Below are 72,089 nucleotides of genomic sequence, written 5' to 3' on the forward strand. Positions count from 1 at the left end.
GGGTAAATTCCTAGCAGTGCTATTGCTAGGTCATAGGTAGATCTATTTTCAATTTTTCGAGGAACCTCCACACTGTTTTCCAGAGTGGCTGCACCAGTTTGCATTCCCACCAACAGTGCAAGAGGGTTCCTATTTCTCCACATACTCTCCAGCATCTATAGTCTCCTGATTTCTTCATTTTGGCCACTCTGACTGGCGTGAGGTGACATCTGAGTGTGGTTTTGATTTGTATTTCCCTGATAAGGAGCGACGTTGAGCATCTTTTCATGTGCCTGTTGGCCATCCGGATGTCTTCTTTAGAGAAGTGTCTATTCATGTTTTCTGCCCATTTCTTCACTGGGTTATTTGTCTTTCGGGTGTGGAGTTTGGTGAGCTCTTTATAGATTTTGGATACTAGCCCTTTGTCTGATATGTCATTTGCAAATATCTTTTCCCATTCCGTTGGTTGCCTTTTAGTTTTGTTGGTTGTTTCCTTTGCTGTGCAGAAGCTTTTAATCTTCATAAGGTCCCAGTAATTCATTTTTGCTTTTAATTCCCTTGCCCCTGGGGATGTGTTGAGTAAGATTGCTATGGCTGAGGTCAGAGAGGTCTTTTCCTGCTTTCTCCTCAAGGGTTTTGATGGTTTCCTGTCTCACATTCAGGTCCTTTATCCATTTTGAGTTTATTTTTGCAAATGGCGTAAGAAAGTGATCTGGTTTCATTCTTCTGCATGTCGCTGTTCAGATATCCCAGCACCATTTGCTAAAGAGACTGTCTTTTCTCCATTGGATATTCTTTCCTGCTTTGTCAAAGATTAGTTGGCCATAATTTTTCAGAGTTTTCTATATCACAATCATAATTTCAAAGGCATCAGTAAGAATTTCAATTCCACAAATTCCCTAACTTGCTATGAACATAATTATGATGAATGAACAAATGCTTGCATTTTTGTTAATTAGTTAATAAAATTACTGAGGCATAAAAACATGCAATGTTATATTTTACATTAACTGAGTTTTAAAGAATAAAAGTTATATACCACTAGGATCTCCATAGAGATATAACCTACCCAAACCTCTAAAAACTCCATTGGATACAGCAAGACACACTTTATGACTTAGATATTTGAAAATTTCTAGATGGTGTTTTATCAGGTTTAATAATATCAGTTTTATATTCGACAAATACATTGTATTTACAGAGGAGTAAATACACTACACTTCTATTATGTGCCAAGTGCTGGACTGAGTGTTCGATAGGTATTACATCATTTACTCATTACATCTATTCTAATAATTATATTTTAAGTCAATAATTTGAGAACATTAATTTACTCATTTATACACCAATTTGTGTTGTGCACAAACTTCCTTTTCTGTGTACTTTGTACATTCTCTCTGCTGCATGCTGGCAGGCACACAAATGCACAAAACAGCGTTCACCCTTAACTTACATGGTTACTTTCTGCTTTGAAGTTTTTACCTCTAGCCATTATGAATATTTTTATGAAAACAAAATATGTAGATTTGTATGAAAATGGTACAATCGTTTTGGAAAACATTTTGGCAGTTTCTTAAAAAATATAAATATATGCCAAATTTATGTCCCAATAATTTCACTCTTTGGGAATTTAGTAATTCTTATCCAAGGAAAATGACAAAATATTTCCACAAACATTGTATTTGCATAGATATTAATAAAAGTTTTATTCATAATGACCAAAACCTAAAAGTAATCAAAATGTCCACCAATAGGTGAATGTATAAACAAAATATGATATCTCCATATATCCATACAATGAAATTTATGCATCAATAAAGGAAAACAGGGCACCTCGGTGGCTCAGTTAAGCGTCTGATTCTTGATTTCAGCTCAGGTCACGATCTCATAGTTTGCGAGCTCAAGCCTTGCATCAGACTCTGTACTGACAGTGCAGAGACTGCTTGGGATTCTCTCTTGCCCTCTCTCTCTGCCCTTCCCATGCTCTCTTTCTATATATTTCAGAATAAATAAACTTTAAAAAAAGAGAACAAACTACTGACTTATGCAACAAATGGATATTTATGAAAAACATTATGCTGATTTAAAGAAGCCAGACACCAAAGGGTGTGCATCGTATAATTTCACTTACACGAAACTCTTCAAAAGGTAAATATAATCTTGACATAGAAAGCTGAACAGCATTTACCTGAACACAGAATTGTTTAAGGGATATAGAAATGACTGGGAAGAAACATAGGGAACATTTTAGAATGATGGAAGTTTTCTATATCTTAATTGTGGTGGTATTTGTCAAAATTCATAAAACTCTACACTTAAAGTGAATTATTTTTATTTTATGTAAACTATCTCAATAAAATTGATATTTAAAAATTACATATACACATCTGGGAAGCAGTGTTGTGTGTCTGCATTTGTGTGTATGACGTAATAAAGAAATCAGAACAGAGGAGGAACCAAAGGTTGAGTACTAAATCGATAGATTTAGTAGGCAAAAACAAATTTTATTGGGAAGGCCTTACACAACTATTCATGTAAGGACATACGTTTGGACTTGAGATCCCTAGCAGCCAGAATACAGAATAAAATATGATCAGCTACAAGATGGAATTTTATAATAACTTAATTTCAGTACATTTTTGAATTATATAAATATTTAAAAATAGATTTAGTGTACCATAAAGCATGCAGTGAATCAAGATTAAACACAAGCTCAGAAGTAGGATGTTGTGATTAAAATTCTTACTCTTAAATCTCCCACTTGGGTCATGCTTCCAAGTAACACTTCAGGGAAACTTCTAAATGGTGTTAACTCTTCCTAAACATGCTTCACCTGACCAGATTACAAATGCTACAGACTACAAAGAAGCAGGAGCTGTGTGTTTGTGTTTTTAGGTTTTTTTCAGTTGAGTTCTACTGTGCTTTTTTTTTTAATGTTTATTTATTTTTGAGAGAGAGCACAAGTGGGGTAGGGACAGAGAGAGAGGAGGACAGAGGATCCAAAACTGACTCCTTGCTGACAGCAGAGAGCTCAATGCGGGACTTGAACCCAGGAACCACGAGATCATGACCTGAGCCGAAGTCGAACACTTAACGAACAGAACTACCCAGGTGCCCCCACCGTGTTTTGTTTTCAAATCTAAGATCCATTTTTTTCCACAAACTGGGACATTAGGTAATATAAAAGTATATGTTATAGAGAAACAGAAAGGAAGGGCAGCTTGTGCCCAAAAGACACATTCACTGTACATCTTACTTTACAATTTAGGGTAAAAAGATACCATGTCTTTTCCAATAGCACAAACACAACTTCATAACCCCATTCATTACATAAAGTATTTTCTTTTGTTGATCAACAGCCAACAATTTTCCCCAGCTAATATTTGCATTTCAGCAAAAATGGATTTTGACATTTGTCTGTGGTTTGCCAAATGCCTTCTCTTACTCCAGGCTCTAGGCTGAAGCCTATACCTGCACAGAGGAAACTGGAGGATCCTTAGGTCAGCATTTAGGTGATTCAGCATCGAATTCTGTTTTGACTTTGTTTTCTACTTCCAGAACCCAGACCTTCTATCTCAGTCCCAATGACCAAGTCTTTACCTTGGTGTTGTGTCTGAACCTTAAGTTGATAGACGGTATACCATGTTCAGCACGTCTAAACCTAGAAATCTGCATAGCTCTACAGCTTCTCTCAGGAACCTGAGTCCTGTGCTACTGTTCTGTTGCCAAATTGTTCTGATGCTGTCACCTTTCTGAATCATTGCACATGCTTTGCATGCGGTTTATTTCATCCTCCCACAGCCTGGACCACCAAGAACCACCAATCCTTCATTCCCAGAGACCAACATGTGGTGGTACAGCTCAGTGATTCTTGACCACTGTTGCCCTAACCATGCGTAGGCTTCACTTGCTAGCTAATTAAAGAGTATCTGGGAGTGAGACCTAAGTATCTGCATTTTTTTAAAACCCTCCAGATGATTCTCAAACTCAGGCTGAGAATAGGGCGAGGCAAGGGAGGGTGCTAAATTTAAGGGGGGGGGGTCCACGAAAACAGTAATCAGGATGTAACTTTAGTGTACTATTTTTTTAAACCATAATAAGCAAAAAAGTAAAATTTTAAGTAAAGGCTTGGAGCCTGAGTTGAAAGGGAAATTTTCATAATATTGATCATGTCTTTATTTAAAATTTTGGTATTTTATTCATCATAGGCTTATTTGCATTTATACTAACTTAGAAAACAGTCCATGGAAATATTGGTTACATTATGTGCTGGGGTTTAGGGTGTCCCCTGAAATTTTGCTGTCTCCTTATCCTGGTCTGGGCCCTACAAACCACTGACCTAGTCGGATGCTCTACATCGTCTCTGACCCTAGTGCCAGTTGACCATAGTGAGCAGGTGGGAAATTGTGCTCTCTACAGAAAACTGGCCCCTGGGTCAGAGATGATGTAGCACTTTCCACTAGGTCAATGGTATATATATGAAGAACAAGTCAACTGCTTTTGTCCAGGGTCCCAATCTCTTTCTCAAGTCTTAGTCTGATTCTAGGAAATACACCTGTATCCAAAATATGTAGGAGGACTAATCTAGTCCTCCTTTTTATTTTTATTAATATTTCAGTTAGATTTTTTAAATGTGTACTTATTTGTTTTAAGAGAGAGAGAGAGAGAGAGCACGAGTGGCAGAGGGGCAAGGAGAGAGGGAGGGAGAGAGAGAGGAAGAGAGAGAATCCAAGCAGCTGACAGTGCAGAACCCGACCTCACAAACCATGATATCATGACCTCTGCTGAAATCAAGTGTTGGACACTTCAGGCACCTGAGTGGCTCAGTCAGTTAAGCATCTCACTTCGGCTCAGGTCATGATCTCATGGTTCATGGGTTTGAGCCCTGCACCAGGCTCTGTGTTGACACCTCAGAGCCTGGAGCTTACTTCTGATTCTCTATCTCCCTCTCGCTGTGCCCCTCTCTCACTCATGCTCTGTCTCTGTCTCTGTCTCTCTCTCTCTCAAAAATAAATAAAATGCTAAAAAAAATATTTTTAAAAAGAGTTGAATGCTTACAACTGAGCCACTGAGGCACCCCAATATGCACATTTTTAAAACTCTTTCTAGGTGACTCTGATTCATCATCGCTCCCCACCTCTCACATCAGAACCATTGAGTTAGGTCATATAGTACAGTGTTGCTCAGAATGTGGTCCACAGAGCAGCAGCATCAGCATTGCCTGGAAGTTTATAAGGAATGCTCAGGTCCCATCCTTGAGCTACTTAAACAGTAATTTGGGGATGGAACCAGGAATCTAGATTTAATAAGCTCTCCAGGAGACTCAGATGCATGCTAAAGTTAGAGAACTGCTAATTGTATAAATAGTCATCTATCTATTAATTGGATTCATGACAACCAGTAGACAGCCACCTACTCCCAAGATGGCTAAGATCACCTCCAGAGATGAGGGTAGGGCTTGCCCTAATTCTTCCTGTGCAGAGGTAGGCAGGCCCAGCAAATGTAATATCATGTTAGCCAATGTGTCTCAGGAACAGACACTCACCAAGCAGATGGTTTCCTGGGGTACCCACAAAAAGGAAAGCCAGATTCTGAGAGCAAGCCGTGTGATTAGAAGTGCCAGGAGTGGGAAGCAGAAGTGCTAAATCTTTCCTGAAGCTCAAGGGGCAAGTCTGAGTCCAGACCAAAAAGAAAGCCCTAACTAGGAGTCCAAGGACATTCTTACAAAGGAACCTGTGAAGTCTGATGCTTTTTATTGCTGCTGGCTGGCTGGCATGTGGGCGAGAAGGCATTAACTATGGGCATAAGGTCAGAGAAAATAGTCTGGGACTGAAATGGGCATGAGAAATGCATGCAGTGTGTGGGTTTGCCATCTACATGGCTTAGCTGGGACTTATCAGCCTTTTTTTCAAAACAGATGCCACTGGACTGTTTTCAAACTTCTCTCTAGTCTGAAGTACTTACAAAATATAAAATCTGCAGTTGGTTTACAATTTAAGATACTACTGTGAGAAAAAAAATGAACTCAAATGTAAGGTTTATTTTATTTTATTTTTTAATGTTTTTATTTATTTTTGAGAGAGACAGACAGATCATCAGCAGGGGAGGGGCAGAGAGAGAGGGAGACATCGAATCCGAAGCAGGCTCCAGGCTCTGAGCTGTCAGCACAGAGCACGATACGGGGCTTGAACTCACGAGCTGTGAGATCATGACCTGAGCCAAAGTCAGACGCTTAACCGACTGAGCCACCCAGGTGCCCCTAAGATTTATTTTAACTGAACCCGATTTTGTGCAGTTCTTTACACATAGGAAACATTTATTTGATATCATCTGATTGAGCTTTGCAAATGAAAAGCCTAGCTTATGGAATCTCAGTTACTTTGAAAATATAATTTTGTACAGAGCATGAAGTTGATTGAAAACAGACAGAACCACAACTTCACAGGACGGTGAGGTCAGAGTTTGGAACCTCCAGAGTTGAAAGAACAGCAAGGTACAGGGAAGGGCAGGGGGAAGATGGTCTGAGTCAGAGCAGAAGGGAGGGCTCCTCACGAGAAAACCTGCCTGGTTACCATCACTGGCTGTCTCATCACCAGTGCCACCTCCTCATGGCCAGAGCAAGATCATAAAATTGCATGCCCCCCATCCTTGCCACTTTACACAGCTGGACCTTATCTATCCTATTGCCTCCTTTCACCTGTCAAAAAGCACCTGTACTTCTCTTCAGGAATGTTTTCCAATGTTACCTTGCCTCTGAAGCCCTCCTGGGTCCCTTAGCTCATTGCACCCCCCCCCCCCCACCATGGATGCCTTCGCCTGCACTTCTGAACCTTCTCAACATAAGCTTTTAGTGCCTAAATCCCTGTAACTGTTTATAAGTCTGCTCCTCTCCCACCAGACCATGACCTATTTGAAGATAAAAACAAAATTACATACTGGGTGCCTGGTACATAGTAGGAGCATGACAATTATGAGCTAAAAAATGAATAGACTCAGATTGACAACATCCTGCAGAAACGCTGAAGAATGTGCTAAGATTTGGAGTCAAGGTGGATTTGCCAGAGCAGATAGCATTATAGATGGGCTCTGCCCTCATTTTATGACCCAAAAGTAAGACTTGAAATAAGGTCTTCTCAGGAGCCCTGAAAGCCAACTAAAATCCGGGGCGGGGGGCGGGGGGTGGGGAAAGATGTGCCATATGAACTATGACTTTTCAAAAGGTATTTTGGGTTGGAGATAGTGACATTGGGGCAGAGTAGGGAGGCAATGCCTTCTCCTTAGAAAGCATTTTTTATTCCAGAATGTAAATGGCTAAGCAAGAAAAGGGGTGCTCAGAGTAATCTCTGTCCTCTAGTCCAGAAAGAGAGGCATGGAGGGCATATCCTGTCCAGTCTGCTAAACAAGTTGGAGGAAGAAACTATAATGCCAGCAGAAATCCTACTTATGGTGAAGGAACGTGTATTTGGCTCATACTCTAAGGAACTTGCTTATGATAAGGAACCAAGACACAGATGGTTACAGAGGCCAGGTGTGTGTGATTACTAAGTGAAGCTGGAATGTGTGACAGACAATAGGGAGCAAGTATGGAGTAAGGATAATAGAAGAGGGCATATCCTGTATCAAGGAGCCCCACAAATTACCACCCACAACCACTACTCAACTCCAGGTGGTTATTTCTATTCAGGAATGTGGGCCCACATTTGCCAGATCTTTCTAATTTTTATGAGAGGCGGAAATTCAGATTTAGTACACAATCTCCCAATTTTGAAAAGTAGACAATAATTTAATTATTTTAAATCACACTTGAGCCTACAACGTATGAGCCAAACAATAAATGCCTCAAAGCTGAATCTGGGTCATGGGTTATTAATTTGTAATATGATGATTTGAAAAGAGAAGGAGATAGTCAAGGAGCACTCGGTGGTTCAGAGAGTGAAATTACTCAATATGATCCAGAAGTTCCCCTGCATCTTATTGGTACCTAGCATTGAACATGGCTTTGATCACCGCATGGTTCTGTATACTCAAAATCTACACTTCCATTGATATCTAGAAAGAAGAACATCTAAACATCTTAAAACAGAGAATCAAACCATTTACCATACAGGGAATTTGGTTAAGGGTTGTTTTTCTTTGTCAGTTAATAAATAAGAGTGGACCAACATTAACGTTTGGTGTATTAGGTTGGTGCCTGTGGAAGGGAGACATGTTTTCTGAGCCTCTATAAAAAAAACCATAAGGATTTTAGAGAAATAAAAATCAAGTGGAAGTACAGTTTTCTAAAAAAAAAGAAAGAAAGAAAGAAAGAAAGAAAGAAAGAAAGAAAGAAAGAAAGAAAAAGAAAGAGATGGAACCATGAAGTTTCGTTTCAGAGATGTGGTACCAGAGTTGCCCTGGCCTAGATTTCCACAGGATGCGTTTTCCACCTGGAAATAAATGAACACAAAACGTTGCTGGGTAGTACGTGTGGTTGGCATACCAGAAGTGGATGAATAGGGAAAAGGCACCCAGAGCAGTTAGAGAGATTCTAAGAAGTTATGCAGAGCCAGAGTTGAAAAACAAACTTAACAGATCATATGTAGGTGTAAATCAATATTTTTAGCTCAAAGAATTTTTTAAAAACTGATTTTTATAAGCCTCAGAAGATCACAGCTGCCATGGCTTAAAATCAATTTTAACTCATTTTCCATTCATGTAATATGAGAGGAGGGAGCCAATTTCACTGGTTCACTGGAGAAATAGTTTAAGGGTTTCTATAGTGGAGAAAGAAGTTGGTTTCAGTTCATACAGATATTTCAAGCTTCAAGGGCTGTGTCTGGACGGAGAAGGATTTGCTCTCCCGGAAGTCCCATCACACACAGGGAGTGTGAACATATTTCAGGGCTTCTCAGGTACTGGAATTCCTGTGGCACTTAGACTAGAAGAGACTACAGTCCCAGCTGCCTCTGGAACCCTTGCTTGTGATTTCAGCCTTCCAGAGAGACCGAGGACCCTGTCATCAGCATGTTTGAAAGGAAATCCTTCAAGGGGAGAAGACTCTGAATCAGTGAGGACTGGCTGGCCGGCGTGTGTGTGTGTGTGTGTGTGTGTGTGTGTGTGTGTCAGAGAGGGGGGGGAGGGGGGGGGAGGGAGGGAGAGAGAGAGCATGTGTGCTCATTAGGGGACGCTCTATGATTCGACAGCCTCATTGTTGCTGCCGCTGCTCCTGCTGCGGCTGTGTGGTCTGTCAGCAGTTGGAAAGAACTGCAAGGGTTTAGAGGAACTGCAGGTCTGAAGACTGAGCGCTGCTAAATGGTATCCCCGTCAACAAAGTAGATGAGACCTCCTGCAGGATTGGAAACTTGGGCTTATTACTGCTTCATCCACCGGGAGAAAGCAGGCAGCGCCACAGAGGAAAAGGTAAGAGAAGAAATTGGCCTCTACTGGGAAGGCAGGTCAGGGGGCATGGGGAAATGGAGGCTCAAAGACTTGCTATTTTGTAGCCAAGCCCTCCCACCCTCAGAGAGCAAAGGAGGCAAACGCTAAAATCCTATCAAGCTTCATCACTGAGCCTTTTCCCCCTGGTACATTTTTCTTCTTTACACTTTTCCCAAGCATCTAAGAGGTCTCTTTGTATTTCTTTTTCAGCGAGAGCAGATATCATTCAGTTTTTCCTTCTGGGCAGTCTTTCAAAATAGGGAGATTTCTCTGTTTCTCTTACGAGCTTTTTCTCCATTAAGAGGAAATAGGTGCCTCTTATTAAGCTGGTCAAAAAACAGTTGCTCCTTCCTACACGAGGGTTGCCTTAAAAGGAGTTTTCAGAAGTACACGTGAGCCCTGTTACTGTAGAAACACGAGAGGTGAAAGTAGCGGAAGAGAGAGCTACTGTCAGTGACTGGCCCCATTTGAAACGGTGATGAATTTGGACTATAACTCTTCACAGGGGGAGAGAACCACTGAGATAAAGGCAGAACACCAGGAAGAGGATGTTTTGAGAAGTGTTTCAGAGAAACTTCAAGTCACTAAAGATGGAAAACGAGACAGTAAGTGAACTGAACCAAACACAGCTTCAACCCAGAGCAGTGGTGGCCCTAGAATACCAAGTGGTCACCATCTTCCTTGTGCTCATTATTTGTGGTTTGGGCATCGTGGGCAACATCATGGTGGTCCTGGTGGTCATGAGAACCAAGCACATGAGGACCCCCACAAACTGCTACCTGGTGAGTCTGGCAGTAGCTGATCTCATGGTCCTGGTGGCTGCTGGCCTCCCCAACATAACAGACAGTATCTATGGGTCCTGGGTCTACGGCTATGTGGGATGCCTCTGCATCACTTACCTCCAGTACTTGGGCATTAATGCCTCCTCTTGTTCCATCACAGCCTTTACCATTGAGAGGTACATAGCAATCTGTCACCCCATCAAAGCCCAGTTTCTCTGCACATTTTCCAGAGCCAAAAAGATCATCATCTTTGTCTGGGCTTTCACATCGATTTACTGTATGCTCTGGTTCTTCTTGCTGGATCTCAATATTAGCACCTACAAAGATGCTATTGTGGTGTCCTGTGGCTACAAGATCTCCAGGAATTACTACTCACCTATTTACCTAATGGACTTTGGTGTCTTTTATGTTGTGCCGATGATACTGGCCACCGTCCTCTATGGATTCATAGCTAGGATCCTCTTCTTAAATCCCATTCCTTCAGATCCTAAAGAAAACTCTAAGACATGGAAAAATGACTCAACCCACCAGAACAAGAATATGAATTCAAAGACCTCTAATAGATGTTTCAACAGCACAGTATCTTCAAGGAAGCAGGTAAGCAAACCAAAGCCTCCAAGTCCACAGAAGAAATGTGGGATAGAGTCCCTTGCAGGATGGGGTCCACTTTGCCTTACTTAGCTGATGGCAAAAAGAAAATACAGTCATGCAAATGTTTCACAGTTGAAGCTTCTGCTTTACATATTAAATCCATCTCTAAAGCAAGTAGAGACCTAAAAATAGGTGGGGAAAATGTGATAGCATAGCAGCAGGTATCAGTTTAGGTGCTGTTAAGATAGAGGGAAATATAAACAGAAACTCTAGAAATCCACCTTTAAAATGTTTGTGACTCTCTGGGAAATGTTATCAAAATACACCATTTGTGGCTTCTGGATATCTTTAAAAGTTCTATTACATGACAAAGATTTGATAAGGTAGTTTGAGAAAAGATGAGTCAAAGCAATAATTCTACAGTTGTTCACTGAGATATATAAATGAGAGGGCTTCAGTTCCTGGACTTCCTAGTTTTAGTGGGGAAAGTTTCTATCACCCTCTCCCCCAGCTCCCTGCAAAGTATCCCAGCATGCAGGAGCTGAAAAAGCACTTTGCTCAGGAAATGTTCTGATAAAAAGGCTAACACCAAGCTCAATTTGTTTGTCACAAAGAATGATTTATTTCTTTAAATGTCTGTTTTTCCTGGTAAGCATAACTAAAAATCCCTTTATGCTTTCAGATCACCAAATGTGGATGTGGTTACGGTTGAATAGTGGTTTTACTAGTGAATGGAGTGCAACTTTGTTACAGTAGAAAAGGCTTATAAGACAATATAGGAATGAAATACTTTCATACCACATACACGTTCAGCTCTATTTACATATGAACTTAGCCTTCAGTTCCTTTCCCTTCTCTGCTAAACACAATAAACACATGGTAAACATTTATTCTCATGGCTGAAAAAGAAAACTTGAAATCAACAGTACTGGCTCTCTCTCTCTTTCCCTGTATGAAATGCAGTTCTTCCTGTGTGCATAGATAGAAACTGAGGAAGCATGCTTTAAAAAGTATGCATATAGATTATACATGCTATTACTTCCTAAACTCTAGGTCGTTGAGATATGAAGAATTTTAATTGGACATATGGGCACACACTGAAGTGAGCTACTAATAATTACAGGTGTTGTAGATATGCATGGCATACATAAGAAACTGTAATTTAAAAGGAGTATCATTTTACATGATACTGTGAGATTTGATTTATAGAACATTTATTATTGAAGATACCTCGATACTAGACAGAGAAGATGTAGGAAGTGCCAGCTTTTAGATCCCTATTGCTTTGGGTCCAGCAATGCTAGCTAATACAGGGCATGTTTGGCCATCCATTACCCAAAACTTGATTAAGGAAAATTTAGAGAGATCTGTTGTCCATCTGCCAAGACAAACATTAACAAATACATTAAGAAAGTAAAGAATATGTACATCTCAATTAGAGATCAAACATGGTTTAATGTCTGCAGCAAAGGGGGTCAGTGAGTAAATTTGTTCATTAGACTCCAATTTATATTCTTGTTATAAATTCTAAAAAAAATGTTTGCACTAATGTCCTTCTTTTCAATTATAGTCACTAGTACCTATTTTAAATTGTTAATTATGTTACATGTTCACACTCTTATTTCAAAGCTGTTACAGATAGTCTCTTTATACAGGTTGGGGGTAGGAGACAAAGTTGAAGATTTGGTCCCAAACAATCCTAGGCTTAAATGCCAGGGCCCTAATCAAACAGGATGACATTGAATAAGCAGAACACTGTGAGCCTCAGTCTCCTCATTTATAAAATAAAGATAAATAGCATCCAGGCTTGGTATGAGGGTTCAACAAAACATCGTATGAAATGGAACAGTGATTAACACCTGACTGTCAATTAGCCTCCTTCCTAGTTTTGTAATCTGTGGGCAACTGTAAGAGAAATAAAGATTTGTTCTTTAAAATACTATATACAGTCACCATTTAAACAGCTTAGTTGTTGAACAGATGTGTATATGATATAGTACCCTCTCTAAGGAACTTTTGAATAACGAAGGCATTTGGGAATGTATTCGGAGCATTTGGGTTTGTCACAATAACATCACTGTCTGATAGCATTCAAGAGTGACAGGCATCAGATGTCCTGACATGTGCAAGACAGGCCTGCGCGTTGAAGCAGTGCCCTGTCACAAATGCCAATAACGCCCTCATTGAGAAACACAGGATGGCATATAAATCAATAGAAGTGCATTTAAGTACTATGTTATGAAATTCAGTCTGGATTACAGATGCGATGGCAATTCAGAGAAAAGAAAGGAAATTATGGGGCTAAAGGGATCAGAGAAGGCTTCCTGGAAGAGGTGGCATTTGAAAAGGCTCTGAAAGAATGGAGCTCCTTTGCAAAGTAAAAGTTAAGAGGACAGCACTCCACACAGGAAAGGACCTGGCTGGGGTGAGAATGTTATGGGTTTTGAAAGGAGACAAGGAAGGGCACACGGAGTGGGATTTTTATGGTATTAAGTGATTTGGTTGATTAAAATGAGTGATGTATTTGGGGGAGCAGTAAAAAGAAAGATTGTATTAATGTGTGTGTGTGTGTGTGTGTGTGTGTGTGTGTGTGTGTGGTTAAGAGACAGAGAAGGGGCTGTGGAGGATCCCAACTATCAGGCAGAGAAGGGAGTTGTGGGTGGTGAGCAGAGAGCAGCAGTCCGCAGCATGATTCAGGGGGGTGATCAATGTGTGGATGAAACAGGAGACCATTGGCAGAAAGACCACTTTGGAAATGGGTGGTAGTGATTCAGGCATGAGGTAGTAAGATTCTCTATCAGGAGAACTTAAAGTAAGGTGTGAACCAGAGATGTTTCAAAGAAAGAAAGGGTGAAGTGTGAACATAGAGGACACACTGGCTGGAGACAACACAGCATCAGGGCTCTGAGCCAAGAAGACGCAAGTTGCCCTGATCGATGAGTGGGAGTGAGAGCCGTGCAGGGGAGCCCGTTTTGTCCAAAATCAATGTACCTTTCGTTTGGCCTTTTTCTCTTCTAAAATTGTCCTTTTCTTAACTCTTCGAAAGGTTCAAACCTCCACCTACTATGACCAGGGTCTTTTATTTCCATATTTTCTCTGCATTTTTTTTCTTTCCGGCAAGTTTAATTTACATTTTAATAAATACTCTGTCTGGGCCAGGTCTTTCAAACCAAGTTATTAAAGTCAAATATGCATAGCCTAAGAGATCTCCATTTAAAAAGTAAATAAATGAGCATTTATATGTAAGGGACAAACGTGCATTTTCGTTTGTCTTCAACTTTTATCCCCCATGCAGAAAATCCAGATCATATCTCCCCCCCCCCCATTATTTAGAGATTCAAATATATTTTAGGAAACCGACTAAATATTTGGTAAATTCAATGAAATAAATTACTCAAAATCAAGGCTTGGGCCTGTGTAGAAAAAATATTTTTCTGATTGACTAAATCTTTTGCTTTATAATTGGGTGTTTTGATATTGAGGAGATAAGGTTTAAATGGTCCCATTTGTCACATTTCAGCTCTCTTCACACAGTGCCAATTCCCATGTGGAGCATTGTGTAGATAAAATATCTCTATTACTGGCTGTATATTTCAAAAGAATTGATTGGATCCCTCAGTACTTTGGAGGCACAGAAACATCTTGGTAATGGACTGTACTACGGATACACACATTCAGTACAAGCATTTACTTTCCATAGGATGCAGGGGTGCTCAGAACATTGTGTGGATCAGACTACCAGTTTTCTTTTGCATTCAGTGGCTCTAATTAGTTTCTCTTTTCTCTGGTGGGAAAACTGTGGAACAGAGTCCAAATAGAAGCTCTGAGTTTATGGCAAATTTTCCATTATGGGTTTTGTTTGACTAAAGAAGCCTTTAAAATACCAGTCTGTGTTTCCATACATTTCTTACCAGCCTTCTACCTTACCAGAGGAACATTGCTAGCCCAAGATCAAAGCTGTCCTTTTAAAAAAAATTTTTTAACATTTATTTATTTATTGAGAGACAGAGACAGAGCGTGAGCAGGGGAGGGGCAGAGAGAGAGGAAGACACAGAATCTGAACCAGGCTCCAGGCTCTGAGCTGTCAGCACAGAGCCCCGCGTGGGGCTCGAACTCATGAACCACGAGATCATGACCTGAGCCTAAGTTGGATGCTTAACTGATTGAACCACCAAGGTGCCCCACAGCTTTCCTTTTTAAAGTGATACATGCCTTTTGTTGTTGTTGCTACTGTTATTGCTGCTGATGATATAAAAGCAATCATGCATATTATGGAAAACTAGGATTAAGAAAAAGGCATCTCTTACTCCACCTCCCCAAACCACAGTTTATTAGCACGTGCGTATATTCTTTTCCTTATGTTTTCACTTGATCTTTTGTATATAAATACAGAAATACATATATATACATAAAATTTTATACTCTGCCTTTACATAAAATGTTGAAATTAATATTCTCAAGGAGAATAGTAGAGTAAAAGAAAATGGGTAAGACTGAGTCAGTTTCTCTTAGTCTTGATTTTTTTTAATCAATAAAAGGGGAATAGCAATTACTCACAGACTCCTTGTCCAAATCCAATGAGATGCATGGGACAAAATTCATCTTAGCTCCTTCCACCTGTCCCCTCCACTACCCTTCCCTCCCTTCTCACTGATCTCCAGCCCCTTGGCACACTCCAGTAGTGAGATGGGCTCCTGGAAAATGGAAAACTGAGATAAAGAAAGGGCTTAAATGTGTCTTTTCTCTTCTCCTCATTCCTCCCTCCAACTCCTGCCTCCAGTGCTATTTACTTTTTTTAAAAGGTGTTTTGGGTTTTTTTTAACTTTATTCACTTTTGAGAGAGACAGAGACAGTGTGAGCAGGGGAGGGGCAGACAGAAAGGGAGAGAGAAAATCCCAAGCAGGCTCCACATCATCAGCACAGAGCCCCATGGGGAGCTCGAACTCACAGAATCGTGAAATCATGACCTGAGCCGAAACCGAGAGTCAGGCCCCCACAATGTGCTACTTACTTTTTAAAGAAAACACCTTGAACAAGGAAAATCCTTTAAGACACTGGAAGGGTCTTAAGGGAGGGAAAGAAGGCATAATGGTATAATATCAGGCAGTAGTGCTGGTGTTTGGAAGCATAAAATCCTGTAAGTTGTCTAGGCAGCTTCATCAATGGCTAATCTTATCAGGCAAATTAATGGTACTAAACTCTTCAGCATTAAGCCTAAATCAGGGGTTTCTCAAGTTTTACTGTGACTGTTTCCACAGTTCCTTTTTTGATTTCCATTTGTTTTATTTGCTTCATTTGTCTGGGATCGATTATATCCTTCATAGTATAAAGGTCTCGAAGATGGAAGAAAATACAATTGTTGTCACTTGGCACACAGGTATCTAAGTGAGCCATCTTATTTTTATTATCAAAGAATAGCTTTCTATTTTCCCATTCACATCCTGTATAAGGAAAGACTCTGTACATACCCCATAAACCAACTCATTGAAAATCCCCTGCAGTTATGTGCTTTGTGTCCCTTGGTTAGATGAACATTGTTTATTCCTAGTTTTATATTTGCAGCTTTGAGCCATAATTTCATCAGTAGAGAAAAATAAATTTTCCTATATGCCTCCTATGTACCCCTACAGCATTCTTAATTTGGCCATACACACACACACACACACACACACACACACACACACACAAGCACACCTTAAAGTCAGCTAGCCTTGATCATGACAAACTGTATTTCTTTACATAGCTTTTTGTGAATTCTTTAAGCTGCGAGCAGATATCCCAAGCTCCAGACACAGGAAGGCTGGGCTGGCACCATGTCTTTAGGCTCCTTTACCTTTCCTTTATGGGTTGGGGGAAGGGTGAGAAATATAAAGCTAGAGCAAGGTCAACACTAAGCAAAGTTGTGCAGTAGGGCATTTTATATTTGATATCTTCCTCACTTTAATGAAACATCCATTCATAATCCAAAAAGCACCTAACACTGTCCTAAGTGTGGAGGCTACAGGGACATAGAGAGACGAACTCTTCACCTTCAAGGAGCTCACTATTGACGATGTGCACACACTATCCTGAGCAGCCCATCGTGTTCTGGATAGAAGGCACAGCATCAGGAGGGGAGAGGTGAAATGAGGGAGAAAGGAGGCAGGTTTTCTGGAGTATGTGGCATTGAATTGAGCCTGTAAAGATGGACAGAAGGTCTAAAAGCCACACCAAGAAGACCAGGAGAGAAAGAAGGAACGGAGCCCAACAGAACAGAGGCTGGGAGATGGCTGGGCAGGTTCAGGGACAGAACGGTCTAGAGCTGGTGTTGTTGCAGTGGGGCAACAGAAAGCAGTTGTCCAATGAAGGTTGCCTGACCCTGTTGCATCTGACTCCCTTCTTGCCTCCACAACCCTGCCCTTTGTAATTCTCCCTGCTTTTATCCGTGCTCAGTTACGAGTCTGCAGCATGCAGCTCTAGCAAACACTTTATTGTTTTCTGGACATCATGTAAGTGCATCAAATCCAATATGTCTGAGACTAAACCCATTATTTTTCTTGATAACCTCTACCTTCCTCTTTCTTTCTTATTTGAGAGTCCCAACCCAGAAATCCGGGGGTCCTTCTAAGGTGCCTTCTGCCCTGTCTACCCAAGTCTGAGTGGTTCTAGCTCCAAATTCTCATATTGTACATACCCTGTTCACACCACCATTGTCCTCCCTCACCGCTGCCCACCTGGTCAAATTCAGCACACACCTCAGCAGCCTCTTAGGCTCTAGTTCCAATCTCTCCCAAATCGTTCTGTACACTGCTCACTAGGGGATTGCTCTCACACAGAGATTTGTTATCCAAGTGATTTATATGGTTCCCTGAGGTCTACGATTTAAACATCTTAGCATTAACAAATAAGATCCTGCCTCCTTCCTATGTTTTCAGCTTATTCTCTGGTGGCTCTCCTAACTTATACTTTATGCTGTAGTGATACTGAATTATGTGTAGCTCTCTGAACTTGTTCTTTCAGCCAGAATGCCCTTCATCTGGCAAACTCGCAATGATCTTTTGAGTCTCAGATCAAATGGTACCCCCAGCTACCCCACCAAGCCTTCCCTGAATTTCTCAGGCAAATTTATATAACTTAATGCCTAGCTGTAACTATGTATGTTAGGTATTCTAGCTATGTTTCCATAATGATTTGCATATACTGCTGGTTTAGTAATTCTTAGCATCATTATTGTTAGTCTGTCCAGCTTCCTACTGCCACAAACATCCGTAAGAGTAGGGTCTTGTATCCTCAGTGACCTCAGCACTGTGTCTGGCACAGAGCAGACTTCCAAAAGTCTGTATACGTAGTTGCGTGTTACAGCCAAAAAATACAGGCTTTGGAAGACTAGGTTGTTAGTGTGTCTTCCCAACTCTGTGTTGGCCACACTGGTTGCTTAAAATTGGCCATGGGTGTAGTTTTGTTTTTTTTTAACTACAGAAATCAGCAAGTATGACACTTCAGTGTTTCCCCTTTTTTTGTGGCAAGCCAGCTGTTAAGTATTTTTCAGCACACTTGTGTGTGTGTATCATATGTAATTTTACATATATAATGAATGAAAGTGTGAAAGAGTACATGCACATTTACTTTGGGTCTTGGTCAATTCCAATATTATTTTGCTCCATGAAAAATCGTTGTGGATTTATGCTACAGTCTTCTCTGCTTTTAATTACAATTTTCTTGCCTTTCATTGCATCCCCTTTCTTTAAAAAATTATTTTATTTCACTGTAAGTAATCTCTACACTCAACATGGGGCTCAAACCCATAACCCCAAGACCAAGAGTCGCATGCTCCACCGACTGAGCCAGCCCCGCACCCCTACTGAATCCCTTTTTTATTCTAAAGTAGCCACACAAGCAACTACCCAGTATGATGGTGACTATGTGAGTAGACAAGGCTTTTTATGAATATTTCCCCTCCCAGACAGGATAGGCTAATTTAGAAATATGGAAGACACAAGTAATAATTTACCTTTTATACAAAATCCTGTTGGCTTTCCAATGAGCCTTTGAAATACCCTCTGTAATGAAAGAGTTGCACTGGACAGGATGGGCAGAGAGGCAGGGGGATAGCACCTCAGGGAAGGAAAACAATGTCAGCAGAGATATAAAAATGAGAATAAATCTATCTGACCGTCCCTATGTGACTAATTTTCCTAAAACAATTTGCACACATCATTTTCTTTCAAAAGGAATATCCCCAATATCCTCTGACTAGCTCTTAAAACTCTCTAAAGTCTGACCCTTTCATCATTATTTTGGCTTTGTTTTATCCATTATTTCTTCAATTCAAAAAACATTTATTGAGTGCCAATTTCATGCCAGGGATTGCTCTGGAAGACCAATGATAGTCACTATCTTAAGGAACTTCTAGTGAAATATCAAAGATCGCCACTAAAGACAGTTGGAAAAATAGAAGGTTAGGCTGTACAGTGTGCAGAAGAGGCAACAGAGAGTGGTGAACAGTGTGCTTAAGGCTGGAAAGCAAGCCTCCCACAGAGTAAGAGTCACCTGCACAGGACAAAAAAGAGCAGACTTATCTGTATTCATTCCTTCCCCATAGATTCAGGCATGTCATACCAGATTCTCCCGCACACACCAGTCTCATTTATATTTTGCAACCTTGCTCATGCAATTTTTTCCCACCTGTAAAGCCATCCCCACTCTTTACGCTACCACACCTCTCTGTGCATCTCATGTTTCAACCTTGGGCTGCAGTTGGATCAACAGGTCCCGTATATTGGACATATATTGGAAGGTAGGTGAGCGTGAGCTCTAGAGTCAGAAACACATAGGGACACCTGGGTGGCTTAGTCAGTTGAGCATCCAACTCTTGATTTCAGCTCAGGTCATGATCCCGGGGTCATGGTCAAGCCCTGCGTCCAGCTCCACACCTGCTTGGGATTTTCTCTCTCTTTCTCTGCTTCTATCCCTCTTCCCTGCTCATTCTCTCTCTCTAAAACAGGAAAAAGAAAAAGAAAGAAAGAACAACATAAGTCCCAGCTCTTTTACTTTGGATAAGTTATTTTACTTCTTGATATTTCGGTTTGTTCATATGTAAAATAGGATACTAATGATACCCACTCATAAGATTCTTGTGAGGCAATGCCTAGTCCATAAGAAGTATTCAGTAATTCTTATTTACTATATTTAAATTGTATGCTATATTTGGAATGTCAGTTACTCCCTCCTTTTTCATGACATAGCAAAAATATAAACGGGTAATTCTTTCCCAAAGAAGACAAATTTAAGAGGTTATAAAAGTGATAGATCTTCCAGGATCATCTAACAGCATATTAATGAGATCAAATTAGTAAATACTTCCTGAGTTCCTACTACGTGCCCAGAGAGAAATATAAGTGCAATATAAAACTCACACACATAACAGAAGCTAAGTGTCACTGACTTTTTACTATGTATTCTGTACTCTTTTATTTGAACTAACTCATTAAATTCTCACAACCATCATGGGAAGTAGTAACTAATTATAGAAGAGGATCCAAAGTCATCGGGGGCTGCTAAGTGTCCTGCTCTGGGTCACACAGCTGGCTGTGGCAAGCCAGGATTTGAACCCACACTCCTGCTCCAGAGCTGATACAATATCAACCATAAGGGCAAGAAAAAAGAAAATAAAGGTAGGATTGGTGGAGGTTTAAGTAAGTTTCCTGGAGCTGGTAGGATGAAAGGGGTCCAGAGGATTTAAGAGGGTTACAGAGGGGAGATAACAGAGGTTCTCCCAGATAAAAGAGGGAGAAGGGAAATATGTAGCAGTATTATCCATAGGAGAAAAAAGCCCAGAATTTAAAAATGTGTGTTCTGTCTGAAGAACAGTGATGAGATGAGCTAGATGTGAGCCAAAGGTCCATGTTAGTGAGACATGGGATATAACTGTGGAGGACACACAGGCTGGGAATGGATCGATGAGACCAGGAACCCAGCACAGCATCCCCACTAGAACCTAGCTGGCGGCTCCCTGGTCTCTCCATTGGGCGATGCCACGGAAGAGTGCACGCTGTACAAAGCTGCTCAGCCGCCCTTGGAGTTTCCATTCCAGCCTTGGTGACCTCTGTCCCTGTACAGGACCATAAGCAGTTCCTTCTTTTTGTGCTTGAAATGCCTATTTCAAAGCTCCCTGATTTCCTCATACCATTATACCTGCAACGTTTTCCACTGAAAGTTCTCCCGTGTCTGACATCTGTCTTCTCTCTATCACTGCTTCCTCCGCACCTGTGTTTCATTGCCCCTCTGCGCCGCAGATGGGGAGACCAGCTCCTGCCTTGCCAGGCTCTTGCCCGGGCTTCTCAACCAGTCTCCCGGCCCTTAATCTCCCTCCTCTGGGTCATCCCCCAGAGTGCTGCTCAGATCCTCTAAAATGCACACTTGATAACATCCCTATGATGCCTGGAATCACCAATATCCTGTGTCTTACAGGCATAACTGCAGCATCATTATTACGGTATACTGGGACATTTATGATCTGCTGTCTACTCTCCCAAACCCACCTTCAATCCCCAGCACCCCATTCCGGGAGCAGTTTCCTAAACTGACCCGCTCTGTCATGGGTCCAAGCCAGCATGCAAACCCTGAGCTGGAAGCTTTCTGCAGCTCCTTCTTGGACCTGTTACTTCTAATCCGCCTCTCACTGATCTCCTCTCGGAGCAGGCTTTCCAGAGCCCACTGGCAGCAAGTGTTTGAGGTTTCTCCCTCCCCTCAGCAGCATTTTGTTCTCACATCTGTGCAGCACACTGTGTTGATGTAATAATTTGTTCAGATGTCTCTGCCACCAGATCGTGTGTCCCACACTGGCGGCAACATTATCTGGTTCGTTTTTGGGTCCACACTGCCTGTTGTGGTGCCTCGGGACATACTGATAAATGGCTGAACAGGTAAGGACTGGGTGTAAAGGATGAGGATGCTGGAAGGGTCAAATATGACTCTGGCGGTTCTTTTCTGAAGCCCGCAAATGGTGAAATTGAGAGAAACGTTGAGGGAGAGATGTCAAAAGCACTGTCTGAAATCTTCACTGTCAGAGGAGGATCATTTTTCCATTGTGTTTAGGATTTGGAAGTTTTTACATTGTGAATGGAGTGGTCAGGATCAAATATGTGCCTTCAGAGATCATTAGAATAATGGAAAGAAGGTGTAATTTGGATTGAATCTAAAGAGAGGGAAGGACAGACTAACAAAAACTGAGTTCTGGAGGAATCTTTATAATTAGGAGGCTGGAAGGGGACTGGAGTCTTTGCTGGATAAAAAGACCTATTTTCCCCTCTTGGAACATGGCCAGAGGGCCAAAGGCAGAATTATAATAGATGCTTTGCCTCCAGTTGGGAGGGAAAATAAAGAAAGAAGAATGAGCCAAGGAGAGAGGGAAGTTTCCATTATAAGAGTAAGTGGATTTATCTAAATCTGGGAAGTCATGGCCTTGCCACCAGAGTCAAACACAGCTCTTCATAGCTGCATGCAAGGTGCATAAGAACTTAAACTACAAATTAAATTCTCTCTGAAAATTAGACAAGACTAAATGTGCGCACAAAATAGAATGAATAATGCAAAACCCCTGACAGCCCTGTTTAGGTGAAATAAAAATAGAAAAAAAGTCATTTTGGAAAAGAAAATCCTGCAACCTTTCATAAGCAGCACCGGTGACTTGAGGCTGTCCCTCTAGGATAGCTCGCCTGAGCATAATTGTGTAGTGACTGCAAGTAGGTGAAGCATCCTGTGCCTCTCCATTCTGCACTTCGGCGTTGGAGCTCTATCGGGATTTATGGCTCTGGGAGAACTCAGCATATTTTCTGCAGGCAGCAGCTCTGAGCTTAGGGAAGGCGGCCGTGACTCAGTGAGAAAGGCAGCACCATCTCGAGAGTGAGAGAGAACAGAAGCAGGGTAAAGGCAGAGCACCCCATGAATTTTTAAGGATCATTTATAAAGTCAAGTAACTGGAGCCTCCAGTACTGTGCAGGACTGATGCCCTGCCATCTTGCTCTGATTGGAGTTCGGCTTTGTGACCGATTCGACCTGGCAAATGTGGAAGATTATGCATACAGAAAATGTGGATGAGGGAGGGCGGGAGAAAAAAACGGGCACTGAAATATTTTCTGTTCTACCAGGAAAGATGGTAATGGGCTCAGATTCAGGGTGAATTTACAGGAGAAATATTTAACCAGAAACTATAAAGTGCTAGGATGGATCTCCAGCTATTTCTCTATTACATTAATTAAGAGCAATCAAATCAATACTTTTGTATCAACCAACTGCAGTACACAGTGGAGATGTTTTCCTTGTTAAATTATTACAATCCCTTCAGCGTGTTTTCATATGGAATAGGAAAAGAGTTGAAGTAAGGACAGATTTGCACCTGCTCATCTATGGTTTAATTGAAAATCTACTATATATCAGGCACTGTGTTAGGGACTAGGATACAAACCTGAACAAGTTACAGTTCCTGCTCACAAAAAGTTCACAGTCTAGTAGGAAAAACAGGAAAGTAAACCAATAATTAAAGCTACAAAGGAATAAATGTTATCATCAGAAAAAGCACAGTGGTATTCTGTTCTACTGACCTAGATGGCTTAGGGGCAGATGGGCATCAGAAAGGCTTTCTGGAAAAGAGGACTCTTACGCTTCACCTTGTAAATTAATAGAAGTTTTGTAGGTGAAGAAGGGAAGGAAGATGGTTCATGCAGTGGGAACTCTACAGGGGAAGGCTGGGAGTCCAGAAAGAATGCCATCAACCCAGAGAAATGCATATAGCTCATTAAGACTGGACAACAAAAGATGAGTCTAATGAGACAGGCAGGGACAAAGAAACAAAATCTTTATCTAAGATATTGAATGATTTAAACAATATTCTAAGGGCTATGCAAAGTCATCAGAAGATTGCAAGGTGAGGCATATTATCATCAGATTTGTGCTTGAGGAAGATTGCTGTCTTCTTGTAGGCAAAGGATTGGACCAAAGTCAAGGGCATTAGCTAGGAGAGGGCTGCAACAATATGGATGGTATAATCTGAATGACTCTACGACCAGGCTTCACATCATAAGGTAACTGGCAGTAAGAATAGAGAGAAAGAGATACATTTAGAATCTAATCAATAGAGTTTGTGTGAGTAGATGTGCAGAAAGTGGGACAGAGAATCAAAGATAAGTCCCTTGAGCCATGGAGAAAGTAGTGTGATAGTTGACAGTCTGCATTCTGGAGTCCCGTGCACTACAGCAGAGCCAGGGTTGGCCACTGACTACGAGATGTGAGCCAGTTAATTTGGCTCACTTTGCACATCCTGTAAAAAGGACACTAATAATGGACCTATCTCTCAAGGTTACTATTAGGGTTTAGTGAAAAAAATCCATATAAAGCACCATGCATGGTGCCTGGAACATGGAAATGATAAACGCTAGGTACTGTTATTATTAATTGGATAGTGTAATTTGCCCAAATGAGGACAATTAGTGGAGGAACACATTTCAGGGCAGTGAGCATATTAAGTTTAGCTTTGCCCATGTTGCATTTCGAGTGTCTAGAGAACACAAGGGCTCAGTTTGAAGTATAGATTTCGAGCTTAGAAGAAACACCTGGCCTGGAGATACAGATTTGGGGCAATCAGTGTCCAGATGGTTTGTTGGGGACTCTGGGGTAGACATGATTATTAGGGGAAACTTTGTGGAATAGAAAAGAAACCCTAGAGAGGCTAGAATTCTGGGGAGATGGGATGAAGGAGCCTATAAAATAAAGAGAAGGAATTGCCAGAGAGGGAGGAGGAAAGCCAGGAGAAAGTAGAATCACAAAAGCTGAAGGAGACTTTCTATAAAGGTCAATAGAAAGAGGTAAAGGTAAGGACTGAAAAAGCACCTGAAACAGGCATTGGTCACCTTTGTGAGTGCAATTTCCATAAAGTGTTAGAGGAATTAGATTTCATGAAGTTGTGAATGAATTGATGAGGGGAAATACAGAGAGTAAGAGTAGACAACTGTTTTAACAAATTAAATAGTAACTATCTCAAGCAAATTAGGAAAGTCCATCCCTTTGTTTAAGCAACCAAAAGCACTAATCCTTAAGGTCTTTACGTGTGTGGTGCCACATTTAGATGATCCAGTTCATTGCCTTCAAGGTTGTTTCCTTTTCTGTTACAAAGAATGGCACACCCACAGCCAGTACAATTTACATTTAGCACTTCATTCCCTTTTGTTGAGGCAAGGGTCTTATGATAAAGGGTGTGACCAGATAAGATTTGATGCATTACCAAGGGCAGAGATATCTACATTTGCCAAAAAGTTCCATCTGAAGTCCTGCTCCAAATCGATAGAAGCCAGGTGCCTCAATAATTCCCTTACTCAAAAATGTTGTGAACAGGACCAGCTCATGGGCAACAACTCCTTTCTCACAATCTTGAGCCAGGTCTCTCTTTTATCAGCACCCTCAGCTGATGTGTCTGGTGTCCACAGTCTTTTTCCTTCCCCTCAAACATCCCGGCTCTTTCCAATATATAATTGAAGGATGCTGGGAACATATTTAAAAGCAATTAGCCTTTTGACAAAAGTAATGCAACTCCATTCTGCAGACAGTTCTTGACTTTACTTTGCTCCTGACTTTGTCTCATAGAAAGAGGTCATTATGAAGTGCAAACACTCTTAATAAACAGGGATTGGCAGGATCAAGGGTGCTTGGCTCTTCTCATTCTTATGCAAGCATACTGCGTTTTTGTGCCTCACCAAGACTCTTGAGCTACAAAAGGCAAAAGGCACAGAGGTTCCATATAACCTTCTCTTTATCAGTGCACTAGATCCCACACGATGTTTGCTTCTTCTGGGGAGAGCTCTCCCAACTCAAGGAGTCTGTGGCAGCCACTCAAAATCCAATGCAGACCCCAACTTCAGACATGTGGAAAACTCTGTTATGGGCTATGGCTTTTAAGCTAATGAATAGTTTCTGTTGCTGGCTCCTTCCCAATTGTACTCATTTCCTCAGAATAATTAATTAAGATTGGTTATTAAATCACATCAGGCTTATTGTACCCATCCTAAACATGCTTTGATGTAGACAACTATCTATGTGCATACCACAAGTAGAAAATGCAGTCTTGAATTTATTTCTTTAATCATGAAGACTGAGATAGTAAAAGAAAACCCATGTTCCTATTATGCCCAGTTAGTCAAAAGACAGAAAATTCTGGACTGTGACGGTATGAATTATCTTCTCAAATAATTTTTAATGGTCATTAAGAAGTTCTAGACTGCCTCTCTCTCTGCCCCTTCCCCTGCTTGCACTCTCCCTCTCTCTCTCTCACAAAGAAATAAACTTTAAAAAAATTTTTTAAAAACAAAGTTCTTAGCATTAAAGGAAGGTACTCTCATTTTGACAAATTGATACCTAAATGTAAGCCCACTTTAAGACAGTCCTGCTGTCTTTCATAAAGAGTTAGAGTAAAGCTATTATAATTAGAATTCCATTTATTCAAGAATGTTACCTTTCTGCCTCAGCTAAACTGGCCCAATATGATCTCAATATTAAGGATGGAATCAAATTGTTTAGTAACACTGAGGAATATAAATAATTCTTTCAAAAACAATAATTTATCATAAAGCTGACTTGAATATGATAATTAGCAATGATAAAATTCACAAAATCATTTTTTCCTAAAAAAGCAATAGAAATGTCTTCACTCAGAAGTAAAACATTTAGGGTGGCTGGGTGGTTCAGTAGGTTAAATGTCCTACTCTTGGTTGCAGCTCAGGTCATGATCTCACGGTTTGTGGGATTGAGCCCCACAGCAGGCTCTACATTGACAGCAAGGAACCTGCTTGGAATTCTCTCTCTCCCTCTCAGTACCCCTACCCTGCTCACGTGCTCTCTCTTTCTTTCTCAAAGTAAATACATAAAAACTGTTTTTAAAAAAGGAAGTAAAACTGGGAATGCAAGCTGATGCAGCCACTCTGTAAAGCAGTATGGAGGTTCCTCAAAAAATTAAAAATAGAACTACCCTATGACCCAGCAATTGCACTACTAGGCATTTATCCATGGGATACAGGTGTGCTGTTTTGAAGGGACATAGGCACCCCAATGTTTATAGCAGCACTATCAACATTAGCCAAACCATGGAAAGAGCCCAGATGTCCATTGATGGATGAATGGATAAAGAAGATGTGGTATATATATACAATGGAGTATTACTTGGCAATCAAAAAGAATGAAATCTTGCCATTTGCAGCTATGTGGATAGAACTGGATGGTATTAGGCTAAGTGAAATTAGTCAGTCAGAGAAAGATAAATATATGACTTCACTCATATGAGGACTTTAAGAGACAAAACAGATGAACATAAGGGAGAGGGAAACAAAACTAATATAAAAACAGGGAGGGGGACAAAACAGAAGAGACTCTTAAATATGGAGAACAAACAGAGGGTTACTAGAGGGGTTGTGGGAGGGCAGATGGGCTAAATGGGTAAGGGGCATTAAAGAATCTACTCCTGAAATCATTGTTGCTTTATATGCTAACTAATTTGGACGTAAATTTAAAAAAAATTAAATTAAAAAAAAAGAAGGAAGTAAAACATCTTGGTAAGCTGTTGTATAGTCATGCTAGGGAAACGCTGTGCACAAAAGCTTCTGAGTGAGCAGTGATTCACCCCATGTGTACTAACTAGCCAACATTTCATACATATTGCATGTTTACAGTCATCATAAAGATTTGATCATATTATACCTTAGTAATATATTGTAAATTTATTTTCAGATTTTTTTTTACTCCAAATCCCTGAGGAACAGGGAATGTTCCCTTCAGTACAGAAACACATCCCAACCCAAACTGTAAAGAGAGGCAATGATGCCAACTCCCCAGGAGCATAGAGAGTTTTGAAAATTTCCCTCAAGTGACCCTCAAAACCTCCCATCCCAGTTCGAGTTGCTGTTTCAATATTCTAGCTGAGATGCCTCAGTTAATATCATGCACCAGGCTGCTTCCTGCCAATATAACCTAGAAAATAGCATGTCCCATGCCTGGTTGGCAGTCGCTTATCCACCCTTCAGATGGCTAGTATTCCTGAGCTCATTCCATGTGCTAGGTATGCTGCCCAGGAATTTTTGCACATCATCACATTCGTACCTATAGCATAGGTATAATTTATCATCTCAGTTTTAAAGGTGAGGAGTCTGAGATTTAGCAACGTTAACCTTAAGGTCATCCAATCAAGAAATGGAAGAACACGGAGGGGTACCTCGGATGGCTGTCAGTTTGCCATCTAACTCTTGATTTCTGCTCAGGTCATGATCTCATGATTTGTGAGTTCAAGCCTTATGAACTGTTAGTGATGTCAGCATGGCACCTGCTTGGGATTCTCTCTCTCCCTCTCTCTCTGTCCCTTCCCCCTGTGTGCACACACACTCTCTCTCTCTCTCTCTCTCTTTCTCTCAAAATAAATAAATAAACATTTTTAAATAATGGAAGAACAGGGATCTAATCCTAGCATCTAATCTAAAGCCTCTGACGGTAACATTATACTCTACTTTCTCACACACTTACCCACCGTACTAGTATCTCAAAGATGAGGTACATATCTTAGGCCATACCTGCCTAATAAAAAGGAAACTTCTGGGGCACCTGGGTGACTCAGTCAGTTGAGCATCCGACTTCGGCTCAGGTCATGATCTCGCGGTTTGTGAGTTTGAGCCCCGCCTCGGGCTCTGTGCTGACAGCTCAGAGCCTGGACCCTGCTTCGGATTCTGTGTCCCCCTCTCTCTCCACCCCACCCCTGATTGTGCTCTGTCTCTGTCTTTCAAAAATGAATAAACATTAAAAAAAATTTTTTTAAGATAAAGGGAACTTCTTATATATGTGACAATTACATCGATTCATTTATTCCACAAAATGTGCTGAACACAGTCTTGAGTGTTCCTGCCACTGTTTCAGAATTGAAAGAGTGAATAAATAAGACAAGAATCCTTGTCCTGTGGAGCTTACATTCTAAGGAGGAGGATAGAAACAGAATAAATACACACAGTATATAAACATATACACATAGTATATCAGATATTGGAGAAAATTAAGCATATGAGGGTGATATGAAATAAGAGGGAGATGATTTTAAATAGGGTAGTCAGTGATTTAAAATAAATAGCCCATCGTCAGAATGGAGTGTTGTTTTGATTCTATATGCCGACACTAGCTAATGTCCTTTATAAATCAATGCCTGAAACAACAGGATTTTTCCCATTAAGGAGATGTTACAACACCAGGCTGGCCTACATATATCATTTAGCTTTTATGCACAGGAAGTATAGCAGTGATACTATTCAATTATCTTTCATGAACTTTTATAACACTTATTCTAGAGGAAAAGCCATTCTTCATTCTAATTCAGAACAGAAACAGTTTCCAATGGTGGGAATAGGGGCCTCTAGGTAGGTCAGGCACTGAGAGACGTCGTGACTGGTGTTACCTTATCTGTATACAGTGCTTGTTCTCTTCCTTCTTGTCAGAGAAAATATGACAATGTCTACCCAGTTCCACCTAAGGAGTAAGAAGCAGTTGCCTTTTTAGGGACGTATAGGACAAGAGACTTCCAGCTCTTCAATGGCAGCCAGAGTGGTGAAGCACAGAGGGGGGCAAACCGTATGGATCAAATCCTAGCTTTGCCTCTTGTGAGTGTATGTGAGTTCCCTCATTTGTAAAATGGAGGTTAATGGCAGCACCTTCTTCAGGATGTTATTGTCGAGATTAAATGAGCTGATATGTAAATGAAACACTTAGAACAGGGTCTGATGCACAGTAAGTAATGAATGATTTTTGTTGTTAGTTTCAAAATGAGCTTTGCTTTTACAGCTTTTACTATGTTCCAAACACTACAGAAGCCCTTGATAAACATGATCTAATTTATCCACACAACCACCCTTGGAGATAGGTAGAATGTCCTTCACCATTTTTACTGAAGAGAAAACTAAAACTCAGAAATAGAAAGGGGCCCAACGTCCAACAGACGGTAAATGCTGAAGCCAGGATTCCGGCACAGAGTGGCTGCTCTATAAGAGGAGTATTTGGCACAGGGGAATTAGAATCTGATATGAGATCCAAGGGACAGGCTTGCTCTGGGCCAGCCGGGTCCACCACCATCAATCTGGAAGTGCACTGTCTCCAACTGGTGCCTGAACTCATCATCCGTTAAGAGCACACGTCTTCTGTCTTCTGGGAAAGCTGCTCCAGGATTATTAAGAGGACTGTATCGGCATGATATTTTGTAGGTGACAGTTTTTAGAGTGGTAATGTTCATGATGCTTCTGTCATAAGAGAAATCAAATTTTAAAACAACCTTGGTCCAAAGTTGAGAGCCAGCAATATTGGCCTATATTTTTCATAGGAGCTATTGATAATTAGATGAATAATTTGAAAAAAATAGCCATAAATCACAACAGTGGATTGAAATGGGTTATGTGTCATTTATCTGTTTGACTGAAAGTTTTTGATTATTCCATTGGTTGGCAAACTACAGCCGTGGGCCAAATCCAGGTCCAAGAAAAACTGGTTGTTTTTCTAGATAAAGTTCACCCGTGTCTGTTCATTCACATGTTGTTCATGGCTGCTCTTGCATCATAGCAGTAGAGTTGAATAGTTATGACAGAGACTGTGGGCTCCGTAAAGGCTAAAATACTTACTGTCTGGCTACTTACAGTAGAGGTTTGCTGGCCTTGAACTATTCCTATTTAAAAGATTATTTGTGGGGCACCTGGGTGGCTTAGTCGGTGAAGTGTCTGACTTTGGCTCATGTCATGGTCTCATGGTTCATGAGTTTGAGCCTCCCATCAGGCTCGATGCTGTCAGCACAGAGCCTGCTTGGGATCCTCTGTCCCTCTCTCTCTCTGTCCGTCCCCTGCATGTGTGGTGTCTCTCTCAAAAATAAATAGACATTTAAAAATAAATAAATAAATACATACATACATAAAAGTTTATTTGTGAAAATATATACTTAATACAGGTACATGAAAGGTGCTCAAGAAATAAATTATAAATATTAAACAAATACTACGAAAACAAGAATTACCACAAAAGAGAAAGTTCAAGCTGATCCCCTGCCATCATCTTGATTCTATATCCCCTAAAGAAAATTCTTTGTCCATTATATGGGAGAATCCTTGATTTCAATGGACTCTAAAAATACAAATCTTGGGATGTCTGGGTGGCTCAGCTGGTTTAGCGTCCAACTGCAGCTCAGGTCATGATCTCACAGTTCGTGGGTTTGAGCCCCACATTGGGCTCTGTGCTGACAGCTCGGATTCTGGAGCCTGCTCCAGATTCTGTGTTTTCCTCTCTCTCTGCCCCTCCCCACTCATGCTCTGTCTCTGTCTCTCAAAAATAATTTAAAAATGTTAAAATTTTTTTAAAAATTTAAAAATACAAATCTAAAATGCAGAGTGACATCCAGAGAAATACTTTTCTACAGCTTTATGAGTGACTAAGAAGCCACAGATGACTTAATGTGACAGCAGAGAGGTAAAACAGCACAAGAATGACTGTCAAAGTGGATTTGTATCTTTTCAAGGAAAACCCCACTTTGGTATATATTAATGCAGTATCAGTCACCATCAGTAATGGGCAGTGACCTCAGCATAAATCATATCGAGTTAGCGTCTCTTCAGTTGTTCATATTCCCTAAGTTCTTCATAACATTATTTCTAACAATTGTTTATTTTTACAGAATAGCAGACTGTTCCCCAGAAAATGTTCTTCACCCTAATTCCAGTTTGATCTACCATGCCCCTTTTTGAGACTGAATATTTACACATTCATTTTCATTTGTTATGAATATAATTTATTGTCAAATTGGCTTACATACACCACCCAGTGCTCATCCCAACAAGTGCCCTCCTCGGTGCCTATCACCCATTTTCCCTCTCCCCCATCCACCCTTAGTTTGTTCTCTGTATTAAAGAGTCTCTTATGGTTTGCTTCCCTCCCTCTCTGCTTGTATCTATTTTCCCCCCTTCCCTTCCCCATAGTCTTCTGTTCACTTCCTCAAGATCCACATCTGAGTAAAAATATATGATATCTGTCCTTCTCTGACTGTCTTATTTCATTCAGCGTAATGCCTTCCAGTTCCATCCACATTGCTGCAAATGGCAGGATTTCATTCTTTCTCATTGCCAAGTAGTATTCCATTGAATATATAAACCACATCTTCTTTATCCATTCATAAGTTTATGGACATTTAGGCTCTTTCTATACTTTGGCTATTGTTGAAAGCGCTGCTATAAACATTGGGGTACATGTGCCCCTATGCATCAGCACTCCTGTACCCCTTGGGTAAATTCCTAGCAGTGCTATCACTGGGTCATAGGGTAGGTCTATTTTTAATTTTTTGAGGAACCTCCATACTGTTTTCTAAAGCAGCTGCACCAGTTTGCATTCCCACCAACAGTGCAACAGGGTTCCCATTTCTCCACATCCTCAGCAGCACCTGTAGTTTCCCGATTTGTTCATTTTAGCCACTCTGACTGGTGTGAGGTGGTATCTCAGTGTGGCTTTGATTTGTATTTCCCTGATGATGAGTGACATTGAGCATCGTTTCATGTGTGTGTTAGCCATCTGGATGTCTTCTTTGGAAAGTGTCTATTCATGTATTCTGCCCATTTCTTCACTGGATTATTTGTTTTTCAGGTGTTGAATTTGGAAAGTTCATTATAGATTTTTGATACTAGCCCTTTATCCAATATGTCATTTGCAAATATCTTTTCCCATTCCGTCAGTTCCTTTTTAGTTTTGATTGTTTCCTTTGCATTGCAGAAGATTTTTATATTGATGAGATCCCAATAGTTCATTTTTGCTTTTAATTCCCTTGCATTTGGAGATGTGTTGAGTAAGAAATTGCTGCAGCTGAGGTCAAAGAGATTGTTGCCTGCTTTCACCTCTAGGATTTTGATGGTTTTCTGCCTCACATTTAGGTCTTTCATCCATTTTCAGTTTATTTTTGTGTATGGTGTAAGAAAGTGGTCTAGTTCCATTCTTCTGCATGTTGCTGTCCAGTTCTCCCAGCACCATTTGCTAAAGAGACTGTCTTTTTTCCATTGGATGCTGTTTCCTGCTTTGTCAAAGATTAGTTGGCCATACATTTGTGGGTCCAATTCTGGGTTCTCTATTTGATTCCTTTGGTTTCTGTGTCTGTTTTTGTGCCAGTAGCACTGTCTTGATGATTACACCTTTGTAGTAGAGGCTGAAGTCTGGGATTGTGATACCTCCTGCTTTGGTTTTCTTCTTGAATGTTACTTTGGCTATTCGGGGTCTTTCTGGTTCCATACAAATTTTAGATTTGGGAGGAATGCCAGTGCAATTTTGATTGAGATTGTATTCAATGTGTAGATTGCTCTGGGTAGTATTGACATTTTAACAATATTTGTTCTTCCAATCCATGAGCATGGAATGTCTTTCCATTTCTTTGTGTCTTCTTCAGTTTTCTTCATAAGCTTTCTATAGTTTTCAACATATATGTCTTTTACATCTTTGGTTAGGTATTTTAGGGTTCTTGGTACAATTGTGAATGGGATCAGTTTATTTATTTTTCTTTCTGTTGCTTCATTATTGGTATATAAAAATGCAACCGATTTCTGTATATTGATTTTGTACCCTGCAACTGTGCTGAATTCATGTAACAATTCTAAGAGTCTTGGTGGAGTCTTTCAGGTTTTCCATGTAGAGTACATGTTAGCTGTGAAAAGTGAAAGCTTGACTTTGTCTTTACCAATTTTGATGTCTTTTATTTCATTTTGTTGTCTGATTGCTGATGCCAGGACTTCCAACACTATGTTAAACAACAGTGGTACGAGTGAACATCCCTGTCATGTTCCTGATCTCAGGGAAAAAGCTCTCAGTTTTTCCCTATTGAGGATGATATTAGCTGTGGGCTTTTCATAAATGTCTTCTTTGACATTTAAGTATGTTCTTTCTATCCCAACTTTCTTGAGGGTTTTTATTAAGAAAGCATGCTGTATTTTGTCAAATGCTTTTTCTGCATCGATTGACAGGATCATATGGTTCTTATCCTTTCTTTTATTAATGTGATGTATCACATTGGTTGTTTTGCAAATGTTGAACCAGCCCCACAGCCGAGAAATGAATCCCACTTGATCATGGTGAATAATTGTTTTTATATGCTGTTGAATTCGGTTTGCTAGTATCTTGTTTAGAGTTTTTGCATTTATGCTCATCAGGGATACTGGCCTGTAGTTCTCCTTTTTTGTGGGGTCTCTGCCTGGTTTAGGAATCAAGGTAATGCACACTTCATAAAATGAGTCAGAAAGTTTTCCTTCCCTTTCTATTTTTTGGACCAGCTTGAGAAGGATAGGTATTAACTTGGCTTTAAATGTCTGGTAGAATTCCCCAGGAAAGCCATCTGGTCCTGGACTCATTTGTTGGGAAATTTTTGGTAACTGATTCAATTTCTTCGCTGGTTATGGGTCCATTCAAGTTTTCTATTTCTTCCTGTTTGAGTTTTGGTAGTGTTTGCGTGTCTAAGAATTTTCCCATTTCTTCCAGATTGTCCTGTTTGTTGGCATATAATTTTTCATAATATTCCCTGATAATTGCTTGTATTTCTGAGGTATTGGTTGTGATAAATCCATTTTCATTCATTATTTTATCTATTTGAGTCCTCTCTCTTTTCTTTTTCAGAAATCTGGCTAAGGGCTTATCAATTTTGTTTATTTTTCCAAAAAAGCAACTCTTAGTTTCATTGATCTGTTATTTTTTTTTATTCCATATTGTTTATTTTTGCTCTCATCTTTATTATTTCTCTTCTTCTGCTGGGTTTGGGGTTTCTTTGTTGTTCTGCTTCTAGTCCTTTAGGTGTGCCATTAGATTTTGTATTTGGGATTTTTCTTGTTTCTTGAGATATGCCTGGATTGCAATGTATTTTCCTCTTAGGACTGTCTTTGATGCATCCCAAAGGGTTTGTATTGTGTTTTCATTTTCATTTGTTTCCACATATTTTTTAATTTCTTCTTTAATTGCCTGGTTGACCAATTCATTCTTTAATAGGATGTTCTTTAACCTCCATGCATTTGGATGTTTTCCAAACTTTTTCCTTTGGTTGATCTCAAGTTTCATAGCATTGTAATCTGAAAGTGTGCATGGTATGATCCCAATTCTTTTGTATTTATTGGGGGCCATTTTGTGAACCAGTATGTGATCTATCTTGGAGAATGTTCTGTGTGCACTCGAGAAGAATGTGTATTCTGCTGCTTTGGGATGAAAGTTCTGAATATATCTGTCAAGTCCATCTGGTCCAGTGTATCATTCAGGGCCATTGTTTCTTTATTGTTGTAAGTGGAGTATTAAAGTCCCCTGCAATTACCATATTCTTACCAATAAGATTGCTTAGGTTTGTGTTTAATTGTTTTATATATTTGGGTGCCTCCAGATTCTGTGCATAAACATTTATAATTGTTAGTTCTTGTTGATGATATACCCTGTAATTGTTATATAATGCCCTTCTTCATCTCTTGTTATAGTCTTTAATTTGAAATCTAGTTTGCCTGATATAAAAGTATGGCTACTCCAGCTCTCTTTTGACTTCCAGTAGCATGATAGATGGTTCTCCATCCCCTCATTTTCAATCTGAAGGTGTCCTCAGGTCTAAAATGGGTCTCTTATAGACAGTAAACAGATGGGTTTTTTTTTTTTTATCCATTCTGATACCCTGTGTCTTTTTATTGAAGCATTAGTCCATTTACATTCAGTGTTATTATTGAAAGATATGGGTTCAGAGTTATTATGTTATCTGTAGTTTTCATGCTTGTAGTGATGTTGCTGGGCCTTTGTGGTCTTTGCAATACTAACAGAATCCCCCTTAGGATCTCTTGTAGGGCTTGTTTAGTGGTGATGAATTCCTTCAGTTTTTGTTTGTTTGGGAAAACCTTTATCTCTCCTTCTATTCTGAATGACAGGCTTGCTGGATAAAGGATTCTCGGCTGTATATTTTTCCTATTCATCACACTGAAAATTTCCTACCACTCCTTTCTGGCCTGCCAAGTTTCAGCAGATAGGGCTGCTACTACCCTTGTGTGTACACTCTTGTAGGTTAAGGCCTGTTTATCCCTGGCTGCTTTCAGAATTCTCTATCTTTGTATTTTGCCAGTTTCACTATGATATGTCATGCAGAAGATCCATTCAAGTTATGTCTGAATGGAGTTCTATGTGCCTCCTGGATTTCAATGTCTGTTTCCTTCCCCAGAATGGGGAAGTTTTCAGCTATGATTTGTTCAAGCACACCTTCGGCCCCTTTGCCTCTCTCTTCTTCTGGAACTCCTATGATATGGATATTATTCCATTTCATTGAGTCACTTAGTTCTCTAATTATCCCCTTGTGATCCAGAATTTTTTTATCTCTCTTTTTCTCAGCTTCATTTTTGTCCATAATTCTATCTTCTATTTCACCTATTCTCCCCTCTGCCTCTTCAATTTTGGCTGTCACCGCCTCTAGTTTATTTTGTTCCTCATTTACAGCATTTTTAATTCATCATGACTATGTTTTAGTTCCTTGATCTCTACAGCAATAGATTCTCTGCTGTCTTCTATGCTTTTATCAAGTCCAGTGATTAATCTCATGACTATTATTCCAAATCCTTGTTCAGTTATATTGCTTATATCTGTTTTGAGCAATTCTTTAGCTGTCATTTCTTCCTGGAATTTCTTTCGAGGAGAATTCTTCTGTTTTGTCATTTTGGCTAGTTTTCTGTCCCTTATGTGTTTTAAAACTTGTTATGTATCCTGCACCTGTGAGCACTGCTATATTAAAGAGGGGTCATACACTGTCCAGGGCCTGGCCCTTCAGGAGGTGTTTTTTGGAGAGTGTTATTTGCTGTCTGTTGTTGTGAGTTTGGTTACTTTATCTCCCTACTCGTAGTGATGTTTTGAACCCTCCACCAAGTGTGCTTTGATTTGTTTGTTGAAGTACCCCTGTAAAGGAAAACAAACAAACAACAAACAAAACAAAAACACTCAAACACACACACACACAAACAAAAAAAACCCAAAAACGAAAACCCAGAAACACCAGCTACAAGTAAACAATAGGGTGGAGAGGTGCTGATGGAAGAGGCCTTACCCCACACAAAGAGAGAAATGACAGGGGTGGGGAAAAAGAAAGAATAAAGTTGACCAGAGAAACTATATGGCTTAATCCAGAGACAGAGAACAGAGAATAAAGAAGGAGGTGTGGAACATGTATCAAGGGAATGCATTAGATATGTCTGCTTAAACAAACCAACAACCAGAGTAACCAGACTAGAGAAGGGAAAAGATAAGAAGGAGAAAAGGAAGGAAGAATATATCTACATAATAAAAATTGTCCAAGAGTGAAATCAGGCAATGCAATAGCATTGGTCTGGAGGATGGGCCATTGGGATCCTCAGCGTCAGTCCCGCTCTAGTAGATACACAGTTACCAGGCACCGAGGGGTGTGGTTTCGTATGGGTGGGTCCTGCCTCCACTGTGGGCCCCAAGGTCTGATCCCTGAGGCCCCACCTTGGTTGTTGTGGGGAGAAAAATGGCGACCCCCTCTAGTATTTCCTCCACGGACCGGGTGTCCAAATCACTCTGTTTGTGCCATCCTCACTGTGCTGTGGGTGCAAACCAGGCAGTTTGTCCTGCTCCAGGGACTCCTGTGCCCTGGTGTTCAGCTGGGATTCAAACTCTTGCTCCACGTGCCCCAGTACTGGGGAAGCACCGCTCTGCGCGGCCCAATGTGTGGTCCCCGGCTGACAGACACAGGCAGGCTTTGTTCTGTCCCACAGCATTCCAGGGAGGGGATCACTTTCTCCTACTGTGGGTTGCACCCCTGACATAGCCACCCAGGCTGGGACTGGCTCCCTTCCTCGCCAGGGGCACGATCCGGGCAGCCGGCCTCAGTCCTGAGAAAGCCCCTCAGTTAGAGATTGGATCTTCCTCAGGCCCAGCCGGAGGTTTCTCTCTTGTCCAGATACAGTTCTATGCTTCCCCAGACTCTCTTTCTCTTTCCTTTGTCTCTCCGCAGAAGGGGATCCATTTATTTTATCTCTCCCAGTTCACAATCACACACCTATGGCCTGTCAGGTTGTCCCCGTGGGTCCCTGGAAGTGACTGTCTCTTTTCCTCCCAGATTCTTGGAGTTCAAAATCCTTTAGCTTCAACACTGCTTTGTTTGTGAGAGGAGGGAACTTTGGATCCCCCTACTTCTCCACCATATTGGCCCTTACTCCTCTTGATTTTCGTTTTTAACTCCAAGCACTTTTTTTATGCCAAATCTTGATTCAAAGGCTAGAGATAAAAATATGCAGTGCACATGATTGCTGCCAGCAAGATCTTATGTGTCAGAAAAGAAATCAGACCTAAAATAACAATGACATTTGTGATTAGGGCTGGAAGTACCAAACAACCATGTAGATGGAACTGCATGGAAGAAGCAAAAGTTAGAATAGCATTAGTTAATTGTTTATTCATTCATTCATTCATTCATTCATTCATTATTTCTTGATTATTCATGGTACCTACTAAATGCCAGACCTTCATGTTGCTCCATGTATATAGGTGGGGCAGGGATCCTGAAGGAGCTATCATTCTAAGAATGAAAAAGAGACAATAAACAAATAAACAAATGAAGCTATAGCATCCTCTCAGAATGGGATGGTTAGTACACAGGAACTAAACAGAGAGATATGTGAGAAAGCAACCCAAGGAAAGGTTAGTACCTGCCACTCCCTAGAAAGTTAATATTCTTTTCTCTGGATCTCTTTCTCTTCATCTATAAAATGAAAATAATACCTACTTGATAAATACTACAAAGATTAAATAATTCAATAAAGTCCCTGGTGTTATGTTTAAGATCTGTTGCATGCAATAAGGAATTGTTGTTGTTGTTGTTGTTGTTGTTGTTGTTGTTGTTGTTGTCAGAGTCTTCTCTGCTGTTTGGTTAAATCCTCCACTTTTCCCAGAGATGGTTAAAATTATCTGTTGTTTATTGAAGACCATACTCTTTGCAGGTGCTTTACCTAAATTACTTCATGTATTCTTTACACTTAGTCCTATTTCACAGGTGAGTATACTGAGGCTTCCAGGCATGAGATATGTTGCCCAATACAGCTAGAGAGAGGCAGTACTAGAATTAGAATCCAGCCTGTTCCTTCAACTACTATACTAACACAACCTGGACAAGACCATTGAAAAGAAACTCTAATGATTTAATAATCTGTGATAAAAGCGTGGGCATCATAGCTTAGGCCCAGCATGCTGTGGTTTGCATCATATGCCTTGTAGACTCATGTAGGTTTTTAATCAAACCAGTAAAAGCAGATAAATGCAAAGTAGCTCCACTCAATCTGTTAGGCTAACAAGGAGGGATAAAGTTAGCACCCCTTACCAAGGATGCACATTTCAAGACAGGATAAGGGATGTAACAGCACCTCATATTAGAAAGGTCTAGTATATGTTTCAATGTGATTTCACATCCTCCTTGCAATTAATCCTCATATATTATTAACTAGACATCAAGGCTCAGCAAGTTTTGAGTGGCAACGATTGGTAAAGCTGACATTTCAAACCACATCATCTGATTCTGAGTCCCATGTTTAGCCTATCGGAGAGCTAAAAATCAAGGAAAAGTGCTGAATTTATGATTTGCTGAAGAAAAGAAATGTATTTTCCCTGTTTGGCTGTTTCTGTGAGTTCTTTTGGGACAGCTGGAACATTAGCTCCATAACTCCTGACAGGCCCAAGCATGCTACAGGCCGTCTCCCCCAGGAGAGACACAGGTAGAGAAGAAGGTGGCTGCCTTCCAGGTGCTTTCAACCCTATGATGAGGTACTATGTCCAAGATCTTTAGGAGCAAGACAACTAAATATACACTAAAACTTTGGCAGCCCTGAGAGCTTTACTTCTATTTAGAGATTACCTCTCTCCCCCTCCATCATTCACATTTTACATTTTAAAATATTCTCATTGATTTCCTATCCCCTGCTGGGTGAGCTGAGGGACTGTGTGTGTGTGTGTGTCTATGGTGTCAACCCTCACCAGGCTGCATGGCCAGGGAAGCACAGGGGAGAGATGAGATTGGGAAATAGCTCTCTCGGAAAGGACCGATACCTTCATAGAAGTGTTAGAGCCTGCTGCTGGACTCTCAGCTCAGAGCCAACCAAGATGCCTCATTCAGAATCTCCAAGGTCTGGTTCCAAAGAGAAAAATGACCAGAAGAACTAAACACATTCTAGAGAGCAAAGGTAAGAAAACCCAAGCGAGGCAGTAGGGCAAGCTTTTCCACATGCTTAGCCATTCGTCAATAATTTACCTGAAGCTCAAGAACATTTAGAAGCTAAATAGCACACTCAACCCACAGCAGATGAACTGTAGCATTGTTCCAGTATGGCTCATACTGAAAGAATTTAGAGTGACATTTTATTTTCTAAATTGAGATGTTATTATAATTTGAATCCCAATTCTGCTGGCTGAGTTTTCCCCTTCCCAGCATGTTTCCAAACATCGGCATCCTATGAACAAGAAAACATACAAGCAACAGGAGGGGAGCCAGCCTTTTATCACTCCCAATTATCAGACTGTAACCAACCTTGAAATCTCCACACCACAGTAGTTGCTGGTGTTGTGGGAAGTTTTATAGCAAATCCTCAAGGCTAGCTACAAACGCTACCTAGCCCTGGGCTGTTTTCCACTGTTAGCAGAAGAGCCCCTAAATCGGAAACATTCAAAAAACATGCTCCCTCAGAACTTAGTGGCACAGAAGGAATGGAATCGCTGTTAGGGGCTGAGGCATAAACCCTTGGGTGGAACTAGGAATTCATTTTTCATTCTCCCTGCTCCACTCTCTTACAGCCTTCACCACTTCCCAACTTTCAACCCAAGTTTTGTTTTTTGGTTTTGCAAACTTTAAAAAAATTTTCCCCAAATTCAAGGTCTTATAGTAAAGAGAATAGGGAGACTTGCAGTGAAATACACATGCCCTTAAAGTGTGGCTTTCATTCATCAGCATACAACTTTCTAAGCATCAGTCTTGTCCAGTAAAGTGCAGACAAAGTCGGGCTTTTAGGAAGAAAATGCCAAGCGCACTGCCTGGCACACAGTAGGCATTGCATATATTTGGATGCTCTTAATCCCCTTTCGCCCGCTAATTCCTATTGCTAGATTAGAATACCCTCCACTTTCAGGGCGCCTGGGTGGCAGTGACTTCAGCTCAGGTCATGATCTCACGGCTTGTGAGTTCAAGCACCACGTTGGACTCTGTGCTGACAGCTCAGAGCCTGGAGCCTGCTTTAGATTCTCTGTCTCCCTCCCTCTCTCTGCCCCTTCCCTGTTCATGCTCTGTCTCTCTCTCTATCTCTAAAATAAACATTAAAAAAAATTTTTTTGTAAAGAATGCCTTGCACTTTCATCCCATTTTCCTATCTCCATACTGAAACATGTTAAGAAATACTGCACAGTGCTCCTCTAACAGAGACTCTCAGAATTTCTCAAAAAATGAGGCTTACAGCTACTCAGTGTCTCTCTTACCCTGAGAGGTTTTGGTATAATTTAGCCCTGAACTCGAGTTCCACTAACTAGAACATCTCAGTGCTCCATCGCTTTTTTCCACTCTTCACATGTCTGTACCTCTCTCTAACTTTGCTCATGAAAGAAAGTACAGGCTTTGAGGGTTCATCCCACATCAGACTTGGATGCAGAACTCTGTTTCCCATAAGAAGTGCCCTCACACTTGGTATTTGGTGATGCTTTGTAAATTTTCTGGAGCACTGTGGATGTCACAGAGGAACGGTCGCATGGTGTTCTACATGGAAGTATGTCCTTCTATAACTCCACCCCTCAGCCATGCTCAGGTATTTTACCAAGGGCAGTACCAGCTCATGACCACACTGGCCCATGAAGCACCCCCCCCCCCCCCGGTGTATAGAGCCCAATTTCCTGTCTCCACAAATGTCTTACTCAGAAAACAGCTCTGCTTGACAAGTCCATTTTCTCAGCACCTATACAGTTGTGGAGGAAAGTTTTCTTTCAATTTCACTGGATACACCACACTTGCAAATTTATACTCAAAAATCTTGTGCCACTATTTGTTTCCTTAATCACTACACCTTCCTCAAGCATCACTAAATACAACCAAGCTTTCTCTACTGTGAATCTCTGCTAATATTTTCCATGGACATTCTTAATCAGAATAGAGCCCAGAAAATACTTTGTACCTCTAGCTAGAGTGACTCTTCTTAATGGAATATTTAGATATTGTACTTCACAGGTGGAATAAAGAACCCATACGTTATCCTGCCTAGGTGGCTTCTTGCCAAGAAATCTGTTAGTAATCCACAAGGCAGGATTTGACATTCCATGGTCTCTCCACCATGAATCACCACTCAGACTTCATTCACTTTTATTGTACTTTAACTGACTTTGAGTTGATTCCAAGCCCTTTGGTGGCCCCATCATTTAATTTTTAAACCTCACCAATGATCTCACTCCTTAGTATGAAGCACCCCACATTGATTATAACTGTCTTTTAAAAACTGTATTGCCAGGCTCCAAGTCAAAACAAAGCAGATAGAACACTCTCGGTGAGGAAAATCCCAGAGCTCCCAATCAGTGTAGACGCTTACTTAAATTCAGATTTATATAATTGTCTCGTCGAATATATTCCTCAACTGGCTCAATTAATGTAACAAAATGCAAGGGGTCATTGATCACTTTGCTGAAGGCCATCTGAGAGCAAAATATTCCCAGTAACAGAACACTTTGTTAAAATGCAGCAGTGCAGGAGAACATGGACAGGATCCAAACACAGAACATATTGTTACTCTTCAAAGAATGGCATTAGAATATTAAAGCTAACGGTTTTGTATTCACTGACCAAGAAAATGTGTCCAGAAGGAGTACGCTTTTTGAAATTGGGAATATTCCAGCCAGAAGTACAGGAACTAAAGCACTTTGCTGATTTAAAGAGTCCTAAACCCATAAATGCCTTCTCAATTATATTTTAACAGATGTGATAAATAAATATTAAAGAAAAATAAGTATTTACTCAGTAATGATTCGACTGTACATTGAGCCCTCATTATGTGGCAGGCATATTTACTAAGGACTTCTCCCAACCTTTTATGTATTAGAGATCCAATAAAAGTTTGTTGATGATTTACTTTGGTCATGAAGCCAAAACCAGAACTTTGGTGTTATAGAATGTGGGATCCAAAACAAATAAAGAGCGTATGATTCACAAATTAAAGTTACCTGTGATGACACTCGTGAAGATCATTAATTATAAAAGTGGTAAATATCTTCAAATACAAGTTACTGATATGGTTGTCATCTCTTTTTACATGGCTTTGTTTTAAGAAAGCTTTTAGTTTAAGTCTAGTTTAAAGTTTTAGTTTTAAGAAAGCTTTTCTAGTATTTAAGATTGCCCTGATACCTTTTGGGATGAGCACTGGGTGTTGTATGGAAACCAATTTGACAATAAATTTCATATATTGAAAAAAAAAAAGATTGCCCTGAAATCTTTATATTCTGCCACTTAATTTCGGCCAAATGTTTGAATGGACCCTGGTACCTGTTATTAAATAATTTTTGGCTCAGAATTCCTTTCAAAGCTTCAGTCTTTAAATTGACAGTATTCCTTAAAAATAAATACAATAATAATGATAATAATACATACATACATACATACATTGACAGTACTCCTTAAAGAGGATTTACTTATTTGGCTTTCTTCTTAAAGTGATGTCCCAATACTTCTCTATAACTCAATTTCTTCAACAGTATTTCACTTATAATAAACTTTAAGGAAAAAAATTTTTTTAATGTTTATTGATTTTTGAGAGAGAGAAAGCACGAGCAGGGGAGGGACAGAGAGAAACGGCAACATAGGATCCAAAGAAGGCTCTGCACTGACAGCAGTGAGCCTGATGTGGGGCCTGACCTCACAAACCACAAGATCATGACCTGAGCCAGAGTCGGACGCTCAACCAACTGAGCCACCCAGGTACCCCACTTATAATAAACTTTAAAAGGGAAAATAATAGGGGCGCCTGGGTGACTCAGTCAGTTGAGCGTCTGACTTCGGCTTAGGTCATGATCTCACAGTTCGTGAGTTCAAGCCCCACATCCACCTCTGTGCTGACAGCTTGGAGCCTGGGGCCTGCTTTGCATTCTCCCTCTCTCTCTGCTTCTCCCCTGCTCATACTCTGTCTCTCAAAAATAAATAAATATTAAAAAAAAATTTTTTTAAGGGAAAATAATATAAGGTTAGGAGACCACGGTTTTGGGTCTAGAGATGCACCTTGTTCTTAATTAGCTATAGAAAGTTAAAATGAATTTTAGTAAGTTCTTCAGCACTTCAGGAAACTTCAGAGAATCCTCCCTGTGAATGCAGCAATTAAGACGATGACTGACAATCACTGTTGTTAGGAATTGAATTTATTCCTATAGTTTATCAGCACTTTGACGGATACATATGCTCCAGGGACTATTTCCCTTTGCCTGGCCTTACAGCCCCCAAATAACCCCCAGTTATGTGAAAATGAGCACAAATATGTCTGCATATTATGCTACCGTAATATATAAGTTATACCTTCTTAGAATGTTGGAACTGGAGAGACTTTTGAGATAAATATAGATTCCATATTTACCGGCTCTGGAAAATGAGGTTCAGACATAGGTCATACGATGTGCCCAATCTCCTCAGAGTCAGAGATGGATTGTGAAACCAAGCCGCTGCACCCCAACCCTAACTCTTTCCTCTGTACCCACTCCACTTTGCCACTCACTAACATACAGGACTATGCCACCACAATTCTCTCCCAAGGAAGAATGTCTAGATAATAGCAAGACCCATGACCATGCACAGAATTTTTCTGAATCAAACATAAAATCAAAAGTCAGAATTTTTTCTGAATCAGTACAAGAATTCCAACAAAATCTTCCAGAGAACTGAGGTATCAATTAACTCCCTGTGACTTCCTGGGCAGACTAATAAACTAATCTCTGATAATGAATCAAAATGTCCCCAAATCCCATGTAACCAGATCTTCACAAATGACATGCTAATTACACTGTGACCCCTGAAATAGAAGTTTTCAGCTCACTTTATTTTTTATTCCATTTAATTACTTTTTCATTTTAAATTTTATTGTTTGGTTTTTTTCCCTAGGAAGTAGATTGGTGTGAAAGATCCCTATCTGCCTTGTTATGACAACTGTCTTCTCCCTAATCAATACTTTCTAAATGTAGCACTCCAATTTTGGGCAAAAATCACACGTAATCCTAGGGCTACCAATGATTCCTGCCAATAATATTATGCTTTCCAAATATTTCATCAACATTATTTACAACAATAGAAGTCTTCAACTCACTATACATGTTGATTTTTGGAATTATCTAGAAAGAAAACTAGCTGTAGCATCAAAAGACCTTAGTCCAATAACTAGCTTGCTGTTTATACGTATATACGAGTGGTATGACCTTATTTCTGCACTTTTCTGAGCTCAATTTCCATCCCTCTTCAATGAAATGGGAAGAGTAACACCTGTCCTACAGATTTCATAGGGAAAAAATACAAAATAACTTGATGACAATGAAAGTACTTCATTAATTCCAAGGAAGTAAATAATTTGCTGCTATTAGAACCCTATTCAGTATTTAGGGTATTGACTTAAAAGTGACATTTTTCTCCTGCATTATCTTGATCTTTTAGATTGAGTGTGGCTAAGGAGAAAATGGGAAGATATTAAACAAGTGTTTTCATGTATATGTCTGAGAAGAGGCCAACCTCACCACTTGTGCATCCTGTACTATTCCCTATTCATGAACACAGTTCTTCCAATTGTCTTCTTTTTCTCTCTCCTGGATCACAAAATTTCCCCTCTCTATGGGATTGCTCCTTCAGTAAACAAAGATATAATATCTTCTATTTTTGAAAAAAATCGATTGACTCTGCATCCCACTCTGGCAATTCTTCTATATTACCAGTCCCTTTTCCAGCAAAACTCTCAAAAAATATTTTTATAGTCACTGTCCACTTCTTCCACCATCTCTTGAACCCACTCCAAACAGGCTAACCTGATAAGTGAAAATTTTATAAGTATAAATAAATAATAAACTTCTCCAAAAATATCCATTTTCTCTCACTCATGTTTTTCTGTCTTGCTGTTGTTCTCCAATTTTCAAGAGCAGCCTAAGACTAATCCCAACTGTTTTAGGTTTGTCTTTCTTTATTCTGTATCTTTGTTGAGTCCTGATATGTCTATAAAGTCAATTAGTATTTTTCACCAGGTATTTATCTCTCAGAATTGTTCTAATGATTAAATGTTTAATATTCTTGAATGCTTTATAACTTAAAATGCAATATACAACCCAGCAGCTCCATTCCAAAGTATATACCCAAGAAAAATAAAAACCTATATCCACATTAAGAACTTGTACACAAATGTTCATAGCAATATTATTCATTACAGGTAAAAAGTGCAAACCAGCCACATAACCAGATAAATAAAATGTATCATATACATAGGGTGGAATATTATTCAGCAATAAAAATAAATAAAGTACTAACACATGTCCCAACTGTGGATGAACCTTAAAACATTATGCTAAGTGGAAGAAGCCATTCATACCACAAAAGACTAATTCTATTCATATGAGATGTTCAGAATAGGCAAATCTATGGGGACATAAATATATTAGTGGCTGCCTAGGGCAACCTAGGGCTGGGGAAGGTGGGAATGACTTGTAATGGATGCGGGGTTTCTTTTCAGAATGATGAAGATGTTCTAAAATTAGGTTGTGGTAATGGTTGCACAACTCTGTGAGTATACTAAAAACTTGAACTATACGCTTTAAGTGTGGGTGAATTTAATTATATGTAATCTATGTCTCAATAAAACAAAATATGAGGTTAACATTAGTCATAAGTCAAGCTGATAACATGCACCCTTGATGTATTGTGTTGAGAATGACAGTTCACCTCTATGGCCCTCCTCCCCCAAATCCATACCTTCATTCTAAGTGTGAGAAAAATATCAGCCAAACTCAAATTGAGGGATATTCTATATAATACCTAACTGGTATTTCTCAAAAGTAAGGAAAGTTCGAGAAACTGTCACTGCTCAAAGGCACCTAACGAGATGTGATGATTAATAAATACATGATATCCTGGACAAGATCCTGGAACAGAAAAAGTGAACCAGGAAAAACCAATAAAATTTTAATAAAGTATGAAGTTAACTAATTCCATAGAAAAATTATCAATATTGGTTTGTTAATTGTGACAGATGCACCACACTTTTAGGTGTGTTAATGATAGGTATTAATAACAGGGGACTTTGGTGTAAAGTATATGGAAACTCTGCATTATCTTTGCAACTTTCCCATACATAAATCTAACACTTTTTAAAAAACAATATACAAACATTAGTTAATAGTTTTAGAATTTATAGTAAACATCATAGTACATGGGATAGTAGTTAGTAATACAAGGATCCTTAGCAGGCTGAAATAAAGAACCTAAAAGGCCTGGTTTTTCACATGCAGCACATATATGCAGAGTTGAACTAGTATTTCCTGAAGGAACCATAATTTCAACTTTAACAGTCAGAAGATAGAAATTTGTGCGGTTCACATTAGAAAGAAAGAAAGAAAGAAAGAAAGAAAGAAAGAAAGAAAGAAAGAAAGAAAAGAAAGAAAATCTCTACTAGAGTCTTTATCTAGAGGCTTTATAATGATTACAAAGGATGTGTTGAAAAGGACTGAATCCAAACTCTTTTACGAACACTGTATGCCACTTTCCACATAATTACGGTGAAAAGTAAAGTGTAAATAGTGGGGCTTGATTTGTTTTTTTAAATTTTGTTAATGTTTATTTTTCAGGTGGGAGTGGGGAGTGAGGGAGAGAGAGAGCCAGAGAGAGGCAGAGGGAAAGGAAGACACAGAATCTGAAGCAGGCTCCAGGTTCTGAGCTGTCAGCACAGAGCTGTGAGATCATGACCTGAGCAAAAGTCAGATGCTCAACTGACTGAGCCACCCAGGCACCCCTAGAAGGGCTTGATTTTAAAATATTCAAGCTGATCCTCATGAGAAAGATAACCCTTCACCATGGTGGCCAAAGACAGAGGCCCTTGCTTAGCTCCTCCTGTTCCCACCCTGCTCTTCCCCTCAACCATCTCTGTATGCAATCCCTCTCTCTCCAAACACTGTTTTAATCAATTGACTTTTCCAGCTTCCTTTTCATGCCCTCAGTATATTGTGCAAAAATGGCTGCCTACCTCCTCATTGACTAATGGGGCTTCATGGAGCTGACATTTTCAGAACTTACCACTGTGTCTCCTTTGGCAGCTCCATCTCTCCTTCTGGCCTAGCCATGGAAGGCCAGGCACCCCACAGTGTGACATCACCTCATCAGAGAAAACTGATAGCTTTTGTAATGTAATAAAAATAATGGCTTTTTGTAAATCTTCCTAGAGGAAGAGAGAGAGAGAGCTCCATTTAGTCACGTGATCTGCAATTGGGACTTGCATACTAAATCACTTCAGGCCCCCATGATATGCCCCGCTATCTCATGCCTCCAGGTTACCATACACATCCAGTGTCTTCAGGAACACTCTTCCTGCCTCTCTTTACCTCCAGATTTTGGCTTAGATGTCACTGAGACCAGAAAACCGTCACAAACCACCACTCAACCTCAATTCCAGATCAAGTACTCTCATAGAACCAAAACTTTTCTCTGTCTTAGGATTCATCACGATGTATTTTATCTGCCCATCAGATTATAAGGTACATGAAGCCGTTGGCAAGGTTTCTCTGGACCACTGTCAAATCCTCAAGAGCCAGGACATTGACTGGCACCCAGTAGGGATACAAATGAATCTCCTAAATGAATGGATAAATTCCTTCCCAATCAAAAGTATGTTGTGAAATCATTTTCCCTGAAGATTGTGTCATACTGTTTCTCAAGGACCTTCACATTCTGGTACAGAGACTTGTAAAGAAGCAATCTTTCACCTTATCACATATCCCATATATTGCCCTAGCAAAAATGTCAATGCTTAAAAACAATGGCCCAAAGATATTTTCAAATTTGCGTATTTGTCACTTTATTTGGGATAAGGAATAGCAACAAAACTAAAACTTCAACAACCACAGTGAAATTAATTGGGTATGAAAGACAAACACCAGGACATTTTTTCCTAGGTGTTTGCTTCTATACTGAATAAGAGCTGTTAAAATCCAAGCTATGGTTACACTAAAAACTTATGAATATTTTAGAAAGTGATTAAATGCAATAAAAAATTCTGGGAATTAACTAAAAATAATTACAAGTGGAGTTAAATGTATTCTCTATTATCCCACTGGAGATGTATTTTCCACTTCATCAGTTTTAGAAACATATTTCACTCCACACTTCCTTACATTTTTAAAAATATATTTATTTCAACAAAAACTGAAATGTATTTAGAACTCATTGTATTAATTAACCAATCTCCACTTAAAACAGATTTTTTAATATTACAAAGTCAAATGTTTGCAAAAATCCCCTAACAATATGTTAGAGAATTACAATCCAGAAAAGGATCATGGCTATATTTTGAAATAATTCTTTCCATGCCTGAATTTATTCAGCATTTACTGGGGGCTATCTTATGTCACACACTGTACTAAATCCCTGAGGACAAAGAAATTAATAAACTTACCCATGCCCTGAAGAAGATTACCATATATTGGAGAAGTGGACAGATATAGCTCATTGCAATAAAAAGTTTTGGTAGTGATGTCAAAGTTTTCCTGGGGAACTGTGGAAGCATATGACAGAAATATTAACCTTGAAACAAGTTGCTTTTCTTAAAAACAATGCTCCCTCAGTGACATTAAGTGAAAACACGTAGGTAGTTATTAAATGTGGGTTCAATGTTTCACCTGACAATTGTAGAGAAAAACACAAAGGCAGATGAAATTCAACCTTTAAGTTGGAAATTTAACAGCAATAAGTATGTTGGGTTTATACTTAGAAGAAGTTAAAGGTTTAAGTGACCAGAATGGGGATAACCCAGTAGAAATCTCATAGTTGGAAATGCAAAAGACTTTCAGAGAGAGAGAGAGAGAGAGAGAGAGAGAGTACAAAGTATAAAGGAAGGAGCGTGGGTTTTGGCTTAAGTAGACTTAGGTTGAGTCACAACTTTGTCACTCACTACTCATGTAGTATCCTTAGACAAATCACACAGATTCTTTAAACCCCAGTTTCACAATATGCAAAATGGAGCTAACACTAGCTTACACATGGAGTTATTTTAAGCATTAAATAAGATAATGTTTACGTACCTTTATGATGAGCCATCATAAAGAACTTAAATGTGATGGTATCAATCTCATCATTCAGGAAGCACAGATTCAAATATCCAATGCTAAGTCCTTGGCAAGGAGTGGGAAGATGTTAATGAGTGTGAAGCCGTGACCTGATGTCAGAGAACCTGGAGTACTAGAGAGAAGACAAAGGCAGGGATGATGATGATAAAGATGATAATTATTGTAGCTCCCTCTGAAGCGCAGAATACTTATCACTGGATTAAGTGATTTCCTAGGACCAATTAAAGTATTTACTTATAATCTTAAAAATCTTCTTAGAAAAACATTAGGCTTCAGTTAACCTCTTGACTGAGTAAATCCTTCTTATCTCTGAAAGAAGTCAGAATCTCTGGAATATTTTACTTGGTATTATATGAACCAATGTGAAAATTACACCATCTCATGGAACAACTTCTCTACCCACAGCGAGCAAAATATGAAGTGTTAACTCTGTGCACTGAGTCTGAAGAGAAGCTCAGGGTACAATGAGTGAAGCAGAAGAGGGGACATGGGACCATTCTTGGAGGGCAGGGAGAGCTTCAAGAAAGTGATAAGATTGCCCTAGAAGGGAGGAAACAGGAACCTGAGAGGAGGTGGATAGCTCATAGGTATCACTGCAAGGAAGTAGTAGGAGTTGTTCAAAAAGAGATTGTAATGGTTTAAGAAAGAAAGAGAAAGAAAGAAAGAAAGAAAGAAAGAAAGAAAGAAAGAAAGAAAGAAAGAAAGAGAAAGAAAGAAAGAAAGAAAGAAAGAGAAAGAAAGAAAGAAAGAAAGAAAGAAAGAAAGAAAGAAAGAAAGAAAAAGAAAGAAAGAAAGACAAAGGCTATTTGTAGCAATAGATGTTATTTGGAGAGTCAAGGAAAGAGACAGTTGCTATAGATCTGGAAAGAATAACAGCAAGAAAGTATCTACTTCCACGATGTAGGATGCAAGGGGAATTCCTAGCTGAGGCAAAAGAGATATGGCTAAGAGTGAAACAGAGCCCCAGTGTCAGAAGGTTAAAAGTGCTAGGGATAGGGGCGCCTGGGTGGCTCAGTCGGTTGGGGGGCCGACTTCGGCTCAGATCATGATCTTACAGTCTGTGAGTTCTAGCCTCACATTGGGCTCCGTGCTGACAGCTTGGAGCCTGGAGTCTGCTTTGAATTCTGTGTCTCCCTCTCTGCCCCTTCCCCATTCACACACTCTCTCTCTCTTTCAAAAATGAATAAATGTTAAAAAAAAATTTTTTTTAAGTGCTAGGGATAAAAGGAGGTATTCCAACTCAGGAGACCCTGATGGATTCTATTACCAGGTATAGATTCTATTACAAGGTAGGGAGATGAATTTATAGTAGATACTGATGACAGAGTAGATGTCTAGATGCGGAATCTTTATTTCTACACTAAAGAACTTTAAAAAGCCCTCTCTGAAAACAGGATTCCCCTCGATGCCAGAACAAGATAGAGGCTGCTGGTATTAACTTCAGTAAAACAGCTGGGAAGTCTGGAGGGATGAGGAGGGAAGAATCAGTTCCTTCCATTTGGGGTAGTTTTCAAGCTCAGAACATCTAGAAGGTCTGGGCCAAGGAAGCTGAAAATTCTCAAACTCTGTGAGAGACTAAAAATAACTGAAAATTATGTATGTATGTATGTATGTATTTATTTATTTAAAGACTTTTTTTATTTTTCAGTAATCTCTACACCCAGCATGGGGCTCAAATCTACAACCTCAAAATCATCAGTCACATGCTTCACCAACTGAGCCAGCCAGGCACCCCTGAAAACTTATTTTTAAATGTGTAAAGTGTTGCTTTAGAAGAAGAGCAATGAATTACCTTCCCCACCCAAAAGATAACTACAGCTACAATTTTAATATGCCCTTCACAGAATTGAAATATTGTGTCCTCTTTATACTGTCACTAATCAAAGGATAGCATTTTCATAGTGGTTTAGAGTTCCAAAGCCCTTAACATGTTCATTATTTTTAAATTTTATTTTCTTAATATCTCTATGACATAAGTGAAACACTATGATCAGGCATATTTTCAGATAGAGAAATTGAAGTACAGATGAATGATTTCATTAAGGTCTTAAAACCACATAATATAGACAAAGCCAAATGACCTAACTCTGGGTCCAGGTCAAGCCCCAGCTGCTCACCAAGCATGAAGGTGAGAGAAGAATCTTCTAAACGATGCTCTTTGGTAATCTTGTCCCTGGGCAATCTTGGATATCAAGTCCATCCTACCTATTGTCCTAGCTCCTGTGCATTGCTGTTCTTAGGAGTAGGGTCAGCTCCACGTAAAATTTCAAAGTTTATTTTCTTCATCTTGCATCTCCCTTTACGCTGAAGGAAAGTTGTGTAGTTGAGAAGGGCAAAACTTTGGATCTGGGCTGACTTAGATTCCGATCCCAACTCTAAGACTCTGCCATTTCTGCCAAAGTACTCACCAGCACCTTCACGTTAGTTTTCTAACTTGAAAAATGGAAGATGCCATACATATTTGGAAGGTTTTCAGCTCTTTTTTTAAATGTGGGTTTTTTGTTTGTTTTTGAGAGAGAGAAAGCATGTGCGTGAGCAAGCATGGGAGAGAGAATCTTAAGCAGACTCCATACCCAGTGGGGAGCCCAACACAGGACTCAATCCCATGATTGTGAGTTCATGACCTGAGCCACAATCAAGAGGCAGAGGCTTAACTGACTGCACCACCCAGGCACCCTGTGTTTTCAGCTTTTTAAATGTAGTGACATATGCAAAGCAGTTAGTCTAGTGTCTGGCACATAGTAGACATTCAATAACCATTGGCTTTCTAAAAAGACATTTTCTCCTTTTCAAACTATTACGTTCCTCCTTGGATTTAAGGGAGCAATACTGGCTCCATTTTGCAGACAAGCTATAAGGTTAAAATCATTTCTCAGGGCCATATATAAGGTAAGTAAAGATGGGATTAGACCCTAGGTTTCCCAACACTTGTCACAGACATTTATGGTGGCCTGTGTCACATTCTCTCAGCTGGACTCTGATTGCAGCCATTGTTATAGTGGATGGTTCCTATTTGCAGAGAGCATCCTGTTTCTGGTGTTCACTGTCCCCTGTCTAGCTTCTCTGCCTCAAGTTTCTTTCTAAAGCCCCCAGGAGTTTCCAAGCAGGAGAATTCTGAATGTATGGATGAGTTAAAGCCCCTAAGGGCACTCCTCAACAAAAGGGAGATGGCAGCCGGTGGACAGATGCCAGGGCCTCTCTTTCCCTGGACAGATAATCCTGAAATGCACAGTGGGAGCCATCACCCCATCTTAGCTTTCCTCTTCCATCACATTCTTTTTTTACCCTTAATCCTGCTTCCTGAGATGATCTCACAAATAAACCACCTGCATTTAAGTCCTTGTCTCAGACTACATCTTGGGAACTAATTGCAGGGGGCTGGGGGGGAGGGAGTTGTTTTTATTTTCATTTGTTTGTTCTGTTTTCATTTTGTGTTTGCAGTGCATTTCTCTTTATTTCTCCATAGGTCACCAAGATGCTGGCAGTGGTTGTAATTCTGTTTGCCCTTTTATGGATGCCCTACAGGACTCTTGTCGTTGTCAACTCGTTTCTCTCCAGCCCTTTCCAAGAAAATTGGTTCTTGCTCTTTTGCAGAATTTGCATTTATCTCAACAGTGCCATCAACCCAGTGATTTATAATCTCATGTCCCAGAAATTCCGTGCAGCCTTCAGAAAGCTCTGCAACTGCAAACAGAAGCCAGTGGAGAAACCCGCTAACTACAGTGTGGCCCTAAATTACAGTGTCATCAAGGAGTCAGATCATTTCAGCACAGAGCTTGATGATATCACTGTCACTGACACTTATTTGTCTGCCACAAAAGTGTCTTTTGATGATACCTGCTTGGCTTCTGAAATAACCTTTAATCAAAGCTGATTCATGAATAAGAAGAAAATGGACCACAAAGTAAATGAGAATCTGTGCCGTTATCAGCCCAAGAGGAAACAGCCAATACTTGTACGTGAAGACAGAGCAGATAAAGTCTTTGCCAACGTTCTAATAAATCCTGGCCCAAGATACTTTAACACATGAGAATGATTCATATTTTCCTTCTAGTATCACAAAAATGTTTCACAAAAAATGAAGCAGATTTGTGAAAGAGCCAAATGGTAGAAACTGAAAGTGAAGCTCTTTCCATTTAATTTGAGAAACTCACTATATTTCCTGGGGCTGTGAAGTTTAGGTAAAATCTAGACATCGATTTAACATTATTCATAATAAATGTAACTTCTCAAACTCCCCCAAATTACTTGTCCATTTGGTAATTTGCAACATGTAAGTGTTTAAATGTTTGCATTTAACATTTCATTTTAACAAAGTACAGTCCTATTTCATGCATCTCTGAAACTACAGGGGAAAATAGAAAAAAAATTGTTTATTGAGTAAAAATGAGATTTCAGACAAATATGTTCACTATATGAAAATCAAAAACAAATGTCATAATGCTTATAAAATTCTGAGATGATTTTTTTTAATTCAAGTACAGCTGGCACACAGTGTTACATTAGTTTCAGGTGTAAAACATAGTGATTTGACAGCTGGATATGTTATGCTGTGCTCACCAGAAATGTAGCTACCATCTGTCCCCGTACAACACTATTACAGTAACATCGACTATCTTCCCTATGCTGCACCTTTCATCCCCTGGAAGATTCTTATGTCTTATAAAGTAGATGTCATCATTCAACTTTAATGGAAAATAAACCTCGATATAGCTGGAATTACAAGTTGGGAAGACATGTAGATTTCATTTTTAGATGAATCCGACTCTGAACCAACTCTTTGAACCTCCTAAATGATGGGTGAGACAGGAGAAATCTATTAAATAACTATGAAGATACAAACTAATGTGTGAGTAATATTGAAATGCAGAGACAGGACAAGAGAGAGTATTTAAAATAAGGTTTTACTCTTTCTCTAAAATTTTTAAGGAATAAAATCCTTTTTGAGCATTCTTTGTGTATAAACTACTGAGCCATGTCAAGCAAATCCTTCTAGTCAATCTAGCTTAAAAAGTTTGAAGCATGCTCAAGAGCTTTGTTGCTGTTATAAGTCAGCCAGAGTCTGACTATTACACTTCCAGATGAAGACTCCCCACAGAGCATTGTAGTCTATGGACTTTTAATTTGTCTGCAACCACCTTTCTTTCCCACCTGCTTGTCATTTGTAGATTTGGAAGTTTGTTGTTGTTGTTGTTGTTGTTGTTGTTGTTGTTGTTGTTTTTATGCTAGTGATATTTTGTTTACAGATTTTAAGTCAAAACAATGCAAAAGTCTGTCGGCTTTAGTTTCAATAGAGCTAAAACTTATTTCATCTCATTATTGATATCTTTTTCTAGGTATGACTTAGACCTGCTATTCTATTCCTGTGATTATGAGAGAGGTGTGAATGTGAATCTGTCCAAGACATAGTGTCAAGATCCTACTTTAATTCCTTCCAGATGACTCACCTACTGGTATTTGGTCGATCAGCATCTCCAAGTGTATCTCCTTGGTGATGGTTCAGTAATATTTCATTTTTAATGACACAGTCAAAAAGTCCTGGGTGCCCCATAGACTGGCATCTTCCTCGCTCCAGCCAATATTCCTATTTCATGGATTTTTTTTTTTTGAGACCTAATTGCTAATGACAATGACCCCTCCCCACCTTCTTTATAAAGAATACATCATTTCTCTGTTGGAAACTTCGGTTTTAAAATGCTGTTACATGGAGACTCTGCTATCTAGAGCATCAGAGCAGAATATGTTTTTGAGAAAACTGGCCTCATCTCCTCCAGGAAGACATTCTTATCCTGTCCCTGTATCAGTAAACAAATGCAAGCAAATGTCTATAGGAAATACACTAAAAGTCTATCTGTATGATACCAAGAAATCTATTTTAACTGACTTTTCATCCTGGACTAAATATTAAGCTTAGAATCATATGAATAGAAGCACCAGAGTGACCCAACCCCAAATCACACAGGCACATGTGCAGATGCATACAAACTCATACTCACGTGTGCATAAATTGCTTAACAGAAGGCATTGGAATATATTAGCTTTTTCATTAGGGAAAGGAGCTGATATCATTGAGCATCTACTGAGCATGTCTCAGGCTTGCTGGTAGGTACTTAAACCACATTATCTTCATCACAGTCTCACTATAGCTGTGATTTATTTCTCTGATGCTAAAACCAAGGATCAGGGATTGATACAGCTTCTCTAAATTGTGTAGATACTGAAAATGAAAAATGTGTTTCTTTTTGTTTCTCTTTTTTCAATCCAGCATGCTAATAGCAGCTTGTGAACTGATGGCCTAAATAACTAAACTATATATATATATATATATATATATATATATATATATATATATATAAAATTTTTTTTTTTTTTGCTAAGTGGTAATATTAGATGTTGAAAAAAAATTACAATTAGTTTTACATGTTGTACACAGAACACAATATACTCTGCCCACCATTGGAAATTTCATTGATGAGCTCAGTCTTTCCATTTCCACTTTTAATAACCTGTTAGTTTTAGACCATATGGGACATTCAAAAGAACATAGTTCATAGTGTTTCAACTCTAAAGCAAATGTCATTATGAAATTAAATGTTCCCATGCAATTTCCAATAGATAACTGGGTTTACACAGAAAAGATATGACTTTCTAAAGTATTCTTTATCACACCGTACTAAATCATAAAGTATTTCCATAAATCATAAAAACTTAAAGATACACCATCAAATGAAAAATAAAGAACTTGAAAAAAATTGCTCATGCAGGAGAGCAATATTATTAAAGGCCTCCCTTAATAAAATCCCTTGGGTTATTTTATTACTTCCAATTTCATTAATTGTTGAGTGTCTTTGGTTAGATCTTGCACCTGAGGTAATTAGGTAAAGGTCACAGATTACAAATAAAACAAGCAAACGTAAATTACCTCTTAAGATTTCTTCCATCTGTATTGGGAGTGTATTTCTAGAGCTTAACTCCAACACAGGTATTTTGAAGAGAAATGAGGGAAGTCCAAACCATCGTCACCTTTAAATGGGCTAAGTGAACAGAACAATACACCTTGAAAATATTTCAAAACAAGTGGCTGGTTTGAGCTACATAACTGGTAAAGCAAAAGGAAAACTATGGCCATAAGGTTTAGTGTGACTGAATCTTAAACTTGAATTCTATAATTCTCAGCTGAATGTGTTGGAATACTAAGGACAATATGTCTCAGTAAAACTGAATCCAAACACTTGTGGTCTGCTCTTAAAGATTGAAGGAGTTACATCACTATAAACTGTTAAATCTATAAATTTGATAGAAGAGAGAAAGGATTAACTTTTTGGAGGAAAAGCAGATTTTAAATAGTCTACCAATGATTCTGTGAATTCTATAAATACTGTAGTCAGCATTATTTTTGTCTCTCAACTACAACTCACAAAGGAGTTGGAATCTTCATGCATGGAATAAGGAAATTCAATGTGAAAGAGAGAGCATCCAGAAACAACTAGTCAGCCCTAGGTTCAAAGAAAATTTTTTTTCAAATGTTTGGAATCACTCATTTCTCTTGAAGGAAGCAGAGGATGAAAATCTCTTGCAATTTATTTTTTTCTTATCTTTAGTTGTCCACAGTAAATAGTCATCCAAACCAAGATTTGGCTGAGGGAATGTAAGTGTTTAGAATAATACTCATGAAAAAGTCTTACAGAGCTCTATAGTAACAAATACATTTTTCTCTCCTCCCTTCCTCCCCCCTCCTGCCTATCAAGTTTTTGTTTCTCCTAAAAGATGACTTTCCTCCGAACAGGCAATTTCATCGGACTTTATTTCATCGGACTATCATCCAAGACTAAACCTGGACATGAATTAACTGAAAGTGTAAATATTCTTTCAAATATATTTATATGTAAGAAAATATCTTGTTGTTCTGAACACTTTCATGAGATCATGTTTCAAGTATGGAAAAACTGATGCTTCTGACATTTCTAGTTATGTCCCCATTTTCACAGTGGGGCTCAGGTGTGGTGTTGAGCTGCTTGATGTGGCTTTTTCCTCACAGAACCAAGCCGAGGTTTGACATTTCAGAGCTGCAGTGAGAAGCCAATAGTGGCTTCATAAATGAAAGCTACTGCAGGAATTCGTTTAAGGGAACAAACGGCTCTTCCTATTCTTAAGGATCTCACAATCCAGTGAGGAAATACAAAACCAATGTGATATCTCAAGATATAACTGTTGGCAATATTTAGAATATGAATTGGAGATGTCAGAAATGTTTTTTTTAAGAAGCAGTTGTTAGGATACTTTATGTATTGTGATTCTGTTTTATGAATTATATTTAGAAGTATCAATTAGTTTAAATGTCAATTTCATTGATTACATAGGGGGGGAAAGGTCAGATAAGGCCCTAGTAATTTTTTGTTTATATGTTTGGTCTATAAGAATAATCTCAAATCACTCACCAGAAGATCTCATTTACAAAGTTGCACATTGGGGAATAGTTTTGTTTCTGAGATGGTTAGCTATCTGATGTAATATAAATCTTCATGGTTCTAATTCTAATATTCAAATAATCTCTTTTGAAAAGAGTAGCTGTAAATATTTGTCTACAGTGTTGTTAGGCCTATTTACATTCTTCTACACCAAATACATTCATGGAAAATCCAATCTGGAGTGAATGATTTATGTTCTAGAAATCAGGTCCGGAAAAATAAAGGGGCTCAGTGAAATGGTACAGCTGGGACAACACATTGTTGTAACTGTCAAATCTGGATCCAGCAAGAAAACAAAAGACAGTTTTGTGGCCAATAAAGAGCAAATTCACATAATGGTTGCCTGTATGACCTCATGGAGGAACATCTGGGTCAAGTCCATACCACAGACTCTCAACTAGAATAATGGAAATGAAAGTACTTTGAAAATTATAATAGAAGGATGGGCTAAGCAGTGGAGCTGGCTAGAGCTGCAACTTATTTGATCCCTGAAGCAACATTCATAAGTGATTATTTTGTTCCTCTCAGAATAATGGACCTAACTTTTGTTCATATGACTTTTCTTTGACTTGCAACAAAGAGAGAGTATGAACTTTCTCAAGAATGTTATGGACTGATACTGATAAAAATGGAGACTTTCCACAATAGAAAAACAGGGGCGCCTGGGTGGCTCAGTCGGTTGGGCGGCCGACTTCAGCTCAGGTCATGATCTCGTGGTCCGTGAGTTCGAGCCCCGCGTTGGGCTCTGTGCTGACAGCTCAGAGCCTGGAGCCTGTTTCAGATTCTGTGTCTCCCTCTCTCTGACCCTCCCCCGTTCATGCTCTGTCTCTCTCTGTCTCAAAAATAAATAAACGTTAAAAAAATTTTTTAAAAACAAAATAGAAAAACAGATACAACATGGCAACAGAATAAGAATCCACCTAACTAGAGGTCTGAATTCAGAAGTCAACAAGAACATTCTCTATATTTCTGGAATGACATTAAATGCTCCAGTGAGAAGCCAAGTGTTCACTCCATAGCCAGGAATAATAAACCATTCCCACTTTGGTACATTTAAGAAGTACCTGGAAACTTATCTTAAAATGCACTTTATTTGGCCCTGCCCCAATAGATTCTCACTTATTAGGTGATTTCAATGCCTGTAGTCCCCGACCACATCTTGAAAACCACTGAGTGCTGGTCCCTCAGGTAGAGCCTTCAAGGCTCTTACTTATTGCACAATTCTTAATAAACAACTACATGGAAAATCTCTTGAGAGTAAGCCTATTTCATCTTTGTATTCCACAAGTTATTTAGACTTGGATGATATCTCTAAGTGTCTGTTAAATGGATGAACAAATCAATGAATCCCAAACTAACGAATATATTTTAAAATCTGGTGATGCCCAATTTGCCTATAAACCTATCCTCACAATAAGATAACTAGTTCTATTTGGGTTTTTTTGTTTGTTTTTAAACAGTTTTCCTTTCAGTGAAAGGCACTGCATTAAGTGTATTAAGTGTACTGGATCATGGTCAGAACAGTCCCTTATATATGCATAATGCTTGAAATTTCAGTAGCACTTTCATGTCCTAATTTAATAATTCTCCTAATTTAATAATGAAAAATTAAGAAGGCAAACACATTGTCTTTGTCCCCAGGAGATTATAATTTAGTGACAACATATGAACAAAGAAATACATAAGAAATACTGAATATGTAATTGGAAGCCAAGTTGTATGATTTCAGACTATAAATAACTGAGTGCCTCAGAGGAAAAGGGGCCTCAGTGGGACTTGGATTAATTAAGCAGGACTTTGGAAAAAAGATAGGACTTCTTTTAAGGATACATTTGATTTAGGTCATTAAAGGAAAAACGGTTCACATGGGAGAAATAAGATGAGTGAAGGCAGGGAGACACAATAGATCTTAGAGAAGACCTCTGGACATTAAGGATAGATATCTGAAGCAAGCCCATTTTCAGGGGCGCCTGGGTGGCTCGGTCGGTTAAGCGTCCGACTTCAGCTCAGGTCATGATCTCACAGTCCGGGAGTTCGAGCCCTGCGTCGGGCTGTGTGCTGACCGCTCAGAGCCCGGAGCCTGTTTCAGATTCTGTGTCTCCCTCTCTCTCTGCCCCTCCCCTGTTCATGCTCTGTCTCTCTCTCTGTCTCAAAAATAAATAAACATTAAAAAAAATTGAAGCAAGTCCATTTCCTAAGGGGTTAATCAAGGAAAACAGCTAGTCCTTTATATTTGCCACCACCAATAAAGTCCCAAGTAAGGGGAAAAAATGAATGAAGTCAAGTTACTTTTGGTGAGAAAATATTCACCCATATACTATGAATATGAATATGGAGGGAAATAAAAGCTTCTAGGTCAGCACTGTTTGTTTTCTAAACTTTGTGAATTTCACTATCTATAGAAAATATACTACACTGTCTCATAAGTGTTATAATTCTAAAGGCGTTCTTATAGTCTTGATATTCCAAGTGAAAAATATATGTGTATACATATGTATTGTTTCTATATCATATTGTCACAATATATAAAAGTATTTATACCTATGTATATTATTCAAGGGACCGGAACAACTCTGGACTTATCAAATTGTGATAAACATAGAGATCAGAGCTAGCTCAGGAACCTAGGCCCTTCACGAACTTAAGCTTCAGGATTAAATATAAAATCAAAAAGCATGTACTGCTTAGCTTCAGATTACTTCTGACAACATCAAAGACCTGCATGTTGCTTATGGTGTGCTTCTGAATGTACTGGCTTCCTTCTATCAGTTTTAGAAAGTTATATGCTGACTCGCTTCGTGGGAATTAACTGCTGTGTCCATGAGGGACAAAGACTCTTCTATAAGAAAGTGCAGTATTATGTGTGCTGCTGTGAGAAACTGTGTGTGTGTTCCAATATGTGTACTGTGAACAATAAAGAATCAAACTGAAAGATCTGGCTCTTTAGCTTTCTTTTTTCCTAATTATTTAATTTTGGGTGTAACTTAAGCCTAAACCACTTGCGTAGAAGACTTCATTTTAATCCAGTGGCACTCAACATGAGCACTGAGGTTTGTTTGTTTGTTTGTTTGTTTTGAGATGATTATAAGTAATACACAGACATTTCCAATTTTAATAATAAGTTTAATGTGTATTGGAATGAATAAATATAACTACCTCATCAAATTCATGATGTCATTCATATTAATGAACTCACTTAATGTTGTTCTAAGACAAAAACCATAAGGGTTAAATAAGCTGAAGTTTGAGCAACACTGTTGAAGTAATTCTTTCAAATGTCTCTGTCTCTTTTTAAACAATAGCAAAGTAAACTCAAATACTTGTATGTTATTGTAAAGCAGATTGCTCCATTACCTTTTGATTCCAAGTAATCTCCAATATATGTGAAATAGGGCAAAAATACACAGACTATAAAGTTCAGTTCTGTGTGAAAGTGGGTTTAGTTAGTCCCTGGAGCCATCATTCTAGTAAACAGACTCCATTTGATAAAGTTCATTTGGGCATGTAAAAGGAAATGCTTGATGAAGTCAATCTCAAGCTTCGCTTGAATGACCTCACTCTTCCACACTTGAAGAACACGGGGGAAAGTAAATAAAAAATATCCTTGAAGCCTGGTGGCACTCAGTGAACAAAAGAGGATTCTTTGATTCTCTTTATTCAATAATAAAACACTGTTGCTACCACTAACACTACCTACCTTTCAAAGTATTTGTTCTTATATATGATGCTTAGTACTTGCATCCTATGTAAATTTTTCTTAGTCTCTCCAAGTAATTAGTATAGTGGGATTATACCAAGTAGCATATTCCTCTTTCTCAGAACTCCTGAAAACGCTGTAAAAACTCAATGAGGACATGTGTTTGCTCCCTGTGGTCAGCAAAGTGCAGTGACTAGTACAGTGCCTGGCATAAAATGAATGCTCCACAATATCTATTAAGGGATGTATATGACTGTGTTTATTAAAGAACTAAATTTAATGAAAAGAAAGAATTTTATACCACAGATAATACCTATTAAGTTTGTAGTTTGCATATACACCCTGAAAAGTCCCAGACCTCCTAAATCTCAAACACCACCCACTTATTCATGTTAATCTTAAAACATTCAGGTTCATGATTCAATACTGTTTCCTCTGACATGAAAATCTACTCATTATTCAATGTGTCTACCCCATAAACTCCACAAAACTGCCAAATTTGCTTCTATATTTGTTATACAAGGTGAGATAACGTAGATGAATCTGTGCAAATAGATCTGCTTTGTGGGTAGCAGCCACTTGTGGAGCCTTGTGTGCCATCTCCTCTTTAGCCCGTGTTATTTCAGCACAGCTGTGGTGAACAGCTCCTCACACAAGGCTACTCTCCCATAACTAGCAAACCAAGGTGACTGCTTTTCTTTCTTTTTTTTTCATTATGAAATTTATTGTCAAATTGGTTTCCACACAACAACCAGTACTCATCCCAACAGGTGCCCTCAATACCCATCACGCACCCACTCCTCCCTCCCACCCCCCATAAACCCTCAGTTTGTTCTCAGTTTTTAGGAGTCTCTTATGTTTTGGCTCCCTCCATCTCTAATCATTTTGTTTTCTTCCTCTCCCCCATGGTCGTCTGTTAAGTTTCTCAGGATCCACATAGGAGTGAAAACGTATGGAATCTGTCCTTCTCTGTCTGACTTATTTCACTTAGCATAACACTCTCCAGTTCCATCCATGTTGCTACAGAAGGCCGTATTTCATTCTTTCTCATTGCCATGTAGTATTCCATTGTGTATATAAACCACAATTTCTTTATCCATTCATCAGTTGATGGACATTTAGGCTCTTTCCATAATTTGGCTATTGTTGAGAGTGCTGCTATAAACATTGGGGTACAAGTGCCCCTATGCATCAGTACTCCTGTATCCCTTGGGTAAATTCCTAGCAGTGCTATTGCTGGGTCATAAGGTAGGTCTATTTTTAATTTTTTGAGGAACCTCCACACTGTTTTCCAGAGAGGCTGCTTTTTTTTGTCACAGCCTTCTCCAAAGCTGTGGAAACTACTCAGCTTGAGCATAGGTAGCCAAGGATTAGAAAGGAGTTAATGCCTCTTTAGTGAGGGACAACAAATGATAAGGGAAAAGCGAGGGAAACAGTGAGAGAAAAGAAATGATGGATACATGCTCCACGCTCTCTTTTGGTGGAATATTTCTGAGACATCTTCAAAATGGCTCTTTAGGTCTTCAGCATGGTGGAGCCTCCATTCTCCTTATTAGCAACCAACTCAGAAACATACCCTTCATTAACTTTTCTGCCTTCCTTGTCCCAATTTCCCAACTTTCTCACTTCTGCTTCCTGAATTTACCTCCAAACGATTCCACCCAGATCCTTGTCTGATGCTTTGCTTTAGGTACCATTCAGTGCTACGATTTTTTAAATGGATGTCTAATAAGCACTAGGTCAGTTGCCATCATCAAAAAATGACACCAAGAATAGATCTTATTGTATTTCCAATAAGAGATTGCTTTCTAAAATCTCAAAGAGCTAACATTGCATGTGTATATCAGTTATTACACCTCTAATATAGCACAGTTTATGATTCACAAAAAAAAGCTGTTTCTCTGTAACTATTGAACCACATTAGGTCCTATCAATTCATTTTTGTCCCCTCATTCTCCCTTATGTAATTTTGTAAGTATGTAACCCAACATAAAATCATTGCATCTGTAAAACAGAGATAGAAACACCTAATTTATTCATGCACTGTGAGGATTAAATTAAATTATACATAAAAGTAGTTATAAGATACATGACCAAGGATATACATTCAACACTAATAATTACTAATCAGACTCAAAACAAGGAATTCCAGCCATATCAAGTTACAAATATTCACTGAGAAATGTTGTGTATAAAGCACTTTCCTATGTGCTAGGATTTTAAAAAAGGCAATTAAGAATTGTCCTCAATAGTTTATGATCTGGCTGAAAAGACCAAATGCAAACATTTAAAATTTAGGTAACAGCACAAGATTTAACTAGCAGTTCAAAATGCCAAGAGAAAGAAAAGAGAAATGCATGGTGAATTCCCCAATTATTTACAAACAGACAATAGTTGCCAAAAAAAGTTAAGAAGAGATAGAAAGTACTCCAGGTTAAGCCAGCAAGAGGAGGCCTTGGAGAGGTGGTGGGACATGAACTGAACATTCAATGGTAGTAAGATACGAAAGAGCAGAGAAGGTATCACGTGGAAAAGACAGAAAGGGAGGTGTTCAAAACACACCTCAACAAATGAAGAAGGCATAAGATGGTGTGGAGACAGAAGAGTGTGGTAGAAAAATGGAAAATTCACTTGTTTGCAATAAAACATCAAAAACAAAAATAACAGTCTAAATCAGGTAGTGCTCATTCAAAAGTGGAATTTTGTTGGGCTGTTTTCTTTCAAACAAACACATCCTGAAACTATCAGGCATGAAAATAATAATACATTATGGATTGAATATTTGTATCTGCCTGAAATTCATATGTTGAAATTCTACCCCCCAAAGTGATGGTATTTGAGGGTGGGGCCTTCAGGAGGTAATTAGGTCATGAGGTCACAGCCTTCATGAATGAAATTTGTGCCCTAATAAAGAGACCCCAGAAGCTTCCTTGCTCCTTCTTCCTGATTAGGGCATAACAAGGCTACCATCTATACAGGAGATACCAAATCTATCAGTACCTTGATCTTGGAGTTCCCAGACTCAAGAACTATGAAAAATTTCTCTGGTTTATAAGCTGTTCAGTCTATGGTATTCTATCATAGCAGCGCAAATGAGCTAAGACAAATACTATTTTGCTTAACTTGTTTCTGGTTTAGAATAAATAGAAAGTAAGCACAGTGACAGTACTCACTTTGAACCTGTCTTTAAATCTAAACTATTCCAAAATAATTTGTCTATTACAAAAATTTTAAATGTTGATAATGGAGGGGCGCCTGGGTGGCGCAGTCGGTTAGGCGTCCGACTTCAGCCAGGTCACAATCTCGCGGTCCGTGAGTTCGAGCCCCGCGTCAGGCTCCGGGCTGATGGCTCGGAGCCTGGAGCCTGTTTCCGATTCTGTGTCTCCCTCTCTCTCTGCCCCTCCCCCGTTCATGCTCTGTCTCTCTCTGTCCCAAAAATAAATAAAAAACGTTGAAAAAAAAATTAAAAAAAAAAAATGTTGATAATGGAAGTCCAAGAGGAAAGCAGTTTGATCTAGAATGTTTCCCCTATGAGTCCCAAAATCATTTTGACATTTATAGTTTTGTTTAAGAAATTAATCAAATGGCAAAATTAGGCCAATCCTCTTATCAGAATCACTAACAAAGTGTATAACTGTCTAATTATAATTCAAGTGCAACAGGGATTTTTTTGCATGCTCTCACTGGAGTCAGCTTCATATTTTGTTACATAGCAGTGTAAACCAGAAAAGCTCCATCCTAATCCCAAACACACACACACTCCCAGATTACAGAATTTACATAAGTATAAAATAATGGGAAGCTGAGAATAACCATAGACATCTTTGTTTCTTCACTTTATCCACACATTTATTCATCATCTAAAATATATTATGTATCTAGTATACAACTTTGGTCATTCTCAGGTATAATAAAATGGACTCTAGTTAACTCCAAGGTGTTTCTAATGACTGCCTTCACCAACTTACTCTCAGAGAAACTCCAGCATTGATCATTAAGATGGTGTTTCAATTTTTATACCACACTAACCTTGAATATCACATGTCTTATTATGGTAGATGACATAGTTGTGGCAACTTCCAAATTCTGAGAAAGACTAACTCTTGAACTTGGGGGAAAAAATGAAAATGGGTGACAATAATAACTATTAGAATATTCATTTTTTGTTTGTTTAGCTTCTTAATGCTCTCAGCTGTGACTGGACAGAGATATACAGAAATATCCTGAGACACCGCCATAACAGCCAGACGAAGGGAAGAAAAACAGGAACAAAAAAACCCAGGGTCAATGAAAATAACTCTTCTACATAGCATATTCTGTGTTAGACCTATTGGGGAAAAAGTTCTTTTAGTGTTTAATATTCAGTATTTAATAAAAGTGCCCTTATTTCATTCACGATCATTTTCTCTGGGAAGGATGTAATGAGTTACCAGAAGGACTTGAGACAGCTGCCAGAATCAGTGCCTTTGCATGGAACATTGAACACATTCATTTTAATGCCAAGATATGAAGGCTGGGGAAACACTGATTTTGGTAGCCAAATGGTGCACTACAGCTTCTTTCAAATTGGACATTTGCCAAGTTGACCCGCATCGCACATTGTTCGTCCAGGCTCTACTTCATACTGTCCTTCTGCTTGCTGATAACAGGGTGATGTACATTATTAGTTTGAACCAGTATGAATTGCTGCCCTTTCATTTCTTATGTCAGTTACATACGTTTGGATTTTTATAAAAATGAATATTGCTATGTCTTGTGACTGGCATTATATAGAGTAACACCTAGAAGAGCTAGAGGGGTTGAGACGCAGCATCAAAACTGCTGCTTCCACAAAGCAAGCACTGAGAAAGAAGTTGAGGTAAGGGCCATCTATCTATAAAATCGGAAAGGGAATTCAGTCCATTAGGAAAAATGGCATCCACATAATTCCACTGAAGGCAACAAATGGGTAGCGATCATCTACAATGTGCCAACAGAATGGCTGGTGGCATACAAAATACACTACATGTACTAGATAGGCAATTACTCAAATATTTAAGTTGCTAAAGGGTGACAGATTCTTTAAATGTTTGAAGGGTTTCTCTTAGTACCTCTTCTTACTGTTCTCATTGTAAGTACACATTCTAGAAGTTTCACCAAAACCCCCTTCCCATCCCCTCCTCCTCCCTTCTCACTCCTCTCTCTGTCAAAGGGTAGCGACTCATCCCGCAAACCATCCAGACTGCCCAAAGGCATTTGTTTGTGTCAGTCCTAGGAGGACACCGCAGGATACTGCATTCAGTCTTGAAACGACAGGTTGAAATGACACAAAGCAAATAAAAAAGTCTTTCTTATCAGATTTTAGAAAAGCATATCAAGTGCAAATATATTGAAATAATGGAGTTGCAGCGAAAGAGTGATCTTCTCTGCCAATAATTTGACATTAACTCTAAGTCCCCTAATGTAAGAGTGCAATGTCTCTGTTTCCAAGTGAATTGAAATTTGGGGTCCCAAACAGGTGTTTGTGCTGTCTGAAATAGAAGCATTTTTCAGGGGTTCCTGGGTGGGTCAGTCGATTAAACATATGACTCTTTTTTAAATTTTTTTAATGCTTATTTATTTTTGAGACACACACACAGAATCAGAAGCAGGCTCCAGTTTCTGAGCTGTCAGCACAGAGCCCAACGTGGGGCTCAAACATATAAACCATGAGATCATGGCCTAAGTTGAAGTCTGACACTTAACTGACTGAGCCACCCAGGGACTTCAAGCATTGTCTCTTGATTTCAGCTCAGGTCTTAATCTCACAGTTCTGGAATTTGAGCCCCACGTGGGACTCCATGCTGGCAGTGTGGATCCTGCTCTCTGCCTCTCTTTCTGCCCCTCTCCCACTCACACTGTCCCTCTCTCTCTCAAAATAAATAAACTTTACAAAAAAAAAAAAAAGAAGCAGCATTTTTCTGAATTTTCCTGCATTTTACCAGTCCATGGACACAAATAAAACCACATTAATACTAAATTTCACTGCTGGTCAACCGAGCTGCCTGACCAGAGAGGGTCAACGTCCCATTCAGTTATTATATTCAGATCTGGGGATGTATCACATTGTTCAGATCCTGTGTTATCTTGTTCTTCAACCTCAGCCTCCTCATTAATCCAAACCACCAACAGTTAGCATCTCTCAGCTATCCTGCTGCCAGTTCTCACCATGATAAAATACTTTTACCCATGGAACCATCTCTTTTGACTTCAAAAGATGCAAGGCTCTTAAGTTGCCAAAAAGAGCTGCACGACTTTTTCTGCTCCACATAAAATGCTTCTTTCCCCTACTTAATATCGTTTTTTGTAATAAACTCAGTTCTGTATACCACTGCTTATGTTCTGTGTATAACAATGAGTTCTATAAAAATCAGCTCTGGTTTCCACCTGCAAACATTCTTTTGCTAGAAGATCAAATCCAACCAAGGTGTAAGGCTGAGGAAGAACACCATACGGTCCTTTGCCTCTTTCCAATCTTTGCTTTCAGACACTTTTCACAAAATTTCTGTCTCTGGTCTTTTACTCCTTTAACATAAATCAATTCATGAATTTAAATGATGAAGGTCCCTGGCCCAGCAGAGGGACAGACTGAATCCCAGTTTAAATTCAGTGAAAATTACAGTTGTATTGAAAACAAATTAAGTAGATGTGCCAGTTCGATTCTTTTGGGGACTTGAGAGAGCAAACATTAAAGGAAAGAAAAGTTCAAGGGAGCCTGAGCTTGCTTCAAATCTGAGTTCAGCCCAACCCAAACAAGAAGTTTTGATACTAACTTTAGACATGATCATTCATGGCCTCAGACTCTCAGTCAGTGGTCACCTCAAGCATTCAGATGGCATGAATGAGGAAGGGCCAGAATGAAATATATTTGGCTCTCATTAGTCTACAAATGAACAGAAAGAAAAAAAGCTGCTTAGTTTAGCCAACTGACATCTGATCAAAATGGAATTTTGAAATCAAACAGAGAAATTTAGCTATTAAGATGCTAAAAGCAAATGTATTCAGTAGTATTTATTCTGATTTCCAGCTGTTCTTTTGAAATCCTATTGACCAGACTGAGGTTACAGCATTCTAACCAACAAACATAGATCCACTGATTTTACTCAGTGCATTTAGAGAGAGGCCACTGAATCTACTACACTCTACTTTCTCCACAATCTGTAACTGTTTACTGGTCGCTTCACAAAATTCAATTTTATGGTGAAAGGCCATAGCATTTCTCTCTCCATGTGTCAGAGACCATCAAATTATTCATTGCCTCCATTTACAGTGGTCTCAGGAGCAAGTGAGGTCTAAATCTTCGGTTGCCCGTAAATACATAATAGAACTTTCGCTAGCAAACAAAGGATGCAAATTAGAAGCTTAATTTTGGCTCGTACATGCAAATCACAAAGCAGCAGCTCAGCCAGGCCCCCTGAACCCAATTAAGACCACTCAAATAAGCATTCTTTAAACAGAATCCTGGAAGTCCGTTTTTCTTCTTGCATATTCCCTCCTCTCCTGGAGAACTTGCCCAGCAATTAGAGGTGCTGAATTCATGCAGAGAGCCTGTTACACAGATAAAACCACACACAGAAAATTGGGAGATACACAGCAGCATCAAGTAGTATAATTAAGAAAACCGTCTTTACGTTTTTCTATGAATATGAATGACTGCATAAATGACTGGGCAACGCGGCCTCTCCACTGGGAAGAGAGCCTGATGCCAGAGAGGCACCTAGGCTCCAGGAGACCCAAGAAGAATTAGGAGAAAAAGAGTCAGAAGCCAATGCATCTCAGTAAAATGTAGGAGCCCAGATACTTGCAGATAGCAAATAAAAATGAGTAAAACTTGCAGCTCAGGTACACTTGCTGATATATTATCCTGGGTCAGAAAGAGGACAGAAAGCACCATGGTGGAATGTCATGGCTGAAAGGCCCCCAGGAAAGTGCCAGATCTGTGCTCTAAAAATGGGTTTTCCCATGTTTTCAGCTACCTGGCCTCAGCACTGCTCTTCATTCTTCCCTACCTGAACACTTCCCCACCCCCTGCCTTTTTTTTTTAAGAGAGAGAGCAAGCAGGGGAGGGGCAGAGAGAATCCCAAGCAGACCCCATGTTGTCAGGGCAAAGCCCATTGAGGGGCTCGATCTCAGGAACCGTGAGATCATGACCTGAGCCAAAATCAAGAGTTGGAAGCTTAACCAGCAGAGCCACCCGGGTGCCCCCAGCCCTGAATGCTTTTAAACTCTCATGTGGTGTGTTCACCTCTTTGTGCTTCAGCTGAGAGCAGGACTGATACAAGCAGTTAGTTCTAAAAAGAGCTGAGGAAGAAAGCAGAGAAGCATCGGCCTCGGCTCATGGGAGCATCCCAGTGCCTGGCTTGGGAAAATGCAGCAAGGCCTTGATCAAGGGTGATGGAAGAAAACTCTCTAAATACCTGATATGTGAGGGAAGCCATTTTAGATTTCTAAGTCAGCATGACTATACAAAAACTTTGTTTAAACCAAAAGCCTCACCCCCAAGCATGCATTGTACATCTGTTGTATGAATGAGTAGCCTAAAGGAAAACCATTTGTCCTTAGGACCTCGATCAATGCTCCTACCCCCTGCATTCTTTGATGTAAACACTGGTGATTCCTAATCTTTTGAGCTATCACAAGATGTAAAAAGCATAGAACAGTAAAAACTGTTCATTCTCCAGAGTACTCTGTTCTTTGTGAAGATTGTGTTTCCTGGGCAGCTGTCCTAACTTGGGCTCAAGGAAAATTCTTTATCTCTTATAGAGATTCTAAAAGATTTGTTCATTTTGCATCAAGAAGGGTCATCTTGAGGAAAGCAATGAGGAGACACAGAAGACTGAGGAAATATATTTGGGGGTCAAATGGGGTCCAACATAACGGAGGCAAAGGAACAGTCAAGGAGGAGGAATTAGGACCCATTGCTTGGGAAGTGTTTGTACTGAAAAGGAACAGCTATGTGGTTCTAGCTCATAATCTCTCTGGTAGACATAGCAACATGTTCTAAAGCAATCCCCAAATTCATTTTACAATAAGCCTGGATTTCTCTGAGTTCAGTCTTTCAGTTTGAAAACCCTTTTTTAAATGTTACAGGAACAAAAAAATAAAGTAAAATAAATAAAATAATTTTTTAAATGTTATAAATGTTCATTGCAAAGAAATTTATAACAGAAATATTATAAACAATCTAAAATTTCAACATTAGAAGATTAAGTAAATTATGGTATTCTTATAGATGGAATTTCATAGGACCATTAAAAAAGATATAGAAGGGGCGCCTGCGTGGCGCAGTCGGTTAAGCGTCCGACTTCAGCCAGGTCACGATCTCGCGGTCCGTGAGTTCGAGCCCCGCGTCAGGCTCTGGGCTGATGGCTCGGAGCCTGGAGCCTGTTTCCGATTCTGTGTCTCCCTCTCTCTCTGCCCCTCCCCCGTTCTGCTCTGTCTCTCTCTGTCCCAAAAATAAATTAAAAACGTTGAAAAAAAAAATTAAAAAAGATATAGCATTTGTGTAGGGGTGCCTGGGTGGCTTAGTCAGGTTAAGGGTTCGACTCGATTTCAGCTCTCATGGTTCGTGGGTTCGAGCCCCACCTTGGATTCTGAGCTGACAGCTGAGAGTCTGCGTGGGATTCTCTCTCACTCTCTGCCCCACCCCTGCTTGCATGCTCTCTCTACCTCTCTAAATAAATAAATAAACATGTTTTAAAAATAGAAATAAAAAGATACAACATTTGTGTAATGATCTGATTTTCCATGCTTATTTATGTTTAT

At 39.4% G+C, this 72,089-nt stretch overlaps 1 protein-coding gene across 1 annotated transcript; it reads left to right on the top strand.

The window, feature by feature from the left end:
* Positions 1-9,108: 9,108 nt before the first annotated feature.
* On the top strand, positions 9,109-54,385 carry TRHR (thyrotropin releasing hormone receptor). Its single transcript, XM_058698847.1, has 3 exons — positions 9,109-9,378; positions 9,902-10,775; positions 53,608-54,385. The coding sequence occupies exons 2-3, from the start codon at positions 9,987-9,989 to the stop codon at positions 54,013-54,015; spliced, it is 1,197 nt and encodes a 398-aa protein (XP_058554830.1). The 5' UTR covers positions 9,109-9,378; positions 9,902-9,986; the 3' UTR covers positions 54,016-54,385.
* Positions 54,386-72,089: the final 17,704 nt, after the last annotated feature.

This window comes from Neofelis nebulosa, chromosome 14, assembly GCF_028018385.1.
Source record: "Neofelis nebulosa isolate mNeoNeb1 chromosome 14, mNeoNeb1.pri, whole genome shotgun sequence".
Classification (NCBI taxonomy): Eukaryota; Metazoa; Chordata; class Mammalia; order Carnivora; family Felidae; genus Neofelis; species Neofelis nebulosa.

What these genes read in the sequence shown, in the direction of transcription:
- TRHR (XM_058698847.1), top strand. Translation starts at nt 9,987, where the DNA reads ATGGAAAACGAGACAGTAAGTGAACTGAACCAAACACAGCTTCAACCC. An exon ending in CAGTATCTTCAAGGAAGCAG is followed by an intron (nt 10,776 to 53,607) that starts GTAAGCAAACCA and finishes ATTTCTCCATAG; the next exon opens with GTCACCAAGATGCTGGCAGT.